At 43.0% G+C, this 72,089-nt stretch overlaps 1 protein-coding gene across 1 annotated transcript; it reads right to left on the reverse strand.

The window, feature by feature from the left end:
• Nucleotides 1-1,589: 1,589 nt before the first annotated feature.
• stard15 (StAR-related lipid transfer (START) domain containing 15) lies at nucleotides 1,590-48,881 on the reverse strand. The gene is made up of 6 exons (XM_034182253.1): nucleotides 48,578-48,881; nucleotides 12,949-13,096; nucleotides 11,069-11,172; nucleotides 8,550-8,667; nucleotides 6,924-6,976; nucleotides 1,590-1,945 (listed from the first exon to the last, which is right to left on the reverse strand). The coding sequence occupies exons 1-6, from the start codon at nucleotides 48,722-48,724 to the stop codon at nucleotides 1,730-1,732; spliced, it is 786 nt and encodes a 261-aa protein (XP_034038144.1). The 5' UTR covers nucleotides 48,725-48,881; the 3' UTR covers nucleotides 1,590-1,729.
• Nucleotides 48,882-72,089: the final 23,208 nt, after the last annotated feature.

Raw genomic sequence — 72,089 nt, forward strand, 5'->3', positions numbered from 1 at the left:
CCCAGGAGAAACCAGCAGAAAAAGGGCAGAGCAAGGGCACAGAGGCCAGGAAGCCACCAGAGCCACCGGGGCAGCACGACAAACCAACAGGGGAGTGGCCCGGTGGCGCCGGAACGCACCCCCCCCCCCCCCCCCCCCACGGAGGCACAGGAAGCAACTCCATACCCAAGGGAAGCATGCAGGGCGCCTGCACTGGCCCACCAATAGGGTGAGGCCCAGAACCACACCACCAGGGCCATGGCCCCCCAAAGGCAGGAGCAAACGGCGTCAGTGATGGGGGGGGGGGGGGGGGGGCAAAGGAGCCACTGCAACTGAATCCAAAGCATGGGCAGGGACCCCCGCGCCATACGAGGGCAAAACACCAAAGCCCAAGATCGGGAGACCGCCCAAGTGAGAGCGGGGCAATACCCCACCCCACGTAGACCACGGCCTCAATCGCCAAGAGGCCATCCACCCCCCAGTGCCAACACCCACGCCCCACCACCACCACCCACCCCCCCAAGGGGCTGCAGGACCCCGAGCCCCACAGGCCCAGAGTAGGACCCCGAGACCACAGCAGAACTGGCAAGGCAGACCCCCCACCCCAGAGCCCCAGACATCCACAGCCACCCGGGGCCAACCCCACATGCCACACTCACTCCACCTACTAACCCCACCATAGTTGTTTTAGTTCATCTCTCTTGCTGTGTGCAACTCCCTAAGTAAGCAAAGATAAAGTGTTGTATTAAAAGCAGGGCAGGAGATGGCAGGTGGCAGACTGCTGTGGGAGGCCGCAGCACACCGCTGCACCACAGCCTGCCCTGCAAACCCACCACCGCCTAGTGACCCCAACTCTAAATTAGTGAATGTCTTAACTAAATGTGTAGAAATAAAGTGTGTGCATTAAAATGGCAGGGCAGGAGTGGTGGATGGAGATCGCAGTGGGAGGCTGCAGTGCACAGCTGTGCCACCGACTGCCCTGACCCATCCCCAACACCTGACTGCAAAACTGTTTGAGCCCTATAATGTGCTACTTAAAAACCAATATAATGTGGGTGCATGTACTAAGCTGGTGAAGTGCATTAAAAGGGTGTGACATGTGAGGCCCAACCCCAAGCAGCCGGTGGAAGGAGAGGCGCGGTGCAGGGAGCAAGCCACATACACCGGCCCCACCGGGCCCCGCAGCCCACCCCCGAACCCAGTGGAGGCGCCAGGGAATCCATGAGACGGGGGGGCACAACCCCGGAGGAGTACCGGAAGCCAAGGGGAGGAACAAACCAACGTGGGGGACAGGGGGACAGGGGGCCAGGGAGCCGGAGATGGATGGGCCACCCCGCTCGGCGGCCCCCAAACCAGGAAAGGCACGAGATGAGACCCAGGAGCCGGGTCAGAGAAAATTAGATTTCTTTCATCGTGTGATTCAGTGATTTTGAAACTCTGAACCAGGATTCAGACATTTGAAACAACCTTCTTTTAGAAATGTTTCAGAAAAACTGATCTCTTGCAGTTCGTCCACCCCCTGCGGTCAGAATGTGGTACTACAGCTCTGACCATTGAGATGAAAGTGAGTCATGTGACTGATGTTTGGTGAGACAGAGGACACACACCATGTGCACCGCTTCCTTTATTGTGGAAAATATCACACCTACAGCTCACGTTTCCACCCGGCAGGTCTGGTCATCATGGTGACTGTGGGGAAGAAACCACGCTGCACACACAAACACTTTGACATGGAGCACATTTTATGGGTTTAAGTCTCTTCGTCGTCGCTGAGGTTGAGCTTCTCCTCACTCAGGCCGCTCTCGTCGATGTTGTCCAGCGAGTCGGCGCGCTGCACCGTCAGCTCGTCCAGGCTGATGCACGGCAGCATGCTCTGCTCCGGAAACATCCACGGCTTCAGGCTCGGGTTGTGCTTCCGCTTCCACTCAGGATACTTCTGAGATGCCTTGTAGATTTTCCTCATGGCCTGAGAGCGCAAAGACACAGGGGTCAAAGGTGAAAACTGCACAAATGCAACACAACACAACAGAAAAACAAATCAACAACGTGACAACATAACAAAACAACAACAACCACAAAACAACAACATCAACAACATAACAGAACAACATAACAAAACAACATCAACAACAACATAACACACCAACAAATCATCAACAACACAACAACAACAGCAAAGCAACAACAACATAACAGAACAACACAACAACAGAACAACAAAACAACACACCAACAAATCATCAACAACAGAACAGCAAAACAACAAAACAGCAACAAATCAACAACAACAACATAACAAAACAACATAACAACAACACAACAACATCATCAGAACAACAAAACAATAACATAAAACAACACAACAACATCATCAGAAGCATAACAAAACAACGTAACACAACAACAAATCAAGAACATCAACATAACACTACAACATCAGCAGCAGGGGCCTGTACTACGAAGCGGGGTTAACTTACTCAGATGTAACCCAGGGTTAACTTCTTAAACCGGGGTTGACAAAACCTGGTGTTCTCAAGTGGTGTTAATTGGTACTACAACGCTGATTAAGATGTTGATTTGTTGAACCTGTATTAACCTAACTGAAGTTTGTGCGTGTTCACATAAAAGGGGCAGGTTGCAGCGCACGTCACCATTTTTCAATGATGGCGCAGTCACCTTACTTTACCGAAGAAGAATGCACGATTATTATGCGGAGCTACGAGTAATTTAAATTAACGTTAAGGGGGAAATCGAACACATCGTCTGCCAATAAAGCAAGACAGGCTTGTTGGCAACGTATTGCTGATCGGGTAAATGCATACGTACAATTCAATTGTTTTCCAAATCTGTTACAGATGATTAACCTGTGGAATGTCTGACGTGTAAAATAATGTCCTCCTTTCATTAATTATGCCCAGATGCAACACGATTCAGAAGTGGGCATAGGCCTATTAATAAATGTTAGGTTAATTTAATGTTTCCTAAATAGGCTACCTATCTAAGGATTTAAAGCCATTAATGGTCATTCTGTTAACATAGTTACATATATATCACTTTGGCATGAAGGTTATCCAACAGGACAGCCCCATGTGGGGAGAAAAAGAATGTGAAATATGTAATTATAGTAATTGTATCTTAGAATATTTAGAAAAATCACCCAAACCAAAGCAACCCTTATGTGGCTGAAATAAGTGAAAAGAAGGTGAGCTTAGAGTGGACTACACGATAATGGGTATATGAAATAGGCCGAATAGAACGGCTATACCTGCACATTGATACTGTGAAAAGATTTGCGATTGACATAATCACCCGTGCTCTCCCAGGGGTGCACTGATTGGGATTTGCGTGCAATCAATGGCTCCTATTACTCTTGGGAAACCTAGGAGAAACTGTTATTGATGAGCCCCACTTCACCTAATTAATGGACATGCATTAGACCTATTTTGATATTAGTAATTACCCGCGATTGCATAAAACCCTTGTTTGATTTGCATTGCGGATAAATGGCCAGGGAAAACAACAAATGCATCCAACAGTTTAGATAGATCAAGTACTACCTTGCAAATCATACGACATACAGCATTCTTGCTCAGATGTTCAGCATCACCGATGGAATACATAAATTGTCCACTGGCAAAATATCTAAGCGCAAGGCACATTATCTGCTCGATTGTCAGGGCATTGCTACGATGGGTGATGTTACAGACGTCTGGCCCGATCAGCTGACAAAGATAACGAATTCCCTCGGCTGAGAATCTATATCTTTCATGGAGAATATCGTTCGGGTATGTCAGCGGATTCTGGCGGTCTTTAAAAGCCCTCGCCCTGCGAAGAGAGCCCCTCACAATTTGTGCCCCAATATCAAACGGATCATCCAGGTAGGCCGGCATTGTCTTCAGAGTGATTGAAGGTGCATGGGCGGTACTTATAAAGGGAGTGGTTAAGCGAAAACCTCAAGCTAACCTAGAACATAACCTGCTCGGAGCAGGTTTGGCATGCAGCGTAAATTGCCATGGCAGCATACCTCGATCAAAACCTATCCACCTTTCGTAGTACGGGTTAACTGGGAAGTTACTCCACACGTCATCAACTTACTCCCGAAGTTACCCTGATAAGCCAGTAACCCCACTTTGTAGTACAGGCCCCAGCATAACATAACAAAAACATAACACAACAACATAACAGAACAACAAAACAACAACATAACACTACAACAACAGCAACAACAACAACAAAATGGCAACAATATAACAACAACAGCAACAGCAATATAACACAACAACGACAAAACAACAATAAAATAATGACAAAACAGCAACAACACAATGACAACAATGACAGAACAACAAAATGACAATGACAAAAGAACAACAAAACATAACAACAATGGCAGCAACAACAAAACAACAATGGCAAAAGAACAACACAAAACAACAATGGCAACAATAATTTCCTCACTTTTCCCGAGGGTGTCTTCCCAATGGGTTAATAAAGTTCTATCTAATCAAATCAAATCTAAACAAAACAACAACAGCTAAAGAACAATAAAACACAACAAAACAACAATGACAAAACAACAACAATACACAACAACAAAACAACAATGTCAAAACAACAACTAAACAACATGGACAATACACAACAACGACAAAATATCAATAAAACAACATGGACCAAACAACAATGGCAAAACAACAACAAAATATAAACAACACACAACAATGACAAACAACAACAAAATACAAACAACAACACAACAACAGAACACAACAACAACAACAACAACAAAACAACAAGGACAACAATGACAAAACAACAAGTCGACTTTGGGAGTGTGTGCTGATGATACTGAACCTCACCACATCCATGTCACCACAGAACCGCTTTGGGTCCTGGATGCCAACCACCCAGGCAAACAAAACCAGCTAAACACAGGTTTCATTATTTATCCGTGTTTGATTGATGAATTATTTAAAAGTTACTTGAAAGACTGGAAATGAATCCAGAATCAGTTTATTTCTAATTTAACCAAATTTAAAAACAATTTTATACCTTTTTATGTTAATGCGGAGTCTGTGTATCTGATCTGTTTTAAATCAGTTTCGACATACTTGAAGGTGTCCTGAATGTGAAACAGTTTGAAACCAGTTTACCTCAGATTCATCCTGTTTGAATCAGATTACTTTCAGATTTCAGTGCGCGTCCACACAGCACGCATCCACACAGTGAGCGTCCACACAGTGCGCGTCTACACAGTGAGTGCCCACACAGCGCGCATCCACACAGTGAGCGCCCACACAGTGAGCGCCCACACAGTGCACGTCCACACAGTGAGCGCCCACACAGTGCACGTCCACACAGTGAGCACCCACACAGTGTGCTTCCCCACAGTGAGTGCCCACACAGTGTGCTTCCCCACAGTGAGTGCCCACACAGTGTGCTTCCCCACAGTGAGCGCCCACACAGTGCACGTCCATACAGTGAGCACCCACACAGTGTGCTTCCCCACAGTGAGTGCCCACACAGTGTGCTTCCCCACAGTGAGCGCCCACACAGTGCACGTCCATACAGTGAGCACCCACACAGTGTGCTTCCCCACAGTGAGTGCCCACACAGTGCGCTTCCACACAGTGAGTGCCCACACAGTGTGCTTCCCCACTGTGAGTGCCCACACAGTGCGCTTCCACACAGTGAGTGCCCACACAGTGTGCTTCCCCACAGTGAGTGCCCACACAGTGCGCTTCCACACAGTGAGTGCCCACACAGTGTGCTTCCCCACTGTGAGTGCCCACACAGTGCGCTTCCACACAGTGAGTGCCCACACAGTGCGCTTCCCCACAGTGAGCGCCCACACAGTGTGCTTCCCCACAGTGAGCGCCCACACAGTGCGCGTCCACACAGTGAGCGCCCACACAGTGCGCGTCCACACAGTGAGTGCCCACACAGTGTGCTTCCCCACAGTGAGCGCCCACACAGTGTGCTTCCCCACAGTGAGCGCCCACACAGTGTGCTTCCCCACAGTGAGCGCCCACACAGTGCGCTTCCCCACAGTGAGCGCCCACACAGTGCGCTTCCCCACAGTGAGCGCCCACACAGTGTGCTTCCACACAGTGAGCGCCCACACAGTGCGCTTCCACACAGTGAGTGCCCACACAGTGTGCTTCCCCACAGTGAGCGCCCACACAGTGCGCTTCCACACAGTGAGTGCCCACACAGTGTGCTTCCCCACAGTGAGCGCCCACACAGTGCGCTTCCACACAGTGAGTGCCCACACAGTGTGCTTCCCCACAGTGAGTGCCCACACAGTGCGCTTCCCCACAGTGAGCGCCCACACAGTGCGCTTCCACACAGTGAGTGCCCACACAGTGTGCTTCCCCACAGTGAGCGCCCACACAGTGTGCTTCCCCACAGTGAGTGCCCACACAGTGCGCTTCCCCACAGTGAGCGCCCACACAGTGCGCTTCCACACAGTGAGCGCCCACACAGTGCGCGTCCACACAGTGAGCGCCCACACAGTGCGCGTCCACACAGTGAGTGCCCACACAGTGCGCTTCCCCACAGTGAGCGCCCACACAGTGTGCTTCCCCACAGTGAGCGCCCACACAGTGCGCGTCCACACAGTGAGTGCCCACACAGTGAGCGCCAACACATATTTTACTGTTAGTTTGAAGTCTCTGAAACAAAACCACAAATAACAATCTGGAGCAAATTGAACATTTGTCATTTTTTTCTGAATGAATGAAGATTCATTGATGAATTGATTTTCAATTGGTATGTAATGATTAACTATCAATCAACTAAGTTTTTTTTTAGTTTTTATTTGAGTTCATGAACTGACATTATTCTTATCACAGGGTTTTTTTCCCCCTCAATATGATTTCTTTATATTCAGAAAATGCACTGAAACATCAGTAATTTATCGTGCTGTTATCATGATGTTTTACCTTTGGAGCTACAAACTGAGAAACGCGATTCACCACCCACTTTGGCAAAGAACCTGCAGACACAAAAGAGAAGAAAGTCACGTTTCTGGGAGGTGAAGAAATTTTGGTAGACAATGACTTTTTGTGGATTATTTACTTTTACTTTTTGTTGATGTGTTGATTTTTTTTGGCGGCGTATAGTTTATTTTTGGAGGTGTATTTCAAATTATTCAATTTCAATTTATTTTCATTTACATAGTGCCAAATCACAGCAAAGTTGCCTCAAGGCGCTTCACACAAGTAAGGTCTAACCTTACCAACCCCCAGAGCAACAGTGGTAAGAAAAACCTCCCTCTGAGGTTGAAACATCAAGCAGACCAGACTCAAAGGGGTGACCCTCTGCTTGGGCCATGCTACAGACACAAATTACAAAACAATTCACAAAAGAAATATACAGGAAATGTTGCCAGTGAACAGGACAGGATGGTTACAGAAACAGACACCACACCCATCTCTGGATGGAGCCACACCTCAAACAGAGAAAAAAACAGAATCAGGCATCAGAAAGACAACAAATACAGTATAATTTGTCAATATTAAGCAACAAGAAAAACAAAGGAAATACTAAGGTGATCACCGGCCACTAGCCCTAAGCTTCACTAAAAGACCCAGACTTTAGATAAAATTTCTGTTTCCTAATAAAATTAATTTAAAAGAGTAAAAAGCATAGTAACATACTATGCCAGTATGGTAGCCATACGAAAGGGAAAATAAGTGCGTCTTAAGTCTGGACTTGAAAGTCTCCACAGAATCTGACTGTTTTATTGATGCAGGGAGATCATTCCACAGAACAGGGGCACAATAAGAGAAAGCTCTGCGACCCACAGAGTTTTTATCCACACTAGGGACACTAAGTAGTCCTGCACCCTGAGAACGTAAAGCCTGGGTCGGTACATAAGGTTTAATTAGGTCAGCTAGGTAGGGAGGTGCCAGTCCATGAATAATTTTATAGGTTAGCAGCAGAACCTTAAAATCTGATCTCACTGGGACAGGAAGCCAGTGAAGAGATGCCAAAATGGGTGTAATGTGGTCGAACTTTCTGCTTCGTGTCAAAAGTCTGGCTGCAGCATTTTGAACCAATTGGAGAGCCCTAATGCTAGACTGCGGTAAACCAGAAAATAGAACATTGCAGTAGTCCAATCTAGAAGAGATGAACGCATGGATCGGGGTCTCAGCATCAGCCATAGACAGGATGGGATGAATCTTCGCTATATTTCGCAGGTGGAAGAAAGCAGTCCTCGTAATATCTTTAATGCAGAGGTCAAAGCATAGGATCAAAAATTACCCCAAGGTTCCTCACTTTGTCAGTGTGATGTATGACACACGAGCCTCGGCCAAGCGTTAACTGGTCAAATTGATGCCGATGTCTTACTGGACCAAGAACCATCATTTCAGTCTTATCAGAGTTTAAAAGTAGGAAGTTGTCCAGATTTTCACTAAAGTCTGATGTTTGTCTGTCTGATGTTTTAAAAAGGAAACAGAACCATCCAGATGCAGGTTCGTCTCTTCCAAATGTTAAACCTGAAGCATCGGAACTTGTTTGTACTTTTTGGGCCATGACTGTTGTAGACATGTGGGTGTCCTCACCTTTGGGGTCAACTTGGGTCAGGTAGTATAGGGTGGAGCAGCTGGTCCCGTTGGACTGGATCAGGTATCCAGTCAGAAGAGACACGGCTCGGACGTAATCCTTCTTTGGAGGGTGTTGCTGTTGGGTCAAACAGGACATCAGTTCAAGTTTTCAAATAATTAACAACAATCATAACAGGTGCCTCGTTTTCTTACACTTATGTCTGTTTCGTTGTCTCAGCATCAAAAGGACCACTGACACTGAGGGGACACCAGCTATGACATTTTGGGCATGTGGTGTGTTCCTCTGGACATGATCTAGCGCACAGGAGATTTGCAACCACAAAAGCAAACAAATGTAAAGTTCAGGGTCGAAGGAGTTCAGACGTCGACACGCCGGAGCTGCTCTTTGATCTCAATTTCTGTCTCACAAGTCAAAGTGGAATGAGGCAACTCTGGTCAGTTTTTCACTGTTTTGTCAGGTTTTTTTGGTGGCATTCTTCTCTACGGAGCTCCCTCTACAGCTCTGGATGACATATGTCGTAAAACCTCACTGCGCCAAGCCCCCCACCACACTCACCATGTGCATCAAAGAAATAAAGCCTTGGTTAGCTTGCTCGTATAGCTGCTAGCTCGCTGGAGCCTCAGTAGGGGAGCATGTTGGTGTTGGGTTGCAGTTCTTGTTTCTTGTGAGAGCTGAGACTCTCAATCAAAGGACAGCAGGTCAGCGTCTCTAAATCTGCAAGGCTGGTTTTCTGCTACAAGATGCTTCATTTTTGTCACACATTACAGTGAAGTTTACAACATGTACAATTTCTTATTTTTGTTCTTTCAAAACGACACTGAAATGTGTCACATTCATCGATTTCTATTTCAATTTCTTTGAGAAAACTCTCTTAAAAACATTGATCATCTCCACACTGTTTTCTATTCATGTCTGGTTGTTAGACTCCAACCAAGATGGCGGTGCTCTGGCAACAGCCAGCAAATGAACCGGATCGGCCCAGAACTCCATCTAGTGAGTAAATAGAAATCAATGGTCACATTACATGAAGATGTTCTGTGTCCAATCAGCACCACGGACAGCTCACCTGAAGCTTCAGCAAACATAAGTTCAAAAACAGATGTTGAAGGAAAAGACTGATCTCTGAAGAACCATGTTTCATGATAAAAGGTTCAAGGAGTTTGAGGCCTCATCAGTTCATAAAAGCAGAGTTTCCTTTTTACTGAAACGAGAATCCAACAGCAGCAGCAACATTTTACAAATACTTTTATTAGATGAATTAATGAAAAACGCCCATTTTAAAGAGTAAGAACATCTACTTGTATACAACCCCAATTCCAATGAAGTTGGGACATTATGTAAAAAGTAAATAAAAACAGAATACAATGATCTGCAAATCCTCTTCAACCTATATTCAATTGAATACACCACAAAGACAAGATATTTAATGTTCAAACTGATAAACTTTATGGTTTTTGTGCAAATATTTGCTCATTTTGAAATGGATGCCTGCAACACATTTCAAAAAAGCTGGGACAGTGGTATGTTTACCACTGTGTTACATCACCTTTCCTTCTAACAACACTCAATAAGTGTTTGGGAACTGAGGACACTTATGATTGGGTATAAAAGGAGCATCCTCAAAAGTCTCAGCCGTTCACAAGTAAAGATGCGGCGAGGATCACCATTTTGTGAACAACTGCATGATAAAATAGTCCAACAGTTTAAGAACAATGTTTCTCAACGTTCAATTGCACGTGTTAGGACAGCGTGGCTTCGTAGTAAAAGAGTGCGGGTACTAGACTGGCCTGCCTGCAGTCCAGACCTGTCGCTCATTGAAAATGTGTGGCGCATTATGAAGCGCAAAATATGACAACGGAGACCCCGGACTGTTGAACAACTGAAGCCGCACATCAAGCAAGAATGGGAAAGAATTCCACCACAATTAGTGTCCTCAGTTCCCAAATGCTTATTGAGTGTTGTTAGAAGGAAAGGTGATGTAACACAGTGGTAAACATACCACTGTCCCAGCTTTTTTGAAACGTGTTCCAGGCATCCATTTCAAAATGAGCAAATATTTGCACAAAAAAACAGTAAAGTTTATCAGTTTGAACATTAAACATCTTGTCTTTGTGGTGTATTCAATTGAATATAGGTTGACGAGGATTTGCAAATCATTGTATTCTGTTTTTATTTACATTTTACACAACGTCACAACTTCACTGGAATTGGGGTTGTATATGATGCCATAAAATGAACATTTGTGGCTGTGATGCTTCTTTTTTATTTTCTTCATTACATTTGGAGCGTTGATGTTAGAACATCTGCAGCTTTCTAGTCATGAAACCCTCAACTTTGAATGAAAGGTAGCATTAGCTTTACAATGCTAACAAACAAATCGCTTTATTTTACAGAAAACATGTTTCAACTGTGGAAAATATTTTAAGTTAGAAACTAAATCATGGAGTTGAGTGAAGCCCCAAAAGGAAGCTCATTTGATGTGTTGAAAACTAGCTGTTATTTGTGTAGGTCGTACCGGGTGTTTGACCGAGTAGTTGATGATCAGGTAGTCACTGCCGAGGGGAAGCCACGACCTCATGGTCACAAAGTCCCTGTTCTTCAGTGGGCTTGGACATTTCCCTTTAAAGCACAAAAACACACAAAAACTAGAGCGCAAACCTCCACCAACACTAGTTTCCAATTCCACAAATTTTTTACCTCAGAAGGTAAAAGTCCTGTTAGAAGTGACTTTTCATAAGATAAATTAGATGTGATCAAATGTCAGGAGGATGTATTTAGTTCATGCAATTGAATTAAAGTTTTTTTGTGGTGTTGTCAGGTTTTTTTTCAGCTTGTTTGGTTTCTGAATTGTTTTTCAGATCATTTTCACAGAACACTGGTTGCTGTGCACAATGTGTCATTGCTTTTTGTCACTTGGTTTCCGGCTGATAACTGGAAGACAAACAGGCATAAAATTAGAAAGTCCATGCAATTTTGGTGGTGTAGGTAAATCCAGAACAGAAAAAAGAGTGATTGAGGCACTTTTGATTGAGATATAAAGCAAAATGTACATTAAATGGGCTGTTCAATATTAAATTCAAACGTCCACAAAATCCACAATCCAAATCAGATCTGGATCAAACTTTGTCAGGTGATAGTGAGTATCAGTCTGCACCTCATTCTTAAATATCAGAGTGATTGGGGCACGTTTGGTTAAGATATCATGTAAAATATACATTAAATGTGGTTTTCAGTGTTAAATTGAAATGGCCACAAAATCTGTAATCTGGATCAGATCCGGATCAAACTTCAGTCGATAAAAGAAACCATCCTACACCTCTCACTCATGTTCAGTGCTTGCTGTTCAATGCTTATTCCAATTAAGGGTCATGGCTTCTTTTCACAGTGGCTGGAGTCTATCCCAGCAGTCATAAGGTGTGAGGCGGTGTTCACCCTGGACACGACGAAAGCCTGTCACAGGGACACATACAGACAAACAACCACATTCACACCTACAGACAATTTAAAGTTCCAGTCCACCTAACCGGCATGTCTTTGGATGTGGAAAGAAGCCGGAGCATGTGGAGGGAACCCACACAAACACGGGGAGAACATGCAAACTCCACACAGAAAGACCACAGGTGGGAATCAATCCCATGACCTTCTTGCTGTGAGGCAACCGTGCTAACCACTAATCCACCGTGCTGCTACCATCTGACATAATGCTTTCAAATATGAAAGAAATTGGATATTTTTTGATAGTTATGAATTTCTGAAAATTCGTTTAGTGTTAAAGTTTAGGGATTTTCCAAGTTTTTTCCCCGACTTTGACCTTTGACCTATGACCTTAAAAATTGAATCAGTTCTTACCTATCAGTATATATAACCTTTGTAAAAAAAAAATTCATAACAATATATGAAAAATTGTGGGTTCAAGGCTGTTCAAAAACAAACAAACAGGGGCAAAAACATAACCTCTGCCCAAGATCGTCTGCGTGCTTACACGTGAGCAGATGTCTGCGTGCTTACATGTGAGCGGACACCTGCGTGCTTACACGTGAGCAGATGTCTGCGTGCTTACATGTGAGCGGACACCTGCGTGCTTACACGTGAGCAGATGTCTGCGTGCTTACATGTGAGCGGACACCTGCGTGCTTACACGTGAGCGGACACCTGCGTGCTTACACGTGAGTGAGGCGTAAGGGAGGCAAGTTGTCCCAGTCCGTATCAACATGACGCTGGTTTAAACACTTGGTGGTGATGGATCCTGATCGAGGGACAGACATGATCCTTGATCCAACATCCTCTATGATGTTCATAAAGGATGTTTTAAATGTGTGTGTGTAATAAATGTGTAATACAGCTCATGTGTGTTTTGTGTTGCTGAACAACAGAAAACAGAGATGAGAAACTCACAGGAGTAGTAACCAACATCAGCGTTGACCGTCAGCCTGCCGATGTCATATGTGTCAATCATGTTGGTGTCCCACTTCCTGCGGTAGCTGGTGTCATGGAGGACATCGTACAGTGTCTCTGCTGTCACGTCCTTACACACTATTCTCATCTGAAACACACAAACATGGACACCTACAATAATCAATCGGTCATCAATCATTAATCATCAATCATGTTCAAGGGACTGCACCAGGAAATGACACAGTGGCCCTATGAATGGCTGAGTGTCTTCACACTAACTGCAGCACTAACTTTGTCACTAACTCTATTTGGAAACGTCCTACACATACAAATAAAAAACACGTTTTTAAAAACATTTACAGATTAACTTGAAAGCATTTGTTTATCAACATTTATTCAGTCTTTATCGACCACACAAATACTTGTAAGATCTACGTTTTGCATGAATGGATGAATCAGACAAGACTGTCCACTTCTTCTGTTTGTCCTCCTTACAGAACCTGCAGCAAAACCTGACAGCTGTCCTATGAAAGTTCAAAGATTTATACACGTTGCTCTGTACGTCCAGACAATATGCTGCTTTTTCTTTCTAACTCAACATTCATCTTAAACTGGCCTTACACTGTGTGAGTTTTGGCCCTTTTTCAGCCGCGTTTTCACTTGTGCGAGAAATTTTTGGATCGCGCCGAGTTTCAGCTTAATCGTGCATCCTGCATCGTGTAGTATACATGGAGTAATGAGCTACGTTTAACCTCTCACAACCACCACCCCATCGACAATTGTATGGTCGGATGAAAATCAAACCTGTTTGATATACTGGTCAGCTGGTCGGATGAAAATCAAACATGTTTGATATAGGACACTACCAGTAACTCTGGTGGTGTCAGGGAATCATCGGGAGGAGATAGAGTTTTTTGTGACTCCCCCTACCTCCCGTGTGATTCTGGGGTTCCCATGGATGCTAAAACACAATCCCCGGATTGATTGGCCATCCGGGGTGGTGGTACAGTGGAGCGAGACCTGCCATCGGGTGTGTTTAGGATCCTCGGTCCCTCCCGGTTCCCAGGCTAAGGAGCAGGTCAAAGTCCCTCCCAATCTGTCGGCGGTGCCGGTTGAGTACCACGATCTTGCTGACATTTTCAGCAAGGAAAAGGCACTCACCCTTCCCCCGCAACGTCCGTACGATTGCGCCATCGATTTGATTCCAGGCGTGGAGTTCCCGTCCAGCAGGCTGTACAACCTCTCACGACCTGAGCGCGAATCGATGGAGACCTACATCCGGGACTCCTTAGCTGCCGGGCTGATCCGGAACTCCACCTCCCCGATGGGAGCAGGTTTCTTTTTTGTGGGCAAGAAAGATGGCGATCTTCGTCCATGCATTGATTATCGGGGGCTGAACGAGATCACGGTTCGCAACCGATACCTGTTGCCTTTGTTGGATTCGGTGTTCACCCCCCTGCATGGAGCCAAAATATTCACAAAGCTGGATCTTAGGAACGCATATCATCTAGTTCGGGTCCGGAAGGGAGACGAGTGGAAGACGGCATTCAACACCCCGTTAGGTCATTTTGAGTACCTGGTCATGCTGTTCGGCCTCACTAACGCCCCCGCGACGTTCCAAGCTTTGGTAAATGACGTCTTGCGGGACTTCCTGCACCGATTCGTCTTCATGTATCTGGACGATATACTCATTTTTTCTCCGGACCCTGAGACTCATGTACGGCATGTACGTCAGGTCCTGCAGCGGTTGTTGGAGAACCGGCTGTTTGTGAAGGGCGAGAAGTGTGAGTTTCATCGCACCTCTTTGTCCTTCCTGGGGTTCATAATCTCCTCCAACTCCGTCGCCCCGGATCCGGCCAAGGTCGCGGCGGTGAGAGACTGGCCCCAACCTACGAGCCGTAGGAAGCTGCAACAGTTCCTCGGCTTCGCAAATTTTTACAGGAGGTTCATTAAGGGGTACAGTCAGGTAGTTAGCCCCCTGACAGCCCTGACCTCTCCAAAAGTCCCCTTCACCTGGTCGGATCGGTGCGATGCCGTGTTCAGGGAGTTGAAACAGCGCTTCTCGACTGCACCCGTCTTGGTGCAGCCCGATCCCAGTCGCCAGTTTGTGGTTGAAGTGGACGCCTCTGACACAGGGATAGGAGCCGTGCTATCCCAGAGTGGAGAGACCGATAAGGTTCTTCACCCGTGTGCCTATTTCTCCCGCAGGTTGACCCCAGCAGAACGGAACTATGACGTGGGCAATCGAGAACTCCTAGCGGTGAAAGAGGCTCTTGAGGAGTGGAGACACCTGTTGGAGGGAGCGTCAGTGCCATTCACGGTTTTTACTGACCACCGGAACCTGGAGTATATCAGGACCGCCAGGCGGCTGAACCCCAGGCAAGCCCGCTGGTCACTGTTCTTCGGCCGTTTTGACTTCCGAATCACCTACCGCCCCGGGACCAAGAACCAGAGGTCGGATGCCTTGTCCCGGGTGCATGAACATGAAGTCAAAACCGAGCTGTCGGATCAACCGCAACCCATCGTACCAGAGTCCACTATCGTGGCCACCCTTACCTGGGACGTGGAGAAGACCGTCCGGGAGGCCCTGGCACGGAGCCCGGATCCCGAAACAGGGCCAAAGAACAGACTATACGTCCCACCAGAAGCCAGGGGTGCCGTCCTGGACTTCTGTCACGGGTCCAAGCTCTCCTGCCACCCAGGGGTACGTAGGACCGTGGCAGTGGTCCGGCAGTGCTTCTGGTGGGCGTCCCTGGAGGCTGACGTCCGGGCTTACATCCAGGCCTGCACCACCTGCGCCAGGGGCAAGGCAGACCACCAAAAGGCACAGGGACTCCTTCAACCGCTTCCTGTGCCTCATCGCCCCTGGTCCCACATCGGTCTGGATTTCGTCACGGGCCTCCCGCCGTCCCGGGGGCACACCACCATCCTCACGATAGTGGACTGGTTCTCCAAGGCGGCCCACTTCGTGGCCCTCCCGAAGTTCCCGTCGGCCCAGGAGACAGCGGATCTCCTGGTCCATCATGCCGTACGTCTGCATGGGATACCAACAGACATCGTCTCAGATCGTGGTCCCCAGTTTTCCTCGCAGGTTTGGAGAAGTTTCTGCCGGGAGCTGGGGGCCACCGTGAGCCTCTCGTCTGGGTATCACCCTCAGACCAACGGACAGACTGAACGAGCTAACCAAGAGCTGGAGCAGGCCCTGAGATGTACCACATCCGCACACCCGACGGCTTGGAGTGAACACCTGGCCTGGATCGAGTATGCGCATAACAGCCAAGTGTCCTCTGCCACCGGCCTCTCCCCGTTCGAGGTGTGTCTGGGGTACCAGCCCCCTTTGTTTCCTGTGGTGGAGGGAGAGGTCGGTGTACCCTCGGTCCAGGCCCACCTGCGGAGATGCCGTCGGGTGTGGCGTACCACCCGTTCGGCCTTGTTGAGGGCCCGGACAAGGGCAAAGACCCATGCAGACCGTCGACGGTCCCCGGCCCCCGCATATCGGCCCGGGCAGGAGGTGTGGCTATCCACAAGGGACATTCCCCTCCAGGTGGATTCCCCCAAACTGAAGGACCGGTACATAGGGCCCTTCAAGATCCTCAAGGTCCTCAGTCCCGCCGCAGTGAGGCTCCAACTTCCGGCCTCACTGCGGATCCATCCAGTATTCCATGTTTCAAGATTGAAACCACATCACACCTCACCCCTCTGTACACCCGGTCCGGCGCCGCCTCCTGCCTGTATCATCGACGGGGAGCCAGCTTGGACAGTGCGCCGGCTCCTGGATGTCCGTCGAATGGGCCGGGGTTTCCAATATTTGGTGGACTGGGAGGGGTATGGACCCAAAGAACGCTCCTGGGTGAAGAGGAGCTTCATCCTAGACCCAGCCCTCCTGGCCGATTTCTACCGTCGCCACCCGGACAAGCCTGGTTGGGCGCCAGGAGGCGCCCGTTGAGGGGGGGGTCCTGTTGTGTGGGCCGCCAGAAGAGGAGGTACTGCTGGCCCACCACCAGAGGGCGCCCTGCCTGAAGTGCGGGCTTCAGGCACGAGAGGGCGCTGCCGCTTCACAGGAACAGCCGAGGTGACAGCTGTCACTCATCAACTGTGACAGCTGTCACCGATCATCTGCACTTCACCCCGGATAAAAGCAGGATGACACCTCCACCACGTCGCCGAGATATCGTTCTTCTACAGAGGTAATACTCTCAGCCTGAATATTCCGATATTGATTCCAGTAGATACATTGTTGCAGCTGTCTCTCCAGAGGACCGGCGTGGGCCGTGACTGCTTCGCTCTGCTTTCCGCCAGATAAGTGAATAGACAGACGCTGCACGAGTGTGTGTTAGAGGTGGAGGTGGAATTCCCACCATTGTTGTTACTGGGTGTACACACACCCACACTTGACTGTCTTTGCTCTTCGCCAGCAGTACCAGATCCGACACGCGGAGACGGTGGCCACCTGAGGGACTCGGGACCTGGCGGCTCCAGTATCCTTCGGGTTCGGTGGCGGAGGAAATCATGTGGTTCCGGTTCTTCTCTAGACGGACGTCTCCTATCGTCGAGCCTGCCCACACGACACCTTTATCCATTGACTTTGTATTTATTCTATAATCTGCTGTGTGTGGTTGTGGCATTCACAACAGTAAACTGTTCAAATTTAACTCCTTCTATTGTCCGTTCATTTACGCCCCCTGTTGTGGGTCCGTGTCACTACACTTTCACAACACATTTAAAGTCTTGTATTTTTTTTTTAAACTTTGATGTCTCCCATCAAGAGCTTTTGTAAAAATAGGAAATATAAATAAAGTTTGAAAAAAAAGAAAATAGAAAAAAAAAAGCTTCTGTTTACGTTCTGCTTCCGGAAACACAAGTCTGACGTGTGGTTTTTGAACATAGTGAGCAGTGAGATCGCATCAGAGCATCGGGCTGTACAGTGTGAGAACATAAATCGTGCGCACTGTGAACTTTTACACCCTGCGGTTTTGTCGTACAGTTTGAGCTGGAGCCGAGTACAACGACTGAAAATATCGTACAGTGTCTGCCCAGCTTTAGGAATTGACAAAGTGAATTTTATCTCGACTCGTTTGGTGAAATGTGTCGGCTACATAGAAGGTTCTTTTGGGTTGTCAGAACAAAACATTACACAGTCGTGTGACATCACATCCATGGGAACGGTTAGATCAACTTTAACTTATGAAAGTATATTTTAACAAAAAATATTTTTTGCAGACAGTGATTATCTAGTGATTAAGTGTTGGGCTTGAGACCAGAGGCTCCTCAGCTCAAATCCCAGCCTGACCAGAAAATCACTAAGGGCCCTTGGGCAAGGTCCTTAATCCCCTAATTGTGTCAGGCTGAGCGATGGCGAGGCACAGATAGAGGCTGGACACAAATGCAGGCCCTCAAACTGGACGTATGAGTAAAAATACTGGTCTTTATTACAGGCAGGGGTTCGGTAACAGGAAGGCAGTCCGCAGAGCAAAAGTACCAGGCAAGGGCGAGACAGAGGACGTGGTCAAAAACAAGCAGGGTCAGTACACAAGCAAAATGGGTTTTCCGACCTGAGGCAAAAACAGGATCCGGTACACACAGCAGAATCCAAACACGGCAAGAGCAAAAACAGGATGAGACGAAGTGCTGGTAAATGATGAACATCATCAACAAACGAACAGTGAGGGAGTGAACAGACGCAGTTTAAATAAGGAAGGCGATGACAGGAAAACAAGATGCACGTGAGGATGAAGGATCTGGAAAGGTGGGCGTGGCTGACAGATGAGGAACAGGTGCAAGAGTGTGAGGGAGGAAAACGCAACGCAGACGAATCAAAAGTACTAAGTGACTGGAAAATTAACAGGAAAATGAGACGTGCTTAAGGCAGACAATAATAAAATTGAGCAAAACAAAAGGGGAAAAAAACTAGGAAATAATGTGACTAATCAAAGTGGAAAACCAGGAGATCAATAATAATAAACAAAACTGGACCAGAACTGACACTGAATAAAGTACAGAAATAAATACAATGACAATACAAAATAACTAAAACAATGAATACAATAAATCACAAACAGAACCTAATCAGATATGAAACAAAGGTAAACAATAAGCAAACCTGAGACTAAAGCATAATGTAAAGAATGTGAAACGCTAAACCAATGCATACATGACTAAAAAAATTAAAAAATAACCAAGAATGAAACTAGTGACAGAAAGAAAAGCAAATGACTAAACTGAAAATGCAATACATGAAAGAACCAAGAATACAATAAAGAACCAAGACCAGGAACACAGAATAATACATAAACATGAATAATCAGAAACAGACAAGAATGAAAATAATCAAGCAGCAAAAAAGTGGAAAAGTCAAGAATGGGCTAAACTGAAGGAAAAGAAAAGGGGCCTAAAACAGGAATCAAAACAGGACAGAAACATGGCAAGTTGCTCCTGGTGTGTAGTGGGCGCCTTGCATGGCAGCACCCTGACATCGGGGTGAATGTGAAGCATAACTGTAAAGCGCTTTGAGTGTCTGATGCAGATGGAAAAGCACAATATAAATGCAGCCCATTTACCATTTGTGAGCTCACCGGGCTCATGTTTGAGCCGGCTACATACTAACTACCAAACGAACTGCATTAATGAGTTACTTTAATGAGTAGGGTAAACTAGTTAATGAAGCACTCTTGTGAGCTAGATTCTAAGTTAGATTAATCCTCAAGCGACCAAGTGGGGTCACTTTTGACCCGGGCATACATTTTTGTGCACCCTTTTTCTCATTTTAATCAGAAAAGGTTTTCTATCATGAATTTGTCAATCTGTTTGTCCTGCATTTGTTCATAGAATTTTGTAAGGATCGGCCAACCCGTGTGGCAAGTATAATCCAAACTTGTGCGGGTCACATATGACCCCGGGAAGATCTATGAGATTTTTATCATTTTTTTCATCATTATAGCTTCAGATGTAATTTGCCAACTCTAATCATTATGTTTTAATTTCTCACAATGTATATTTATGATTTTGTAAAGTGATTCCAGCAGATTTAAACTGGAAACCACAATTTTCCATTAGACCAATGTAAATAAGTACTTTGAATGAAGTACACTGTTTCACTTTTTTCAGTGTACGCTCTTCGAAAAGACAATATGATTGCTGCTTCTGTCACCGCAAAGGTCAGCTGTGTTTATGTTTTCAATCCCTGCAGACGTTCATTCAGTCATAGGTTGGTCACCAATTCATCTTTCCCTTACTTTCACTCATTTTCTGAACCCACATATTCCAATTAAAGCTCACGGGGGAGCTGGATCCATCCCTGAGGTCACAGAGTGAGAGGAGGGGTCCATCCAGGAGGTCACGGGGTGAGAGGTGGGGTCCATTCCAGAGATCACTGGGTGAGAGGAGGGGTCCATCCCAGAGGTCACTGGGTGAGAGGAGGGGTCCATCCCAGAGGTCACTGGGTGAGAGGAGGGGTCCATCCCAGAGGGTTAGGGTGTGAGGAGGGGTCCATCCCAGAGGTCACTGGGTGAGAGGAGGGGTCCATCCCAGAGGGTTAGGGTGTGAGGAGGGGTCCATCCCAGAGGTCACTGGGTGAGAGGAGGGGTCCATCCCAGAGGTCACTGGGTGAGAGGAGGGGTCCATCCCAGAGGTCACTGGGTGAGAGGAGGGGTCCATCCCAGAGGGTTAGGGTGTGAGGAGGGGTCCATCCCAGAGGTCACTGGGTGAGAGGAGGGGTCCATCCCAGAGGGTTAGGGTGTGAGGAGGGGTCCATCCCAGAGGTCACTGGGTGAGAGGAGGGGTCCATCCCAGAGGTCACTGGGTGAGAGGAGGGGTCCATCCCAGCGTCATAGACAAACAGTCACACCTGCGCTCACTTTAGTTCACCTGCATATGTGTGGAAGTGGGAGAAACACATGGAGATCTTGCAGACTCCACACAGAAAGGATGAGGTGGGAAACGGCACTGCAACCTTCTTGCTGTGAGGCAACAGTGCTAACCACTATTCCACCCTGTCCCTCAGTTCAGTTAACAATTTCAAAATGAACCAATGAAACATTGTGAGATGTTACTGGGAGTCACATCAGTGATGTTGGTGTGGTAAGAGACGAGCTGTGGAAAGCGTCCCCGTGCAGACAGAACGTGAGACAGACGCTGGCCTGGTTTTTCCGACGCGCTCGACTGAGCTGCAGCCATCAGACAGAACACTGTGTGTAACTCAATCAGCAAAGCGCTGCTGCCGCGTTAATCTTTAATAAAGCTCAGAGTTCTGGACCTTCCTGTTGCTGTCACCAAACATTTCTGTATCAGTTTCTCCTTTTTCGCTGCAGAAACCACACACTCGTACTTCGTTTCCCGTCTTTGTGCTCAGCTCATGTTTAGATGTTAAACACTGTAAATGTTTTTCTCAAGCTGCTGCTGTTACATTTTTACTTTAAAAACTTTCTTTTCTTCCATGTTTTTCCTGAAAAGTCACTATGTGAATGATTGATGTGGTTCACTGCTCCACCAAGCCGATGAATTATTAAACTGTGTCATTATCTTCTGCTCTTTCTTTGCAGACTTTAAGTCGTGTCACTGTCACGTTACTCCAACGTTACTTTTTGGATTTCTGTCCACATGTGACTTAAATCACTGATGGTGGAGATACACAACCCAGTCTCACAGCAGTTGGTGAAACCGGGTCATGAAAAGTACACAAATATATGGGTTTGTGACGGGCTAAAAAAATGTGGCGTTTTTCGTAATGGGAACATGAATTCATTTCGTGACGGGGCACAAAATGTGGGATGAAGGGGGGAGTCTGGAGAGGGGGGGGGGTCATGGCTAACGTTTGGGGAGGGTACCCACTTACGCTATGGTTATGTTTAGAGTTAGGAGACGGGGAAGATTATAAATAGCAAAATACAAAACCGGGTCACGGAAAATAAACGTGACATGGAACGTGAAATACAAGTTATGAGCATGAAAGAAAACTCAAAACAGGCACAAACACACATACTGACAGTAACATGTAAAATGTTGACAAAGTATCGACAAAGTGCTGAGAAAGAACTTAATGCGTTGGTAATATGGTCCTTTGTACATTCATACCAACAAAGCCTTCTCTACTGAAGTGCTGAAAAAGTACTGACAAAGTACTAATACAGTACTGACAAAGTATTATTATAGTACTGACAGTGGGGATGTTTTAGTTTTGCTCTCAGACACATTATGTGCATTCTGCATTTGTCTTGGTTTTTGCAGACTTTGCTCAAAAACACAATGAGGTTTTTTTGAGGGGGGCAATTAAACTTTATAAAAATGTACTTTTTGTTGTTGTTGCTGCTGTTGTTGTTGCTTCTGTTCCTGTTGCTATTTTGTTGATGTTGTAGTTGTTACTGTTGTTGTTTCTGTTGATGTTGTTTTGTTGCTGCTACTGCTGTTGCTGTAGCTATTTTTGTTGTTTTGTTCTTGTTGTTGTAGTTGATGGTGTTTTGTTGCTGTTTTGTTCTTGTTGTTGTAGTTAATGTTTTGTTACTGTTATTGTTCCTGTTGCTGCAGATGATGTTGATGCTATTGTTGTTGTTGTTGTTTTGTTCTTGTTGTAGTTGATGTTGTTTTGTTGCTATTGATGCTGTTGTTGTAGCTGTTTTTGTTGTTTTGCTCTTGTTGTAGTTGATGTTTTGCTGCTGTCGTTGTTCCTGTTGCTGCAGATGTTGATGTTGTTTTGTTGTTGTTGTAGTTGATGTTGTTTTGTTCTTGTTGTAGTTGATGTTGTTTTGTTCTTGTTGTAGTTGATGTTGTTTTGTTGCTATTGATGCTGTTGTTGTAGCTGTTTTTGTTGTTTTGCTCTTGTTGTAGTTGATGTTGTTTTGCTGCTGTCGTTGTTCCTGTTGCTGCAGATGTTGTTGATGTTGTTTTGTTGTTGTAGTTGATTTTGTGTTGACGCTGTTGTTGTTTTTGTTGTTGTTTTGTTCTTGTTGTTGGTGGTGATGTTGTTTTGTTGATGTTCCTGTTGTTGCTGTTGTTTTTTCACTGACATGAAATAACTTGTCTCTCGTGAAAATTCAGTGGTCCTCAGCAGGTGTTTGGTAGGTCCCACAGACTGCAGGTCTTGAACCAGGATCCTGTTGTTCCTGGACCAGTGATGCCTCTGGTGCTCTTTGCATCGTTTAGGCGCTACACCGTTCCGTCAGTCCGCCGCTGTCCTCAGGTTTCCAGCAGTTACGTTTTCTTTTCCACTTTTAATTTTTTAGCAGCTGTGATGAACTCATCATGTGGGTCACAAACAAATGCTGCTGCTGCTGCTGAGGTGCCACCAAGCAAGGCACCAACCCACCCCCACCAAATACAAGAATCCCCACCACAGTCCATTTTTTATTTGCTGCTGCTGCAGAGATGCCACAAATTCTCAGGACGTCCCAGATCTTAGTGTGGATCCAGGACCATCAGAAACCCAGACACTCTGATTCCTCACTCGGATTCTTAAGCGGTCCACCAATTCCACAAAGTCACAGTCAGTAAACCTTTGCTCACCAATAAAAGCACCTAAGGTTCTGATTTCCACAACCCGAATCAACACCCAGTCCATGCAAAAACTCAAGAGTGTAGTAACCTGAACACATCCCTGATGGACCCCAGAATTTTCCAGGAAGAACTCAGAATCTCTGCCTCCACCCCGCACAGCACTAACAGCATCTGTATCCAGTAGCTTCTTGGGGATCCCACAAATTCTCAGGATATCCCAGATTTCAGTTCGATCAACTGAATCAAATGCATTGTTGAATTAAACATATTATATAACGGCTGAGTGGATCACAGTCATTTGATTGGTGCTTTGTATGTCACATGACATGGATTATTTGATCCATTTGTATTGCATTGCATTTAGAGTGCATTTTGGTTCCATATATTTGGTACCACTGCATGCTGTGAACCCTGCCCACAGCATGCTCACAGCAAATTCACAGCAAATTGCATGAAGTGCAATTAAAAAAAAAACCGTCCTTTTCTCTCAGAAATTCTTGAAAGGGTAGTTGTAAAACAGCTAACTGATCATCTGCAGAGGAATGGTCTATTTGAAGAGTTTCAGTCAGGTTTCAGAATTCATCATAGTACAGAAACAGCATTAGTGAAAGTTACAAATGATCTTATGGCCTCAGACAGTGGACTCATCTCTGTGCTTGTCCTGTTAGACCTCAGTGCTGCTTTTGATACTGTTGACCATAAAATTTTATTACAGAGATTAGAGCATGCCATAGGTATTAAAGGCACTGCGCTGCAGTGGTTTGAATCATATTTATCTAATAGATTACAATTTGTTCATGTAAATGGGGAGTCTTCTTCACAGACTAAGGTTAATTATGGAGTTCCACAAGGTTCTGTGCTAGGACCAATCTTATTCACTTTATACATGCTTCCCTTAGGCAGTATTATTAGAAAGCATTGCTTAAATTTTCATTGTTACGCAGATGATACCCAGCTTTATCTATCCATGAAGCCAGAGGACACACACCCATTAGTTAAACTGCAGGAATGTCTTACAGACATAAAGACATGGATGACCTCTAATTTCCTGCTTTTAAATTCATATAAAACTGAAGTTATTGTACTTGGCCCCACAAATCTTAGAAACATGGTGTCTAACCAGATCCTTACTCTGGATGGCATTACCCTGACCTCTAGTAGTACTGTGAGAAATCTTGGAGTCATTTTTGATCAGGATATGTCCTTCAATGCGCATATTAAGCAAATATGTAGGACTGCTTTTTTGCATTTGCGCAATATCTCTAAAATTAGAAAAGTCTTGTCTCAGAGTGATGCTGAAAAACTAATTCATGCATTTATTTCCTCTAGGCTGGACTATTGTAATTCATTATTATCAGGTTGTTCTAAAAGTTCCCTGAAAAGCCTTCAGTTAATTCAAAATGCTGCAGCTAGAGTGCTGACGTAGACTAGAAGGAGAGAGCATATTTCACCCATATTGGCCTCTCTTCATTGGCTTCCTGTTAATTCTAGAATAGAATTTAAAAATTCTTCTTCTTACTTATAAGGTTTTGAATAATCAGGTCCCATCTTATCTTAGGGACCTCATAGTACCATATCACCCCAATAGAGCGCTTTGCTCTCAGACTGCAGGCTTACTTGTAGTTCCTAGGGTTTTTAAGAGTAGAATGGGAGGCAGAGCCTTCAGCTTTCAGGCTCCTCTCCTGTGGAACCAGCTCCCAATTCGGATCAGGGAGACAGACACCCTCTCTACTTTTAAGATTAGTCTTAAAACTTTCCTTTTTGCTAAAGCTTATAGTTAGGGCTGGATCAGGTGACCCTGAACCATCCCTTAGTTATGCTGCTATAGACTTAGACTGCTGGGGGGTTCCCATGATGCACTGAGTGTTTCTTTCTTTTTTTGCTCTGTATGCACCACTCTGCATTTAATCATTAGTGATTGATCTCTGCTCTCTTCCACAGCATGTCTTTTTCCTGATTCTCTCCCCTCAGCCCCAACCAGTCCCAGCAGAAGACTGCCCCTCCTTGAGCCTGGTTCTGCTGGAGGTTTCTTCCTGTTAAAAGGGAGTTTTTCCTTCCCACTGTCGCCAAGTGCTTGCTCACAGGGGGGTTGTTTTGACCGTTGGGGTTTTTCTGTAATTATTGTATGGCTTTTGCCTTACAATATAAAGTGCCAACAGGGGCAACTGTTAGCCGCTATATAAATAAAATTGATTTGATTTTTAGTGGGGACAGCATTTAGCTAAACATGCAGAGCTCGTTTTGGTGATGGACGACAATTTGGAGGAGCTAACTGACAGTGCTATTTCCTATAAAACACACACACAAAACAAATCCACTGCACTGTAATGCGTCTGGAGGCATGAAGACCTGTTCGGAAGAAGTTAAAATGAAAAGCTGGACTAATTTCTGACCTGATTTTTTTTTTTTGCTGCACTGAGGAGGTACACAGTTTTATTGTTTGTTTGTTTGTTTCTTTTGGAAGTACACAAAGTCAGTGCAGTGACGCACCAAAATGTAGTCCCTTTTTCTGTTGTTTGTAAATTAATATAATATCAAATGACAAGGACCTATTTTAGCCATTATATAAAACAAATAATGAAAAAACAAATTATTAATGTAGTTAGTAAATGTAAAATTAAAAAGTCACCAGATTATAATGATGTACATATGTCCTTAGTAAAGCAAATAATTACTGAAATTGCAAAATCATTATCACATATTTTCAAGAAATCATTTCAAACTGGAATTGTTCCTAATGTATGAAATTGGCAAAAGTGATATCTTAAATATCTTTAAATATGGTAGCAAGCATCTTTTTACTAATTACAGGCCTGTGTCTCTATTGTTACAATTTTCAAAGATACTGGAAAAGCTTTACAATAGCATTCTGGATACATTTATAGAACAACACAACTTGCTTGATGAAAGTCAATATGGTTTTAGAGCAAAAAGGTCCACTGCACTGGCATTGCTCGATTCAATAGAAGAGATCACTAAATATGTGGACCAAAGGGAAACAGCATTAGGTTTATTTATTGACCTAAGGTTTTTGACACAATTGATCACAAAATATTATTTCAAAAGATGGAACTGTATGGGATCAGAGGGGTGGCTCTGAACTGGATTAAAAGTTACTTACAAAACCGGAAGCAAAACCGGGGACTACTGTTCTTCATATCTGGACATCATTTGTAGGCTTCCCCAGGTTTCTGTGTTGGGACCAAAATTATATATTTTATACAACAAGTTATGTAAAGTTTTGGATGTGTATAAAGCAGTGCTCTTTGCAGATGACACAAACCTGTTTTGTTCAGGAGAAAATCTGCAACAATTATTATCAGATTTAGGAACTGAAATGATAAAGTTAAAGATATGGTTTGATATTAATAAATTATTACTAAACTTGTCTAAAACTAAAATAATGTTATTTGGAAATTAGAAAAAGACATACAAGTTCAGTTAAATATACAAGGGGTAAACATAGAACGTGCCAAACAGAATAAGTTTTTAGGTGTTATTATTGATGAAAAAATTAACTGGAAAGCTCATATTCAACATATTCAAAAGAAAGAATCAAAGAGTATTGCAGTATTAAATAAAGCAAAGCATGTTCTTGATTGCAGAGCACTACATAATATTGTTCATTGGTTGCACCCTACCTGACTTACTGTGCTGAAGTTTGGGACAACAATTATAAAACTACAATGCAACCATTATTCATTCTTCAAAAAAAGAGCATTAAGAACAATTCACAATGTAGGTCATCGAGACCACACAATCCATTGTTCAATAATCTAAAATATTAAAACTCCACGATATGACTGTGTTTAAGACTATTCAATTAAGGTATAAAGTGAAAAACAAGCAACTGCCCTTTAGAATTCAAGAATTTTTCACAGAGAGAGAGGGAAAATATAATCTAAGGGGCTTGTATTATGTTAAAATTGCTGGTGCTTGGATGACCAGGAAAGGTTTCTGTGTCTCCATGTGCGGCCCTAAAATATGGAATAAATTGACGGAGGAACTCAAGCGATGTCCAAATATTAATCAGTTTAAATATCAATATAAAGAAATGATGTTCTCTAGATACGTGTCTGATGAAGAAAGATGAGTTTGTGCTGCTGTGTTGTGTATGTAATTTGTTTGGTATTATTATTATTATTATTATTGTCATTGTTGTTGTTGTTATTATTGTTATTGTGGTTACTATTATCGTTACTATTGTTATCAGCATTACTATTATTAGTTGCAAATTTGTTTGATAGAGTATTTTGAAATCAAATGATGATAAAAGGACTTACAAGGGACAAGGGGTAGGACTGCAGAAGCACATGCTTATTTCTACTCCCTTTTGGACACATTATTTTGACATTGTTCTTTTGTTTTGTTTTGTTTTTATTATGTTGCTTTTCTATGTTGTTGTTTTTCATTATTTGTTTTGTTTTTCATGTCCAAATAAAACTTTCATATACTCATACTCATATACTCATATACAATGTTTCTACATTCTTTCAAGGCTACGAATAATTCATTCTGTGAAGCAGGAACATACGATTCATCGAGGCGAAGCCGAGTCATAAACATAAACCTTCATTATTTGTATACTGTAGGCTGTGAAGAAGCACTCCTGATATTCATACTTATCGTCTCTGAGTACTGGCAGGGCTAGAATGTGGTTGAAAGTTGACTTCTTAGATTTGGATCCAGACTGGTCTCTGAACAGCACACAGGTGGAACACAGTCCCATTAAGAATGATCCTTACAAGCATCTTCCCCAGCACAGGGAGCAGTGTGATACTCCTATAGTTGTTACAGTCCATAAAATCACTCTTCTTTTCCAGACCAGGACAACAAGTCCTTTCCTCCATTCGGTAAGGGATTGATACCTGTCTCCCAGATTTAAACAAGGACTGTTTGCCATGCCAGGAGAACAGCATCTCCACCCGCATGAAGGAGCTTAGCTCTAGTGCCACAGCTCCCTGGTGCTTTTCCTGCCCTCAGATGTTTCACAGCCTTGACAACATTGCCAACATTTGGTGGTTCACAGTTGGTGGAGAATGCCATACCATACCATACCAACTTTATTTATAAAGCACTTTAACACAACCACTGCTGACACAAAGTGCTGTACACTAAAACATGCATTAAAACACATTTAAATAAATGAATAAGAAGTGCAATAAAAAAAAAAGCCTTGCTGGGGCCGAAAGCCAAGGAGAAAAAATAAGTTTTTAAACAAACGTTAAAAATGGGCAGTGAATGGGCCTCTCTCACAGACAAGGGCAAGCTGTTCCATAGTTTAGGAGCAGCAATAGAGAAGGCCCTGTCCCCTCTGAGCTTCCTTCTGGATCTCAGTACTTCCAGGAGCAGCTGGTCAGCTGACCTGAGAAATTGTACATAAGGATGAAGAAACTCAGGTAAGGTGGGACAACACTGTAAAGAGATTTAAAAACGAGAATCAGCCACAAGAACCTTGGCAAAGGAGATGTCCAACATCCTGGCAGGAGGATCAGCCTGATACAACTGCTCAAAGCAGCTAGTACAGTAGAGGGATCTGTCTAGACTGAACCATCTTCTACCAGACCTGCAGTTGGATGAGGTGTAGGATTAGAGGAACAAAGTGCTTTGTAATTACTTTGTAAGCAGGACAAGCATCACTAGACCACAGGTGGTGGGTCACCTGATCACAGATTCATCAAACAAACGCTTCCTTGTCCACTCTCAGGACCATCACTGCCCGCTTTCTAAAATTCACGTATAGCCACGAATTCCCATCAAGTCTTGAACTACAACTCCTCTGGATGATATTTAGAGTCCTCAGCTCAACAAAAGTCTGCAGTATTTTCCCACAAGAACATTACCAATCTCCTCTGCAACATCACCAGTATGACAACATTTCATTAATAGCTACTGTTGACAGGTTATTGATATTTTCTATAGTTAATTGCTGTTGACAGGTTATTGATATTTTCTTTCATGAATTGCTATTGTTGATGGTTATTGATGTTTTCTATCGTTGGTTGCTGTTGTTGATGGTTTCTAACACTTTCTATAGTTAATTAGTGTTGATGGTTATTGATATTTTCTATAGCTAACTGCTGTTGATAGTTACTGATATTTTCTATCATTAGTTGCTGTTGTTGATGGTTTCTACCACTTTCTATAGCTAATTGCTGTTGATGGTTATTGATATTTTCTTTCATGAATTGCTATTGTTGATGGTTGATATTTTCTATAGTTGATTGCTGCTGTTGATGAGTTCTTGATATTTTCTATAGGTAACTGCTGTTGATGGTTATTAATATTTTCTTTCATGAACTGCTGTTGTTGATGAGTTATTGATATTTTCTATAGTTGATTGCTGTTGTTGATGGGTTATTGATGTTTTCTATAGTTGATTGCTGTTGTTGATAAGTTATTGATGTTTTCTATAGTTGATTGCCGTTGTTGATGGGTTTGTGATATTGTCAGGATATGAGGAGGCTTGGCACAAAAGGGTGTAGGAAGCATATGCAGACTTGCAGACACAAATGTTGGAGAAAATAAAAAGGCTTTATCTGGTAAACTGGCAACAGGTTTGGTACACAGGAAAACAGTCAGCGTGGCGGAGGTAACAGGCAGAGATGACACTGACACGTGGTTCAGGTACACGGCATGGCAGAGTTTGGAGGCAGAGTAAAAAACAGCAGAGTTCAGATACACGCCGTGGTGGAGATCAGAAAAAACAGGCAAGGTCAGAAGCAGGACTGAGACAAATGGCTGGAATGCAAATGAAAGTTCAACAAACTGATAGAGAACAGAGGGACAGTGAGGGCTTAAATACAAGGCAGGGTAATCAGGGTGTGAAAGTGGAACAGGTGCAGGAATGTTCTGGAAGGGGCGGGACCACAAGACACAAAGATGAGTGAAAGCAGGCGCAAGAAAGTGAGTGAGAAAACCAAAGCAGACTGAAGCACGAGACCTTAGCGACAGAAAAACCAACAGTGAATAACATAAAATGCCAAAAGAAAGATAAGACCCAAAACACAACAATAATTAACATGAACAGAACAAAGAGGCAAACTAGGAAAATGACAAACCTAGAAAGGGGACAACTAAACTACAACCCCTGGCAAAAATTATGGAATCACCGGCCTCGGAGGATGTTCATTCAGTTGTTTAATTTTGTAGAAAAAAAGCAGATCACAGACATGACACAAACTAAAGTCATTTCAAATGGCAACTTTCTGGCTTTAAGAAACACTATAAGAAATCAAGAAAAAAAGATTGTGGCAGTCAGTAACGGTTACTTTTTTAGACCAAGCAGAGGAAAAAAATATGGAATCACTCAATTCTGAGGAAAAAATTATGGAATCACCCTGTAAATTTTCATCCCTAAAACTAACACCTGCATCATATCAGATCTGCTCGTTAGTCTGCATCTAAAAAGGAGTGAACACACCTTGGAGAGCTGTTGCACCAAGTGTACTGACATGAATCATGGCTCCAACACGAGAGAGGTCAATTGAAACAAAGGAGAGGATTATCAAACTCTTAAAAGAGAGTAAATCATCACGCAATGTTGCAAAAGATGTTGGTTGTTCACAGTCAGCTGTGTCTAAACTCTGGACTAAATACAAACAACATGGGAAGGTTGTTAAAGGCAAACATACTGGTAGACCAAGGAAGACAAAGCGTCAAGACAGAAAACTTAAAGCAATATGTCTCAAAAATCGAAAAATGTACAACAAAACAAATGAGGAACGAATGGGAGGAAACTGGAGTCAACGTCTGTGAAAAGCTAAACGAAAGGCATCATTAACACCTAAACAGAAAAAACAAGGTTACAATGGGCTAAGGAAAAGCAATTGTGGACTGTGGATGACTGGATGAAAGTCATATTCAGTGATGAATCTCGAATCTGCATTGGGCAAGGTGATGATGCTGGAACTTTTGTTTGGTGCCTTTCCAATGAGATTTATAAAGATGACTGCCTGAAGAGAACATGTAAATTTCCACAGTTATTGATGATATGGGGCTGCATGTCAGGTAAAGGCACTGGGGAGATGGCTGTCATTACATCATCAATAAATGCACAAGTTTATGTTGATATTTTGGACAATTGAAAGGATGTTTGGGGATGATGAAATCATTTTTCAAGATGATAATGCATCTTGCCATAGAGCAAAAACTGCAAAAACATTCCTTGCAAAAAGACACATAGGGTCAATGTCAATGAGCAGATCTGATTTGATGCAGGTGTTAATTTGGGGGATGAAAATTTACAGGGTGATTCCATAATTTTTTCCTCAGAATTGAGTGATTCCATATTTTTTTCCTCTGCTTGGTCTAAAAAAGTAACCGTTACTGACTGCCACAATCTTTTTTTCTTGATTTCTTATAGTGTTTCTTAAAGCCAGAAAGTTGCCATTTGAAATGACTTTAGTTTTGTGTCATGTCTGTGATCTGCTTTTTTTCTACAAAATTAAACAACTGAATGAACATGCTCTGAGGCCGGTGATTCCATAATTTTTGCCAGGGGTTGTAGAACGGAACTCACAATGGCAAAAGAATAACAGATAATGCAACTACTGACTACACAAAAACATAAATGGTAAACAGAGAATAAAACCAATGACAAAGGTATAACACACAAAAAAGAAATAAACAGAACCAAACTAAGACTAAACCTAAGTGACTAAAGTATAAACATATGAAAAATAAAACAGCAGAACAATCAGAGGGAACCTGGACCAAAACAGGGGACAAACCCAGATACGAAACCTGGACGGGGGCAGAAGCTGACAGATATTAATTGCTGAAGTTGATGGATTATTTTTTTTTGTAATTGTTGTTGATGAATTAATAATGTTTTCTATAGTTGATTGCTGTTGTTGTTGATGGGTTATTGGTATTTTCTGTAGTTGATTGCTGTTGTTGTTAATGGTTTATTGGTAATTTCTGTAGTTGACTGCTGTTGTTGTTGATGGGTTAGTGGTAATTTCTGTAGTTGACCATTGTTGATGGGTTATTAGTATTTTCCGTAATTGATTGCTGTTGTTGATTATGGTTTATTGGTATTTTCTGTAATTGATTGCTGTTGTTGATGATGGTTTATTGGTATTTTCTGTAGTTGATTGCTGCTGTTGTTGATGGTTTATTGGTATTTTCTGTAGTTGATTGCTGTTGTTGTTGATGGGTTATTGGTATTTTCTGTAATTGATTGTTGTTGTTGATGATGGTTTATTGGTATTTTCTGTAATTGATTGCTGTTGTTGTTGAGGGTTTATTGTAGTTGACTGCTGTTGTTGTTGTTGATGGGTTATTGTTAATTTCTGTAGTTGACTGTTGCTGTTGTTGTTGATGGGTTATTGGTAATTTCTGTAGTTGACTGTTGCTGTTGTTGATTGGTTATTGGTATTTTCTGTAATTGTTTGCTGTTGTTGATGGGTTATTGGCATTTTCTGTAATTGATTGCTGTTGTTGATGGGCTATTGGTATTTTCTGTAATTGTTTGCTGTTGTTGATGGTTTATTTGTATTTTCTGTAGTTGATTGCTGCTGTTGTTGATGGTTTACTGGTATTTTCTGTAGTTGATTGCTGCTGTTGTTGATGGGTTATGGTATTTCTATAATTGATTGCTGTTGTTGATGGTTTATTTGGTATTTTCTGTAGTTGATTGTTGCTGTTGTTGGAGGTTTATTGGTATTTTCTGTAATTGTTTGCTGTTGTTGATGGGTTCTTGTTATTTTCTGTAGCTGATTGCTGTTGTTGTTGATGGTTTATTATTATTTTTTGTAATTGTTTTCTGAAGTTGATGGTTTATTGTTATTTTCTGTAACTGATTGCTGTTGTTGATGGTTTATTGTTATTTTCTGTAGTTGATTGCTGCTGTTGGTGATGGGTTATTGTTATTTTCTGTAATTGTTTGCTGTTGTTGATGGGTTATTTTTATTTTCTGTAATTGTTTGCTGTTGATGATGGCTTATTTGTATTTTCTGTAGTTGATTGCTGCTGTTGTTGATGGTTTATTAGATATTTTCTGTAGTTGATTGTTGCTGTTGTTGATGGTTTATTGTTATTTTCTATAATTGTTTTCTGTTGTTGATGGTTTATTGTTATTTTCTGTAATTGATTGCTGTTGTTGATGGTCAAGGTTGGGTAGGATTACTTTGAAAGAATACATGTGGATTACATGTATGTATGTACATACATTTGGATTACTTGTAATCTGATTACTTTTGGATTACATTTCAAAGTAATGCTACCCAACCTTGTTGATGGTTTATTGTTATTTTCTGTAATTGTTTGCTGTTGTTGATGGGTTACTGTTATTTTCTGTAATTGTTTGCTGTTGATGATGGCTTATTTGTATTTTCTGTAGTTGATTGCTGCTGTTGTTGTTGGGGAAAGTGAGGAACACGGACCCACAACAGGGGGCGCAAATGAACGGACAATGAAGAAGTCAAATAACAAGGTTTTACTGTTGTGAATTCGCACAACAAACACAACAGATCACAATTGTAAAAATAAACCAATTCCACTGGTGTCGTGTGGGCAGGCTCGACGATAGGAGACGTCCGTCCGAGTCGAACCGGAACCACCCGATTTCCTCTGCCACCGAACCCCGGGAATACTGGAGCCGCCAAGTCCCGAACTCCCAGGTGGCCACTGCCTCCGCTCGTCGGATCCGGTACTGCTGGCGAGGAACAGAAACAGTCAGATGTGGGTGCGGCTGCACCCAGCAACACGTAGGGTGGAAACACCACCTCCACCTCTAGTCACAAACAATACTGCAGTGTAGGGTACTTATCCGATATGAATCTAGTACAGTCTTCAGCTGTCTTAAGCACAAGCAAAAAGGTTATTCCTCAGAAATGAGATGACTGGCTGAGTGCGTTACCTTCCTGGTAGAACGATATCTCGGCAATGAGATGGAGATGCCGTCCAGTTGATATACCCCTCAGCTGATGGATGTCAGCTGTTTCAGGTGATGGGTGACGGCTGTCACCTGGGCTGCTCCTGTGAGGCGGCAGCGCCCTCTGGTGCCTGGAGCCCGCACTCCAGGCGGGGCGCCCTCTGGTGGTGGTGGGCCAGCAGTACCACCTCTTCAGCGGCCCACACAACAGGACCCCCCCCTCAACGGGCGCCTCCTGGCGCCCGACCGGGCTTGCCCGGGTGGCGGCGGTAGAAGTCGGCCAGGAGGGCCGGGTCCAGGATGAAGCTCCTTTTCACCCAGGAGCGTTCTTCGGGGCCGTACCCCTCCCAGTCCACCAGGTATTGAAAACCCCGGCCCATCCGTCGGACATCCAGAAGCCGGCGCACGGTCCAAGCCGGCTCGCCGTCGATGATCCGGGCAGGAGGTGGCGCCGGACCGGGAGTACAGAGGGGTGAAGTGTGATGTGGCTTGATTCTGGACACATGGAATTCAGGATGGATCCGCAGTGTGAGGCGGGATTGACGATTTGGAGGATTTTATACGGTCCTATGTATCGCTCTTTGAGTTTCGGGGAGGCTACTTGCAGTGGTATGTCCTTGGTGGATAGCCACACTTCCTGCCCGGGGCGATACGTAGGGGCCGGGGTCCGCCGCCGGTCTGCATGGGCCTTAGCCCTCGCCCGGGCCCTCAATAAAGCAGAACGGGCGGCACGCCACACCCGACGGCACTTCCGCAGGTGGGCCTGGACCGAGGGCACACCGACCTCTCCCTCAACCACCGGGAACAATGGGGGCTGATACCCCAAACACACCTCAAAAGTGGAGAGGCCGGTGGCTGACGACACTTGACTGTTGTGGGCGTACTCGATCCAGGCCAGATGAGTACTCCAGGCCGCCGGGTGCGCGGCTGTCACACAATGTAGTGTCTGCTCCATCTCCTGGTTGGCCTGTTCTGCTTGCCCATTGGTTTGGGGGTGATACCCGGACGAGAGACTGACCGTGGCCCCCAGTTCCCGGCAGAAACTCCTCCAGACTTGCGAGGAGAACTGGGGACCGCGATCGGAGACGATGTCTGATGGTATCCCATGCAGCCGGACGACGTGGTGGACCAGGAGGTCCGCTGTCTCCTGGGCCGTTGGGAGCTTTGGGAGGGCCACGAAGTGGTCCGCCTTGGAGAATCGGTCCACTATCGTGAGGATGACGGTGTTTCCCTGGGACGGCAGGAGGCCCGTGACAAAATCCAGGCCGATGTGAGACCAGGGGCGATGAGGTACGGGCAGCGGCTGTAGCAAACCCGAGGACATGCGGTGGTCGGCTTTGCCCCTGGCGCAGGTGGTACAGGCCTGGATATAGTCCCGGACGTCGGTCTCCAGGGATGCCCACCAGAAGCGCTGCCGGACGACCGCCACGGTTCTTCGCACCCCAGGATGACAGGAGAGCTTAGAACCGTGACAGAAGTCCAGGACCGCAGCCCTAGCTTCTGGTGGGACGTAGAGCCTGTTCTTCGGCCCGGTTCCGGGGTCCGGGCTTCGTGCCAGGGCCTCCCGGACGGTCTTCTCCATGTCCCAGGTGAGGGTGGCCACGATAGTGGACTCCGGGATGATGGGATCCGGGGGATCCGACGGCTCCGTTTTGACCTCATCTTCATGTACCCGGAACAAGGCATCCGATCTCTGGTTCTTGGTCCCGGGACGGTAGGTGATCCGGAAGTCAAAACGGCCGAAGAACAGTGACCAGCGGGCTTGCCTGGGATTCAGCCGCTTGGCGGTCCTGATATACTCCAGGTTCCGGTGGTCAGTGAAAACCGTGAATGGCACGGACGTTCCCTCCAACAGATGTCTCCACTCCTCAAGAGCCTCTTTCACCGCAAGGAGTTCTCGATTGCCGACGTCATAGTTCCGTTCGGCCGGGGTCAACCTGCGGGAAAAATAGGCACACGGGTGAAGGACCTTATCGGTCTTCCCGCTCTGGGACAGCACGGCTCCTATCCCTGAGTCCGAGGCGTCCACTTCAACCACCAACTGGCGACTAGGATCGGGCTGCACCAGAACGGGTGCAGACGAGAACCGACGTTTCAACTCCTTGAGCGCGGCATCGCAACGATCCGACCAGGTGAAGGGGACTTTTGGAGAGGTCAGGGCTGTCAGGGGGCTAACTACCTGACTGTAGCCCTTAATGAACCTCCTATAGAAATTAGCGAAGCCGAGGAACTGTTGCAGCTTCCTACGGCTTGTGGGTTGGGGCCAGTCTCTCACCGCCGCAACCTTGGCCGGATCAGGAGCGACGGAGTTGGAGGAGATGATGAACCCCAGGAAGGACAAAGACGTGCGGTGGAACTCACACTTCTCGCCCTTCACAAACAGTCGGTTCTCCAACAACCGCTGTAGGACCTGACGTACATGCCTAACATGGGTCTCAGGGTCCGGAGAAAAGATGAGTATATCGTCTAGGTATACGAAGACGAACCAGTGCAGGAAATCCCGCAAGACATCATTAACCAACGCTTGGAAAGTCGCGGGAGCGTTGGTGAGACCGAACGGCATGACCAGGTACTCAAAGTGACCTAACGGGGTGTTAAATGCCGTCTTCCACTCATCTCCCTTCCGGATCCAAACCAGGTGATACGCATTTCTAAGATCGAGCTTAGTGAATATTCGGGCTCCATGCAGGGGCGTGAACACTGAATCCAACAGGGGCAACGGGTATCGATTGCGAACCGTGATCTCGTTCAGCCCCCTATAATCAATGCATGGACGAAGTCCGCCGTCTTTTTTACCCACAAAAAAGAAACCTGCACCCATCGGGGAGGTGGAATTCCGGATCAACCCGGCGGCTAACGAGTCCCGGATGTAGGTCTCCATTGATTCGCGCTCAGGCCGTGAGAGGTTGTACAGCCTGCTGGACGGGAACTCACTGCCCGGAACCAAATCAATGGCACAATCATAAGGACGGTGGGGGGGAAGGGTGAGCGCCAGATCCTTGCTGAACACGTCGACAAGGTCATGGTACTCCACCGGCACCGTCCCCAAATTGGGCGGGACTCTGACCTCCTCCTTAGCCTGGGAGCCGGGAGGAACCGAGGAACCTAAACACGCCCGATGGCAGGTCTCGCTCCACTGCACCACTACCCCGGACGGCCAATCGATCCGGGGATTGTGTTTTACCATCCAGGGGAACCCTAAAATCACACGGGAGGTAGCAGGAGTCACAAAAAACTCGATCTCCTCCCGGTGATTTCCTGACACCACCAGAGTTACAGGTGGTGTCTTATGCGTGATCGGAGGGAGTAGGGAGCCATCTAGTGCCCGCACCTGCACAGGCGAGGTGAGCGCCACCAGAGGGAGCCCCACCTCCCTAGCCCATCTGCTGTCCAACAGATTCCCCTCCGAGCCCGTGTCCACCAGTGCTGGGGCCTTCAGGGTTGAGTCCTCATAAAGGATCGTAACTGGGAGTCGTGTGGCGATGTGGGTGTGTCCCACGTGAATGTCTTGGCCCACCCCTAGCCCAGTCTCTAGGGGCGGGCGTTGGTGTTTAACCGCTCGGGGCAGTCTCTTACGTGGTGCTCTATCGAGCCACAAACAAAACAAGCTCCGTGGGCCCGCCTCCTCTGTGCATCTGGTGCCCTAAATGTTGCCCTACTCGTGTCCATAGCTTCGTCAGTAGGGGGAGCTGTGGCCCCATGGAGCGCAGGGGCCGTGGAGCGTGGGGAAGGCGGAGCGCGGTCGGAACCGGAAGGGAGAGGGACGGCGCGTGCCCGGCCATGCCCTTCGTCTCGTTCCCGCCGACGTTCTTCTAACTGGTTGTCTAACCGTATGACAAGATCGATGAGCCCATCTAAATCCCGCGGTTCGTCCTTAGCCACCAGGTGCTCCTTAAGAACCAATGACAGTCCGTTTACAAATGCGGCGCGGAGGGCAGTGCTATTCCAGCCAGACCTCGCAGCCGCGATGCGGAAGTCGACTGCATAGGCAGCTGCGCTCCGACGCCCCTGTCTCATCGACAGTAGCACAGTTGAAGCGGTTTCTCCTCTATTAGGGTGATCGAACACGGTTCTGAACTCCCTCACAAACCCATCATATGTCTGAAGGAGCCGTGAATTTTGCTCCCAGAGCGCTGTAGCCCAAGCGCGTGCCTTGCTGCGAAGCAGGTTTATTACATAAGCTACCTTGCTAGCATCGGTCGCGTACATAACTGGACGCTGTGCGAAGACGAGCGAACACTGCATAAGGAAATTCGCGCACGTCTCCACACAGCCTCCGTACGGCTCTGGGGGGCTTATGTATGCTTCCGGGGAAGGTGGGAGGGGTCGTTGAACGACCAGTGGAACGTCAATGTTACGCACAGGGTCCACGGGAGGGAGAGCCGCAGCGGCGCCCGGAGGGCGCGCTTCCACCTGCGCGGCGAGAGCCTCCACCCTGCGGTTAAGGAGGACGTTCTGCTCGGTCATCAAATCTAACCGAGTCGTGAAAGCGGTGAGGATCCGCTGCAACTCACCGATTACCCCTCCTGCGGACGCCTGCGCGTCCTGTTCTTCCATTGGCCGTTCAACAGCCGGTTGACGCCCCTCGGGATCCATGACGTTGGCCGAGATATCCTGTTGGGGAAAGTGAGGAACACGGACCCACAACAGGGGGCGCAAATGAACGGACAATGAAGAAGTCAAATAACAAGGTTTTACTGTTGTGAATTCGCACAACAAACACAACAGATCACAATTGTAAAAATAAACCAATTCCACTGGTGTCGTGTGGGCAGGCTCGACGATAGGAGACGTCCGTCCGAGTTGAACCGGAACCACCCGATTTCCTCTGCCACCGAACCCCGGGAATACTGGAGCCGCCAAGTCCCGAACTCCCAGGTGGCCACTGCCTCCGCTCGTCGGATCCGGTACTGCTGGCGAGGAACAGAAACAGTCAGATGTGGGTGCGGCTGCACCCAGCAACACGTAGGGTGGAAACACCACCTCCACCTCTAGTCACAAACAATACTGCAGTGTAGGGTACTTATCCGATATGAATCTAATACAGTCTTCAGCTGTCTTAAGCACAAGCAAAAAGGTTATTCCTCAGAAATGAGATGACTGGCTGAGTGCGTTACCTTCCTGGTAGAACGATATTTCGGCAATGAGATGGAGATGCCGTCCAGCTGATATATCCCTCAGCTGATGGATGTCAGCTGTTTCAGGTGATGGGTGACGGCTGTCACCTGGGCTGCTCCTGTGAGGCGGCAGCACCCTCTGGTGCCTGGAGCCCGCACTCCAGGCGGGGCGCCCTCTGGTGGTGGTGGGCCAGCAGTACCTCCTCTTCAGCGGCCCACACAACAGTTGTTGATGGTTTATTAGGTATTTTCTGTAGTTGATTGTTGCTGTTGTTGAAGGTTTATTGGTATTTTCTGTAACTGTTTGCTGTTGTTGTTGATGGGTTATTGTTATTTTCTGTAGCTGATTGCTGTTGTTGTTGATGGTTTATTGTTATTTTCTATAATTGTTTTCTGTTGTTGATGGTTTATTGTTATTTTCTGTAACTGATTGCTGTTGTTGATGGTCAAGGTTGAGTAGGATTTGTTGTGTGGGCCGCTGAAGAGGAGGTACTGCTGGCCCACCACCACCAGATGGCGCCCTGCTTGAAGTGCGGGCTTTAAGCACGAGGGCGTCATAGCAACCGGGAGTGACAGCTGTCACCCGTCATCAGCACCAGCTGTCACTCATTCACATCATACCACCACCACCATAAAGGCTGGACTGCAACTCCACCTCCCCGCCGAGAAATCAGCTACCTTGGAGGTAACTTCTCTGCTGTATTCAACTCTGACAAATAGTCTGAACTCTTTTTGCAGCCATTTTCCTGTGGTGTTGCCTTATTTGGGGAATTGGCATTTGATGTGATCAGCGACGGCTTCGCTTGACACTCCAACCAGATAAGTGGTTAGACAGGAGCTGCACGAGTGTGTGATTGGAGGTGGAGGTGCTCCCTTCCTAGAGAACACAGACGGTGGAATTACTGAGTGTGCGAACTCACACTCATCTAAACTGTTTCTGTTCTCTGCCAGCAATACCCGGTCTGACAGCTGGAGACGGTGGCCACCTGGGGCTCCAGGACTTGGCGGCTCCGGTGTTCTTCAGATCCGTTGGCGGTGAAGGCTGCGTGGGATCCGGCTCGGTTCTAGACGGACGTCTCCTATCCTCAAGCCTGCCCACACGTCACTCAACATTTAATTGTCTGTGGTACCAAAACTGTGTTTGTCTGTATTCCGTTGTGCACTTCACAACATTAAATTGTTACTGTTTGGCTTATCCATTGTCTGTTCATTTAGCGCCCCCTGTTGTGGGTCCGTGTTCCTACACTTTCACAACAGGATTTCTCGGCCAGCGTCATGGATCCCGAGGGGCGTCAACCATCGCTTGAACAGCCAATGGAAGAGCGAGGTGAACAGGCGTCAGCAGGAGGCATGTTAGGTGAGCTGCAGCAAATCTTTACTGCTTTCACTGCTCGGCTGGACTTAGTCACCGAGCAGAATGTGATTCTCAATCGGAGGATGGAGGCTCTCACCGCCCGGGTGGAAGCGCAGGCTCAGGGCGCTGCTGCAGCACCTCTTCCCGCTGACCGGAGGCCTGAGACAGACATTCTGCTGGTTGTTCAACGAACCCCCCCCACCATCCCCTGAAGCTTACATAAGCCCTCCGGAGCCGTACGGAGGCTGTGTCGAAACGTGCGCGGACTTCTTAATGCAGTGCTCGCTTTTTACAGCGTCCCGTCATGTATGAGTCAGACGCCAGCCGGGTGGCTTACGTAATAATTCTGCTTCGAGGAGAGGCGCGCGCCTGGGCTCCTAACGACGTATACTGGGTTTGTGAGGGAGTTCAAGCAGGTTTTTGATCACCCCCCATAGAGGCGAATCCGCATCAAACTTGTTGCTGTCAATCAGACAGGGGCGTCAGAGTGCAGCGGAGTATGCAGTCGACTTCCGCATCGCGGCTGCGAGGTCCGGCTGGAACAACATTGCACTCCGCGCCGCCTTCATAAACGGACGGTCTCCGGTCCTGAAGGAGCATTTACTGGCTAAGGATGAACCGCGGGATTTCGATGGGCTTGTTGATCTGGTTATACAATTAGATAACCGATTAGAGGAACACCGTCGGAAGCAGGGCGGGGGGCGTGGCCGGGCACGAGCCGTCCCTCTTCCTTCCGGGTCCGAAAGGGTGCCGTCTTCCCCACGCTCCACAGCCCGTGACTCATGTGTGGCAACAGCTCCCCCTGCTGACGAAGCTATGGACACGAGCAGGGCTAAAGTCAATACAAAGCTCAGACAACGGAGGCTGGTCCGCGGGGAGTGTTTTTTCTGTGGCTCGAGTGAGCATCTACAGAGGAACTGCCCCAAACGGTTAAACGACAACGTCCGCCCTTAGAAGCTGGGCTAAAGGTGGGCCATAATACACACGCAGGGAGACCCCGTAAATCTGCACGCATCCTAGTTACGATCCTGAGTTGGGATCTGACCCTTCACGCCCCAGCACTGGTAGACACGGGGTCGGAAGTGAATCTGCTGGACAGCAGATGGGCAAGGGAAGGGATTACCAGACACCACCAGTTTCACTGGTGGTGTCTGGTAATCACAGGGAGGAGATTGTGTTTTATGTAACACCTTCTACCTCCCGTGTGATTTTGGGCTATCCTTGGATGATAAAGCACAATCCCCGGATTGATTGGCTGTCTGTGGTTGTGGCTCAGTGGAGCGAAACCTGCCACCGGGAATGTCTCGGATCCTCGGTTCCGCCTGGTGTGACAGCTAGTGAGGAGGTCAAAGTCCCTCCCAATCTGACGGCAGTGCCAAGTGAGTACCATGATCTTGCTGACATTTTCAAAAAGAATCTGGCGCTCACCCTTCCCCCGCACCGTCCGTACGATTGTGCCATTGATTTGATCCCGGGCGTTGAGTACCCATCCAGTAGGCTGTACAACCTCTCACATCCTGAACGCGAATCAATGGAGACCTACATCCAGGACTCATTAGCTGCCGGGCTGATACAGAACTCCACCTCCCAGATGGGTGCTGGTTTCTTGTTTGTGGGCAAGAAAGACGGTGGACTACGTCCATGCATTGATTACAGGGGGCTGAACGAGATCACGGTTCGCAACCAATACCCTCTGCCCCTGTTAGATTCAGTGTTCACACCCCTGCATGGAGCCCAAATATTCACAAAACTGGATCTTAGGAATGCGTACCACCTGGTTCGGATCCGGAAGGGAGATGAATGGAAGACGGCATTTAACACCCCGTTAGGTCACTTTGAGTACCTGGTCATGCCGTTCGGCCTCACAAACGCCCCCGCGACGTTCCAAGCCTTAGTAAACAATGTCTTGCGGGACTTCCTGCATTGGTTTGTCTTCGTATATCTAGACGATATACTCATCTTTTCCCCGGATCCTGAGACTCATGTTACGCATGTACGTCAGGTCCTGCAACGGTTGTTGGAGAACCGGCTGTTTGTGAAGGGCGAGAAGTGCGAGTTCCACCGTACTTCTTTGTCCTTCCTGGGGTTCATCATCTCCTCAAACTCCATCGCACCCGATCCGGCCAAGGTAGCGGCGGTGAGAGACTGGCCCCAACCAACAAACCGTAGGAAACTGCAACAGTTCCTCGGTTTTGCTAATTTTTACCGGAGGTTCATCAAGGGCTATAGTCAGGTGGTTAGTCCCCTGACAGCCCTGACCTCCACAAAAGTCCCCTTCACCTGGTCGGATCAGTGCGAAGCCACGTTTAGGGAGTTGAAACGCCGGTTCTCAACTGCACCAGTTCTGGTGCAGCCCGATCCAAGTCGCCAGTTTATCAATCAATCAATCAATCAATCAATCAATTTTTTTTTATATAGCGCCAAATCACAACAAACAGTTGCCCCAAGGTGCCTTATATTGTAAGGCAAGGCCATACAATAATTATGTAAAACCCCAACGGTCAAAACGACCCGCTGTGAGCAAGCACTTGGCTACAGTGGGAAGGAAAAACTCCCTTTTAACAAGAAGAAACCTCCAGCAGAACCAGGCTCAGGGAGGGGCAGTCTTCTGCTGGGACTGGTTGGGGCTGAGGGAGAGAACCAGGAAAAAGACATGCTGTGGAGGGGAGCAGAGATCGATCACTAATGATTAAATGCAGAGTGGTGCATACAGAGCAAAAAGAGAAAGAAACAGTGCATCATGGGAACCCCCAGGCAGTCTACATCTATAGCAGCATAACTAAGGGATGGTTCAGGGTCACCTGATCCAGCCCTAACTATAAGCTTTAGCAAAAAGGAAAGTTTTAAGCCTAATCTTAAAAGTAGAGAGGATGTCTGTCTCCCTGATCTGAATTGGGAGCTGGTTCCACAGGAGAGGAGCCTGAAAGCTGAAGGCTCTGCCTCCCATTCTACTCTTACAAACCCTAGGAACTACAAGTAAGCCTGCAGTCTGAGAGCGAAGCACTCTATTGGGGTGATATGGTACTACGAGGTCCCTAAGATAAGATGGGACCTGATTATTCAAAACCTTATAAGTAAGAAGAAGAATTTTAAATTCTATTCTAGAATTAACAGGAAGCCAATGAGAGAGGCCAATATGGGTGAGATATGCTCTCTCCTTCTAGTCCCCGTCAGTACTCTAGCTGCAGCATTTGAATTAACTGAAGGCTTTTTAGGGAACTTTTAGGACAACCTGATAATAATGAATTACAATAGTCCAGCCTAGAGGAAATAAATGCATGAATTAGTTTTTCAGCATCACTCTGAGACAAGACCTTTCTAATTTTAGAGATATTGCGTAAATGCAAAAAAGCAGTCCTACATATTTGTTTAATATGCGCTTTGAATGACATATCCTGATCAAAAATGACTCCAAGATTTCTCACAGTATTACTAGAGGTCAGGGTAATGCCATCCAGAGTAAGGATCTGGTTAGACACCATGTTTCTAAGATTTGTGGGGCCAAGTACAATAACTTCAGTTTTATCTGAGTTTAAAAGCAGGAAATTAGAGGTCATCCATGTCTTTATGTCTGTAAGATAATCCTGCAGTTTAGCTAATTGGCTCAGTTCTAGACGGACGTCTCCTATCCTCAAGCCTGCCCACACGTCACTCAACATTTAATTGTCTGTGGTACCAAAACTGTGTTTGTCTGTATTCCGTTGTGCACTTCACAACATTAAATTGTTACTGTTTGGCTTATCCATTGTCCGTTCATTTAGCGCCCCCTGTTGTGGGTCCGTGTTCCTACACTTTCACAACAGGATTATTTTGAAAGAATACATGTGGATTACATGTATGTATGTACATACATTTGGATTACTTGTAATCTGATTACTTTTGGATTACATTTCAAAGTAATCCTACCCAACCTTGTTGATGGTTTATTGTTATTTTCTGTAATTGTTTGCTATTGTTGATGGTTTATTGTTATTTTCTGTAGCTGATTGCTGTTGTTGATGGTTTATTGTTATTTTCTGTAATTGTTTTCTGTTGTTGATGGTTTATTGTTATTTTCTGTGACTGACTGCTGTTGTTGATGGTCAAGGTTGAGTAGGATTATTTTTGAAAGAATACATGGGGATTACATGTATGTATGTACATACATTTGGATTACTTGTAATCTGATTACTTTTGGATTACATTTCAAAGTAATCCTACCCAACATTGTTGATGGTTTATTGTTATTTTCTGTAATTGTTTGCTATTGTTGATGGTCTATTGTTATTTTCTGTATCTGATTGCTGTTGTTGTTGATGGTTTATTGTTATTTTCTGTAATTGTTTGCTGTTGGTGATGGTTTATTGGTATTTTCTGTAGGTGATTGCTGTTGTTGATGATGGTTTATTAGTATTTTCTGTAATTGATTGCTGCTGTTGTTGATGGTGTATTGGTATTTTCTGTAGTTGTTTGCTGTTGTTGTTGATGGTTTATTGGTATTTTCTGTAATTGTTTGCTGTTGATGATGGCTTATTTGTATTTTCTGTAGTTGATTGCTGCTGTTGTTGATGGTTTATTTGGTATTTTCTGTAGTTGATTGTTGCTGTTGTTGAAGGCTTATTGGTATTTTCTGTAATTGTTTGCTGTTGTTGTTGATGGGTTATTGTTATTTTCTGTAGCTGATAGCTCTTGTTGTTGGTTTATTGTTATTTTTTGTAACTGACTGCTGTTGTTGATGGTCAAGGTTGAGTAGGATTATTTTGAAAGAATACATGTGGATTACATGTATGTATGTACATACATTTGGATTACTTATAATCTGATTACTTTTGGATTACATTTCAAAGTAATCCTACCCAACCTTGTTGATGGTTTATTGTTATTTTCTGTAATTGTTTGCTATTGTTGATGGTTTATTGTTATTTTCTGTAGCTGATTGCTGTTGTTGATGGTTTATTGTTATTTTCTGTAATTGTTTTCTGTTGTTGATGGTTTATTGTTATTTTCTGTAACTGACTGCTGTTGTTGATGGTCAAGGTTGAGTAGGATTATTTTTGAAAGAATACATGTGGATTACATGTATGTATGTACATACATTTGGATTACTTGTAATCTGATTACTTTTGGATTACATTTCAAAGTAATCCTACCCAACATTGTTGATGGTTTATTGTTATTTTCTGTAATTGTTTGCTATTATTGATGGTCTATTGTTATTTTCTGTATCTGATTGCTGTTGTTGATGGTTTATTGTTATTTTCTGTAGCTGATTGCTGTTGTTGATGGTTTATTGTTATTTTCTGTAATTGTTTTCTGTTGTTGATGGTTTATTGTTATTTTCTGTAACTGACTGCTGTTGTTGATGGTCAAGGTTGAGTAGGATTATTTTTGAAAGAATACATGTGGATTACATGTATGTATGTACATACATTTGGATTACTTGTAATCTGATTACTTTTGGATTACATTTCAAAGTAATCCTACCCAACATTGTTGATGGTTTATTGTTATTTTCTGTAATTGTTTGCTATTGTTGATGGTCTATTGTTATTTTCTGTATCTGATTGCTGTTGTTGTTGATGGTTTATTGTTATTTTCTGTAATTGTTTGCTGTTGGTGATGGTTTATTGTTATTTTCTGTAGTTGATTGCTGCTGTTGGTGATGGATTATTGGTATTTTCTGTAGTTGATTGCTGTTGTTGATGATGGTTTATTAGTATTTTCTGTAATTGATTGCTGCTGTTGTTGATGGTGTATTGGTATTTTCTGTAGTTGTTTGCTGTTGTTGTTGATGGTTTATTGGTATTTTCTGTAATTGTTTGCTGTTGATGATGGCTTATTTGTATTTTCTGTAGTTGATTGCTGCTGTTGTTGATGGTTTATTTGGTATTTTCTGTAGTTGATTGTTGCTGTTGTTGAAGGTTTATTGGTATTTTCTGTAATTGCTGTTGTTGTTGATGGGTTATTGTTATTTTCTGTAGCTGATAGCTCTTGTTGTTGATGGTTTATTGTTATTTTTTGTAACTGACTGCTGTTGTTGATGGTCAAGGCTGAGTAGGATTATTTTGAAAGAATACATGTGGATTACATGTATGTATGTACATACATACATGCGGATTACATGTATGTATGTACATACATACATGCGGATTACATGTATGTATGTACATACATACATGCGGATTACATGTATGTATGTACATACATTAGGATTACTTGTAATCTGATTAATTTTGGATTACATTTCAAAGTAATCCTACCCAACCTTGTTGATGGTTTATTGTTATTTTCTGTAATTGTTTGCTATCGTTGATGGTTTATTGTTATTTTCTGTAGCTGATTGCTGTTGTTGTTTATGGTTTATTGTTATTTTCTGTAGTTGATTGCTGTTGTTGTTGATGGGTTATTGGTATTTTCTGTAATTGTTTGCTGTTGTTGATGGGTTATTCTTATTTTCTGTAGCTGATTGCTGTTGTTATTGATGGTTTATTGTTATTTTCTGTAATTCTTTTCTGTTGTTGGTGGTTTATTGTTATTTTCTGTAACTGATTGCTGTTGTTGATGGTCAAGGTTGGGTAGGATTACTTTGAAAGAATACATGTGGATTACATGTATGTATGTACATACGTACATTTGGATTTCTTGTAATCTGATTACTTTTGGATTACATTTCAAAGTAATCCTACCCAACCTTGTTGATGGTTTATTGTTATTTTCTGTAATTGTTTGCTATTGTTGATGGTTTATTGTTATTTTCTGTAGTTGATTGCTGCTGTTGTTGATGGTTTATTTGGTATTTTCTGTAGTTGATTGTTGCTGTTGTTGAAGGTTTATTGGTATTTTCTGTAATTGTTTGCTGTTGTTGTTGATGGGTTATTGTTATTTTCTGTAGCTGATAGCTCTTGTTGTTGATGGTTTATTGTTATTTTTTGTAACTGACTGCTGTTGTTGATGGTCAAGGTTGAGTAGGATTATTTTGAAAGAATACATGTGGATTACATGTATGTATGTACATACATACATGCGGATTACATGTATGTATGTACATACATTTGGATTACTTGTAATCTGATTAATTTTGGATTACATTTCAAAGTAATCCTACCCAGCCTTGTTGATGGTTTATTGTTATTTTCTGTAATTGTTTGCTATCGTTGATGGTTTATTGTTATTTTCTGTAGCTGATTGCTGTTGTTGTTTATGGTTTATTGTTATTTTCTGTAGTTGATTGCTGTTGTTGTTGATGGGTTATTGGTACTTTCTGTAGTTGATTGTTGCTGTTGAAGGTTTATTGGTATTTTCTGTAATTGTTTGCTGTTGTTGATGGGTTATTCTTATTTTCTGTAGCTGATTGCTGTTGTTATTGATGGTTTATTGTTATTTTCTGTAATTCTTTTCTGTTGTTGGTGGTTTATTGTTATTTTCTGTAACTGATTGCTGTTGTTGATGGTCAAGGTTGGGTAGGATTACTTTGAAAGAATACATGTGGATTACATGTATGTATGTACATACGTACATTTGGATTACTTGTAATCTGATTACTTTTGGATTACATTTCAAAGTAATCCTACCCAACCTTGTTGATGGTTTATTGTTATTTTCTGTAATTGTTTGCTATTGTTGATGGTTTATTGTTATTTTCTGTAGTTGACTGCTGTTGTTGTTGATGGTTTATTGTTATTTTCTGTAGTTGATTGCTGCTGTTGTTGTTGTTGATGGTTTATTGTTATTTTCTGTAGTTGATTGCTGTTGTTGTTGATGGGTTATTGGTACTTTCTGTAGTTGATTGCTGTTGCTGGGTTCGGTGCCGCTCACCTTGAGTTTCTGGACGGTCCGGCTCTCCTCCTCTCGGCACCACACTGTCACTCCTCCTTTGTTGTAGCGGCTTTTCCAGCCTTCTGAACTCAGGCACTGATCTTTGAATGACGAGAAGTCCGAGTCATCCGGGATCTGGACCGGCATGTCAAACTCCCAGAACTCAAAAACAGCACAGAACACAAAGTCTAAGATCTCAGACAGCACTCTGTCATCAGTTGGTTGTGAGCAACTGAATAAACACTAAACTGCTTAAAACGGCTTTAAGCTGATTTTTATTAACAAAAAGTCTCCAAACTCGTGTAAACCAGATAAAACTGTGACTAAAAAGAGGCTGAGATCATCAGGTCTGTGACGTTTTATCTGATCCTCATCACCTCCCCTCTGATCCTTCTGCACAGATAGGACAGAAGGTCAGAACACTCACTCTTGAGCCTACAAAACCAAAACTTTACAAAGTATGCACGTAAACATTTTTAGTCATTATTAATGAATATCTTTCTTTCAACTTATGAGATTCTGAGTAATAATTAGGCCATAATATGATTACATATTATTTTGTGCAAATTATATTAAACGGTGTAAATTACTGTAACAGCATAATTCTGTCATAATCAAAACAAGAACAAATTCACAATTATAACAATGATAGCATCATTATTATTCAAAAAAGTTCATAATTAACAACTTTATAATTTTTAAAGAATCTCACACGGAGAAAACATTATTTAATGAGGTAAAAATTAAGCTGTTTGATACTTTTTAAAACAGAATTCGAATTGATCTTCCTTTATTTGATACAAATAGAGATTAAAGATTTATATCAAATAAAGGATATTATGAGTATTTAAAAATACCATGAGTAAATTAAGATCAGGTTTGAATATAATTTCAGATTCAGATTTATTCAGAATAACAAGATTAAAATATTCAGTTCAAACTGAAAAGGAGCAGGCAGGATATATATATATATATGTGTGTGTGTGTGTGTGTGTGTGTGTGTGTGTGTGTGTGTGTGTGTGTGTGTGTGTGTGTGTGTGTGTGTGTGTGTGTGTGTATTTGAATGTGAAGCATCACTGTGAAGAACTTTGAGTGCCTGGATCAGATTTTGACTTCCTCTGAGTAAAAGCTGCTCTGTGTTCCTGTTTCCTGTCAGGTGTATACGTTGAAGTAATTTTCAGCTGTTTCTGGGATTCAAATAATATAATGTTATCTTTGCTTAAGCTATATGAAATAGAGATTCAGGGTTTTTTTTTTCCTTAATAATTACATACTTATCGTGTTTTTATTAAAATTGTCTAAAGTATGAGTCCTGAAATAAACACTTTTATCCCAGCGTGGAGGAAGAGGTGATGGTCTAGTGGTTAAGCGTTGGGCTTGAGACCAGAGGATCCTCGGTTCAAATCCCAGCTTGACCGGAAAATCACTAAGGGCCCTTGGGCAAGGTCCTTAATCCCCTAGTTACTCCCATTGTGTAGTGAGTACCTTGTATGGCAGCACCCTCACATTGGGGTGAATGTGAAGCATTATTGTAAAGCGCTTTGAGCGTCTGATGCAGATGGAAAAGTGCTATATAAATGCAGTCCATTTACCATTTATCCTCTGGAAAAGAAGCCTACCATATGAAGTTAATTTAATCATCTATGAACAAAAAACCTTTGTTAAAAGCATGTAATGCTTGAATCAAGTAATTTGTTTTAAAAAAGTATCAATTGATAAATTGAAATTAGACTACATATTAACAGTATTCTAAAAGTTAATATTTTATCAATGTCTTTCTAAATATGTTGACTTGATGGGCTCTTCACACACATAGAATTGTCCTCAAAAGTTTCCATCCCCCTGTTCTTCATATTGCTTGTTGCCCCCTTTAACATCAATGAAAGCTTGGAGTCTTTTGTGGTCGTGGACGAGGCTCTCTGATGGTGAAGGTGGATTGGAAACTTTAGAATTGTCCAGGTCTCCCTTGTAAAAGAGATCTTGATCTCAATGGGACTAACTTCGTTAAATAAAGGTTAAATTAAATTAAAAAGCTGCCACTAAATATGTCTTGGACTTTATTTTAATTTAATTCAATCTTTATTTAACCAAGTATTTACATCAGTTATGAAGAAATACAAACACTATGGCACTATATGGTAAATCTGTGTGGAGTGGACAGTTCTCAAAAACTGAGTGCAAGAAGGAGAAGAGTGAAGAGAGCCACCAGGACACCCAGACAACACAGAATAAATTACAGGCTTCTGTGGCTGTGATTGGAGACATTGTGCACAGTGCAAGTTTTGCATTTTTGCAGTTTTGCATGTCAGAGCCACAGACTGAGACCATCAAGGTGCTCCACAGAACACCAAAGGAGGTCCTTCCTACCTGTGGCAATCAGACTGTATAACTCCTCCCCCTTCTGCAGGATGAATACATAATGAACAGAGTTATTCAGTTATTAAGAGTCATATGTAATGTTGTCAGTCATCTTGTGCAGTATGTCTTCCAGTCATTTTGCATAAATCTGTTGCACTTATTGTAAAAAAAACAGATTGATTGATTTCTATTTAAAACTAACACTTTCTGTAATTGTGTATTTAACAAACCATAATTTACTGTTTGCTGTTTCTATTCTCTGGTAAAATAATTTCCTTCGGGATAAATAAAGTTTATCTTTATCTTTATTTCTTAATTACTCTTGTTTTAGGAGCTACAATGAGCAGGTTTTGTCCGAGTGACTCATCTTCTCCAGAACGAATCTTCGGTCAAAGTCACACCTGAACACAGGCGTGCTACCTTCATGTGCAGTAGGAAATGCTACAACCACCTGCTAGTTAGAAAAATGAAACATAAAAATGTGTGGTTTGTAATTGAAGATTTACTTAATTGTTTATTTGCGTTTTAAAATCGTATCAATTTCATATCTTATGTTTTTCTTTTTGGCAGATTTTTTTTCCAACTTTTCTATATTTTATTGATGACAATACAAGATGTCGGTTCTCATTATATTTCTCATTCAGTTCAGTTCAGTTTATTTCATTTAGCGCCAAATCACAACAAAGTTACCTCAATGCGCTCCACACAGGTAAGGTCTAACCTTCACAACCATTATATTACCAACTTACCAGCTCATTATATTCTTTTCTGATAACTGCACTGATTATGGATAAAAATGTTGTCATGTATAATTTGAATTCCAGCATCAGGCTGAAAGCAACAGAACGCATCATACTTTAATGATCCTGAGACGTTAATAAGACCTCTGACTGCACTTAAAGGTATCAGTACGTGACACCTGCTGTTCAGGTACAAAGGGGGGCGTGGCTACGCCTGATCAGGTATCATGGCAGAAGTTTTTCCAGCCCGACAACCGGCCTGAATTAGCCCGATGTTCTGTCGAATTGTGCTTCTCGTCGCATAACAACGTGCACTTACAAATTTTAACTTTTTTAAACTGATAATACAACGGACTTTTCTTAACGGATTTTAATAAATCCAGGCTTGTTTTAAAGCCCTTTGAAAGCTCTTTCCAATGAACCTATGCATGTGTGGGTGAAAAAAAACTTTTATGTAAAATGCAGAAATTTGGGGAAATTATGACAAACTGTGCTGCTTTTCTCGCTCTATTGTCGCTATTTGTTAACAGATTTTAATAAAAGTAGGCTTGCTTTAAAGCCCTTTAATTGCTCTTTCTAATGTAAAGTGTGGACATTTGGGTAAAATACGCCATTCTGTTCATTTACTGTGATGTTTTTTCCTGTCATCATAATTTTCGATGGATTTTTATAAATGAAGCCTTGTAAGTTGTATTCAAGCTGATTAAAAGCTCTAATGAACCCATACATGCCTGGATAAAAAATCCTTATGTATTAAAATATAAATCTGAAGTATGCCTTGACATTGTGGTCATTTATCTTGCTGCTTTTTCCGCTGTGATATTATTGCTCGTCTTTTAATGACAACATATATATGATTTTTACTAACATTTTATTACAAGTAGATATAAAGCCATTCAGAATTTATGACTTTTGACCCTCAGTCATGGTCAAAAGTACCACCCCCTATCCCCCCCAACCACACTGTTAAAATTTAAATACTGCCTGTCTGTTTTCGTAGTTGGTGCAGTTGATGGTGAAGCACTGGCTGCCTTTTTCCTCTCATTTCGCTTCTGTTTAACAGGTGCCATAACTGGCTCAAGGTGCTCTCTCCACCCTTAGTAATGGCCGCCGTGGGCACGCCGCTAGTCACATGACGTCCATTCTGGGTTTATATTTCCATGCTTTTAATCACAGAAATGACTCCGGTCCCACTTTCCACAAATCAGCAAGTGTCAGAGTTGAACTTTGATTTGTACCTCTGTTACTGTGCACGTCCAGACTGCTTGGGGTTTTTAATGGAAATACATTGCGATCAGAAGGGACATTTTATCTGATGTGAGTGAAAAATCTGTGATACAAAATCCATTATATACAATGTTTATTACACAGTAAAATCACCAGTGTAAAACTAACACTGACACCGTTAAATTAACACTGACAGTGTACATGTGATCCTACTCACCCTGGACAGGGTACGCGGACAAACAAACACATTCACACCTACGGACAGTTTAATGTTTCTAGTCCACCTAACCTGCGTGTCTTTGGATATGGGAGGAAGCCAGAGCACCCGGAGAAAATCCACACAAATGGGGAGAACACGCAAACTCCACACAGAAAGACCACAGGTGGGAATCGATCCCATGACCTTCATGCCGTGAGGCAACAGTGCTAACCACTAAGCCACTCTCCCCAAAGCAGAAACAAAAAGATATATAAATGTGCACATATATATTGGATGTATATTGATGACTAGCATGTTCTCTGTGGGGATCCATTGGCTCTAGAATGGGTTGTGTTTATAAAATAGGTAGCTGACATTTTTCAAGGGTGATAATAAATTCTGCAAAGTTTCTATAATGATTTTAACTGAAAGTGCAGGAAATTAAAATGAGAAAGTTTTGTAAATAATTGTATTTATTCTTTGTCCCCTTTAGTTGAAGTCGCGTTTCACAGTGAGATATTTCCTTTCTTCAGAGCTCATCTGGTTACCAGCGACTGATTCATGGTGACAAGGTCCATTGTTCACTGTTGTTACCTCATATCCCTAATATCTCCAAAAATATTTGTTCTATCAACTTTCCATTTTCACGGCGTTCATCCTTGACCCAAAATATATCAACATACCAAAGACACACACACACACACACACACACACACACACACACACACACACACACACACACACACACACACACACACACACACACACACACACACACACACACACACAGCCACACGCACAGAGAAACACAGCCACAGACAGAAACACACACACACAGATAGACACAGAGAGATGAGACACACACACACACACACACACACACACACACACACACACACACACACACACACACACACACACACACACACACACACACAGCCACACGCACAGAGAAACACAGCCACAGACAGAAACACACACACACAGATAGACACAGAGAGATGAGACACACACACACACACACACACACACACACACACACACACACACACACACACACACACACACACACACACACACACAGAGAGACATACACAGACACACACATAGAGACACACACAGACACGCACATACACAGAGAGACACACACAGCCACACAGAGACACACACACACACACACACACACACACACACACACACACACACACAGCCACACGCACAGCCACACACAGCCACACACACACAGAGACACACACACACACACATAGACACAGAGAGACACACACATACACAGAGACACACACACAGACACACACACACACAGAGACATACACAGACACACACAGAGACACACACAGACACACACACACACACAGATAGACAGAGAGAGACACACACATACACAGAGACACACACAGACACACACACACACACACAGAGACATACACAGACACACATATAGAGACACACACAGACACACACACAGACACACACAGACAGACATACACAGACACACACACAGAGACACACACAGACACACGCACAGCCACACACAGAGACACACACGCGCGCGCACACACACACACACACACACACACACACACACACACACACACACGCACAGAGACACACACAGACACACACACGGACACACACACACATAGACACAGAGAGACACACACATACACAGAGACACAGACACACACACACACACAGACACACACACACACACACACACACAGACACAGACACAGAGAGACACACACATACACAGAGACACACACACACACAGATAGACACACACATACACAGACACACACAGAGACACACACACAGACACACACACAGAGACATGCACACACACACACACACACAGATAGACACAGAGAGACACACATACACAGAGACACACACACACACACACACACACACACACACACACACACACACACACACACACACACACACAGATAGACACAGAGACACACACATACACAGAGACACACACAGAGACACACACACAGACACACAGACACACACACACACACACACACACAGATAGACACAAAGAGACACACACATACACAGAGACACACACAGAGACACACACAGACACAGGCACACACACACACACACACAGACATACACAGACACACACACATAGAGACACACACACACACACACACACACACACAGATAGACACAGAGAGACACACATAAACAGAGACACACAGACACACACACAGACATACACACAGACACACACACACACACACATAGAGACACACACAGACACACACACACAGACACACACAGAGACACACACACAGACACACACAGAGACACACACAGACACACGCAAAGAGACACACACAGCCACACACACAGACACACACACAGAGACACACACACAGAGACATACACAGACAGACACACGCACACAGACACACACACATACAGACACACACAGAGATGCACACAGATACACGCACATAGAGACACACACAGAGACACACACAGACACACAGAGACTCACACATGTACACACACACACACACAGAGACACACACGTCGTTTGACGTATTTGTGATGTTCAGACGGTGAGAACTGATCAATGAAGTTGAGGATCAGCAGCAGCATCACTGAGCTTGTTACGGTCTGTTTTAACCAGCAGGGGGCAGTGTTGCACAAAAAATGAGGACAACCTGGATCCAGAAAGAACTGAGAGGGGTTTCATTTCCACCAGTCAGCAAAACTTCTCCGCTGAAAGTCAGGCCGACGTCAAACATTCTATACAGACTGACGTCACAGACTGGAACACAGACTGATGTCGTTCAGTGGGCATCATGAGGCTGCTGCAGAGCATGATGGGTAAAAAACAGAAGTCACCAGAGCTTCTCAAAAGGTTTACAGTTTAAGTGAAGAAACAGAGCTTTGACTCGTCACGTAGACGTGAAGCTGAAGGTTTGATTCCCGTCCAGTTACAGTCTGAACAAAAACGTCTTTCCTCAGAATCTCAACCAACTGTGCCAAAGGCCTATAGCGCCATCTCGTGGCAGTTGAATTAAATGAAAGAGTGATGACGGGTTCCGACGGGTATCGACCCCAATGACTGTTTCTGACCCGTTAACAAATGAGGGGAAAAAAGTCGAATGAATCTGAGTCCTTTAAGTCATCACACTCATCTGTGTTCAGGGACGTTTTGCCAAATAAGAGTCTTCCTTCCTGCACATGACCTCTGACCCCTGAGCACATCTGCTGGTAACCTGAACCCCTGAAAACACAAAGACACATTTTGTGCTTCAGCCAGTGAAGACAACGAACCATCTGCTGAACACAATTAATGACTCCAACAAGCCACTCACATCCTCAAAATCATCCCAAACACAAAACTGACACATTTAGTCAATTAGAGAAAAAAAATCATCAGCATAGAAACACAACATTAAATATGATTTAAAAACAAAAACAGAGGACGCGACAGACATGTCCAAGTCCTGAATGTCAAAACCTCAGTCTGAGTCCACATCTCCAGTGACTTTAGACTAGCCAAAATGGTCAACAGACAGAGACGAGGACACAGTGAAGAAGGATGCAGGAATAGAGATTAGGAAAGGACACAGAACACTGGTAAGGTTAGACCTTACTTGTGTGGCCTTGAGGCAACTTTGTTGTGATTTGGCGCTATATAAAAGAAATCAATTGAAACTGAAATTGAAAAGAACAAAGCAGAAAAAGTCTCCTCTTCAAAGAGTTCAGCAGAACTGTACTTTTGAACATGAGAAGGCAGAAAGCAGAGACATGTCCACCACGATTGTCCTTTCTGAGTTCAAGGGCTCGAGCGGCTGTGACTGGAGTCTTAGTAGTTGCTTCATCAGTGACAGTTTGATAGTCGACTGCATCAAAGAAAAACTTTGGGTTTTACACACACAAGGACAATTTTCTTGACTGATGCAGCGCTGAGGTATTTTCTCTGAAGAAACCCAAAAGTGCTCCATCAGCGCCGTGAAGTTCTGTGGTTGACCTCAGCCACTGGAATGTTTCTGGGTAGAGTCCAGCCGGCTGACAACAGAGTCTGTGAAATAAAGCAGACGTGACAGAGTCTGAACACAGTCCTCCAGACCCAACAGGACGTTAGCATCAGGACCTGGTTGTGGTCTTTCTATGACATCAGCCCCTTTTGTGGTTTAAAAATGTTCCTAGGCTTTGGTGGAGCCTAGACATGTACCCTGACAAAGGCAGTGAGTGAACAGATAGATGAACAGCTTCATCCTCTAGTTGGTAACACAGAAGCTCATCTTGTACATCTCCTAATTAAAAATAACTTAACTTGTATATCTCCTAATAACTCCTCTTGTATGTCTCCTAATTAAAAAAAATAACTCATCTTGTATGTCTCCTAATTAAAAAATAACTCCTCTTGTATGTCTCCTAAATTAAAATAACTTATCTTGCATGTCTCCTAATCTAAAAAAATTACTCATCTTGTGTCTCCTAAATAAAAATAACTTCTCTTGTATGTCTCCTAATTTAAAAGATGACTCATCTTGTATGTCTCCTAATTAAAAATAGCTTCTCTTGTATGTCTCCTAATTAAAAAGATGACTCATCTTGTATGTCTCCTAATTAAAAATAGCTTTTCTTGTATGTCTCCTAATCTTTAAAAGATGACTCATCTTGCATGTCTCCTAATTAAAAATAGCTTCTCTTGTATGTCTCCTAATTAAAAATAGCTCCTCTTGTATGTCTCCTAATTGAAAAATAACTCCTCTTGTATGTCTCCTAATTAAAAAAACAACTCATCTTGTATGTCTCCTAATCTAAAAAAAATACTAATCTTGTATGTCTCCTAAATAAAAATAATTTCTCTTGTATGTCTCCTAATTTAAAAGATGACTCATCTTGTATGTCTCCTAATTAAAAATAGCTTCTCTTGTATGTCTCCTAATTTAAATAATAACTTATCTTGTATGTCTCCTAATTTAAAAAAAATGAGTCATCTTGTATGTCTCCTAATTTAAAAAATAACTCATCTTGTATGTCTCCTAATTTAAACAACTCATCTTGTATGTCTCCTGATTTAAGAAACAACTCATCTTGTATGTTTCCTAATTAAAAAAAGAATAATCTTGTATGTCTCCTAATTAAAAACAATTCATCTTGTATGACTCCTAATTTTAAAAGCAACTCATCTTGTATTTTTCCTCATTTAAAAATAACTCCTCTTGTATGTCTCCTAAATTAAAATAACTCATCTTGCATGTCTCCTAATCTAAAAAAAATTACTCATCTTGTATGTCTCCTAAATAAAAATAACTTCTCTTGTATGTCTCCTAATTTAAAAGATGACTCATCTTGTATGTCTCCTAATTAAAATAGCTTCTCTTGTATGTCTCCTAATTAAAAATAACTCATCTTGTATGTCTCCTAAATAAAAATAACTTCTCTTGTATGTCTCCTAATTTAAAAGATGACTCATCTTGTATGTCTCCTAATTAAAAATAACTCCTCTTGTATGTCTCCTAATTGAAAAATAACTCCTCTTGTATGTCTCCTAATTAAAAAAAAATTAATCTTTTATGTCTCCTAATTAAAAATAACTCCTGATTAAAAATAACTCATATTTCTCCTAATTTAAAAAACAACCCATCTTGTATGTTTCCTAATTTAAACTTAACTCCTCTTCTATGTCTCCTAATTAAAAAAAACCCTCTTGTATGTCTCCTAATTTAAACAACTCATCTTGTATGTCTCCTAATAACTTCTCTTGTATGTCTCCTAATTAAAAAAAATGACTATTCTTGTATGTATCCTAATTTAAAAAGAACTCATCTTGTATGTCTCCTAATTTAAAAAATGACTAATCTTGTATGTCTCCTAATTTAAATAATAACTCATCTTGTATGTCTCCTAATTTAAAAAAATGAGTCATCTTGTATGTCTCCTAATTTAAAAAATAACTCATCTTGTATGTCTCCTAATTTAAACAATTCATCTTGTATGTCTCCTGATTTAAGAAACAACTCATCTTGTATGTTTCCTAATTAAAAAAAGAATAATCTTGTATGTCTCCTAATTAAAAACAATTCATCTTGTATGACTCCTAATTTTAAAAGCAACTCATCTTGTATATTTCCTCATTTAAAAATAACTCCACTTGTATGTCTCCTAATTTAAAATAACTCATCTTGCATGTCTCTTAATCTTAAAAAAATTACTCATCTTGTATGTCTTCTAAATAAAAATAACTTCTCTTGTATGTCTCCTAATTTAAAAGATGACTCACCTTGTATGTCTCCTAATTAAAACTAACTCCTCTTGTATGTCTCCTAATTGAAATATAACTCCTCTTGTATGTCTCCTAATTTTTAAAAAATAATTCATCTTTTATGTCTCCTAATTTAAAAAAACTCCTCTTGTATGTCTCCTAATTTAAACAACTCATCTTGTATGTCTCCTAATTAAAAAATGACTAATCTTGTATGTCTCCTGATTTAAAAAACAACTCATCTTGTATATTTCCTCATTTAAAAATAACTCCTCTTGTATCTCTTCTAATTTAAAATAACTCATCTTGCATGTCTCCCAATCTTAAAAAAATGACTCATCTTGTATGTCTCCTAATTCAAAAAATGACTCATCTTGTATGCCTCCTAATTTAAATAACTCATCTTGTTGGGAAAGTGTAGTGACACGGACCCACAACAGGGGGCGCAAATGAACGGTCAATAGATGAGCCAAAATATAACAATTTAATGTTGTGAATGTGCACAACGAACATACAGACAATCACAGAATATCATAACAGTCAATACACAGAGGTGACGTGTGGGCAGGCTCGAGGATAGAAGACGTCTGTCCTAAGAAGAGCCGGAACCACACGATTTCCGCCGCCCCAGAACCTGGTGAATACTGGAGCCGCCAAGTCCCGAATTCCCAGGTGATCACCGTCCCCGACTGTCGGATCTGGTACTGCTGGCGAAGAACAAAGACAGTCAAGTGTGGGTGTGTGTACACCCAGTAACAACAACGGTGGGAATGCCACCTCCACCTCTCACTCAACACGTTGCAGTGGTCTCAGAGGAAAAGGAGCGCCGTCATGCACAGCCTCCACCAAAACGACCGGTTCTCCTGCAAACACTCACAATCACAGATTTATAAATCTCAAAAAAAAAAGGCTGAGAGTAGTACCTCCTATGAAGTATGATATCTCGGCAACGAGGTGGAGATGACGTCTGGTCTTTATGGAGTGAGATGATGTTGAGTAGATGGGTGACAGCTGTCAAGAGGTAATGAGCGACAGCTGTCACCCCCGGCTGTGTCCATGGCGGCAGCGCCCTCTCCTGCCTGAAGCCCGCATTTCAGGCAGGGCGCCCTCTGGTGGTGGGCCAGCAGTACCTCCTCTTCTGGCGGCCCACACAACACATCTTGTATGTCTCCTGATTTAAAAAAACAACTGTTGGGTATTTTCTCCTCCAAACATTTTTAAAACCTTTAACAAGACAAACAGAGTCAAGAAACACCAGTGAGACAGAAAGTCAAATTTTACGCGCGGAGTGCGGCCAGGCTGTACACCAAGGCTACACTAAAGTCTGGCCTGCTTTTCCGCTCTTTTTATTAAGAGACGCCCTCATCACATAAACAAGAAACTTGTCCTAAGGGTGGGGGTGATGACGCAAGACAAGTTTCTTCCCATAACATAAACGCATACGTCAATAAGTGCAGCTGTAAGGAAGAACACTTTCAGGTCAGCACATCTCGTTCGTCTGTTGCAGGTATCAGCTGTTCTGCATCTGCCTGAAGTGTCCTGTCTTCCACACTCCTTCACACTAAACACCACATCACAATAGTCAAAACGTTCTCTTACTCCCAGTCGTTAGAGGCTGCGAAAACAAAGTTATATTATAATAATAAGTACATCCAGCCCTTCATTCCCAGCTCAGATTGACCCCAGAGTGCTAAAACAAAATTGAATTCTCAGGATTGCATTAAGACAGGTGCAAAACAGCACATCTCCGTTCTCATGAGAAAGAAGACAAAGCTAAAACAAGGTTGAATAACACGTACATTCTCAGGGTGAAGTGCAAAACAGCACAACACCGTTCTCATGAGAAAGAAGACAAAGCTAAAACAAGGTTGAATAACACGTACATTCTCAGGGTGAAGTGCAAAACAGCGCAACACCGTTCTCATGAGAAAGAAGACAAAGCTAAAACAAGGTTGAATAACACGTACATTCTCAGGGTGAAGTGCAAAACAGCGCAACACCGTTCTCATGAGGAAGAAGACAAATGTACAAATGTTTAACAGTGATAACATATATACAAAATCCTTAACATTCCCCTCCTGTTTATCGCCTGTTAAACATACAGTAGGCATCACTCAGCTTAGCACTTCTTTTTGAGATTTTCACTAAGAGGTTCATCATGGTATGTTCTCTCTCTAGGCTTACACCCCAGAGGTGATGTCGTCATTGTCACCATCATCGGTGTCTGGGTCATCATACTTCCATTGGTCTGGGTACAGGTCAGGAGAGCCATCGTCCTCCTCGTTGTCGTCTGTCCCCAGAAGTGGATATGATGCTGGACCCCCTCCTGGTCCTGGACTTATTGCTGTGGTTATCATTCTATTTACAAGGCCTCGGAGACATGGAATACAACAACATCCACACAATGTTAGAATTGCAGCAAATACTGCTATAGACACTAATAGTGAAGAAATCAAAGACCTCCATTTTCCCATCCCTTCCAGCCACCAATCCCAGCCTTCGGTGTTTACTCCACTGTGCTCTTTCATCTTCCTGTTCAACGTCCTCAGCCCGTCAATGGCTTGAGTGAGACTGCCGTCTGCAGCCGTGTTGTTGGGAATGAATGTGCAGCATGGTTCTCCGAACATGGCACAAACACCTCCTTTCTCTGCCAACAACATATCCAGAGCAATACGATTCTGGAAGGCCATAAGGGACGTGGCTTCTAACTGTGAATGGACAGCCTTAAATCCTTCCTCAGTCCAATTTCCTAATTTCTGTACATTGTAGTGGATGTAGTTTATTCTGTCCACGTTTTTATTAATTGAGCACCACCAACAGATGGAAGATTCGAATCCAGCTGCTATTTGATTAACCAGTTTATACTCGTCAGGCACTCCCCTGGGGACTCCTATTGCGTCAATATATGTTGGATTTCCCACTCCTTTCCAATCTCTTTTCACTCTATGTCTGGCTATGCCTTTCTGCCAATCTTCAGGAATAAGAGAGGCTGCATATGTCGTAACGTCTTCAGGGGTCATGGGTATGGCTTCAACTGGTAACAATAATGATATTAATGCACAATAACCTGACACATTCCGTGGCAGTCTGTCAAAGAGTCTGTTATCCCCACACCACCACCATACGTCACTCCTCCCGACAGGTTTGAATGTGGGAGTACTATGGACCACATTCTTACACCAGGCGGTGTGGTTTAAGCTACCCAAAGTCTTACTTGTCCCTGTCAAGTGTACACATGTATGGTTAGCATGCCCAACTTTGCTTGAGAATAAAGGTTTAATCTTAGTCAATTTGGTCACTGGATAGATCTTGTCCCACTTAGAACAATTGTTGTTTGCCGCAATGTATGTCTGTGTCATAGCAGTCAGTAGACAGTCTTTGGGTAATGCTGCCGGTATTACCTGTAATATAGGTCTGGGTCCCATACATACAACACAGTCCTTCTTTGCTGCTAGTCCTGCTTGTTCTGCCATTAAAAGCCAATTGTTATTTTGTCCGTCTGTAGTTACTAGGAACCAGTCATCTGCCTTCATGTCTTTTGTGCCTTGTACAGACACCCCCTTTGCTTGTATGGGCACCCCCTTTGCTTGTATGGACACCCCCTTTGACGTACTTAATTCGGTCAATATTGGTTGCTGTACTCTATCTGTTTCACAGAGGAAGAAATGGAAATACGGATCTTTTCCTTGTTTGTATACCCAAAGGAGGAACAACCAACAGTCTCCCTTTATATCAGGTGGGAATATGGTTCCTTTTTCTGTGGTATTCACCACTATAGACAGCTTATCATCTGTTTGATACATTTTGAGAATTTGACTCTGGTACTTAGCCCACTCGGTTTGTGCCCATCTTGGTGTCCATCTACTCCATTCATCGGCTACCAACGTTTCCCATCTCCTATCTTGTTGATCGTTGGTCATATACCATGAGAAACTATTTCCGTAATTAGTCCCTCTGTCACCATCCGGCATTCCATGGGTAAGACCACTATATGGTACAGAGATGATCACAGATGTATTTCTAGGAATGCAGGCTTGTACACCAAATCGGTACGCATTATTCCCATTACAGCTATGTACTGTGGCATTTATTATCGGACTGGGGTCTTCGTTACTTCTTTTTGGTCTCTGCAATCTGTGGATGTGATCCTTATTATCATGTCCCGTGCTCATGGCTTTTAATAATAATCCCAATTCAAAAAGAAAAGTAGCATAACAAGGACTGTCCGTGGGGTCCAGAAACCCTCGTTCTTTTCATTTTTTTCTTTCGCCATTTCTGCACACTACAGCACACCTATGTTCAGAACAGTGGCTTCTTAATGTCTTCTGCTAGCTTTCGTGTCTAACCTGGATCTTAACACCAAGCTCACACACTATTACTAGTCTTGTCCTACTGTTCTTACTGTTTGTCTGTGTCTGCAGAAATGACTTTCTTACAGTGAGCTAAATGAATCCATGTACTTCTTTCCCCAATTTTCAAAGCTGTGGGTGTTGTGAGTAGTACTTGATAGGGCCCTTCCCATTTAGGTGAATGCCAGTGTTTTCTCTTGATGCTTCTTATCAACACCCAGTCTCCAGGTACCACTTTAGGGTCTTCCTGTGGAGAAATGGGATCATCAGTGTTTGGAACTCTCCCTCGTTGTCCTTCTAACATTTTTCTCATGTAATCCGCCAAATTGGCTTCCTCAGGTACATCCCAAATTTGTCCATAATATGGCAATCGATATTTTCTGCCAACAATGTTTCATACGGTGTCAACCCCATGGTACTAGTTATGTTTATATACATTTTACCAAATCTACACAATGCGTCCATGGTCTGCCTGTTTCCTCCATTGTCTTTCTAAGTCTGTTTTTTACTGTTCCATTCATCCTTTCCACTAATCCGGCACTTTGTGGATGATAAGAACAATGATTTTTGAGATTAACCTGTAGTGCTTCTCCTACGTATTGCACTATTGTATTAACAAAATGCGCTCCATTATCTGAATAGACTGTTTCTGGTATTCCAAATCGTGGGATGATGTCTTTGCATAATGCTTTAGCCACTGTAAGTGAATCTGCATGTTTTGTAGGGAACAATTCTACCCATTTTGAGAAGGCATCAATTATGACTAAACAAAATTCCTTCCCTTCATGTTTACTCAGCTGTATATAATCCATATGAATCACTTGAAAGGGATATTGTGGTGTTGGAAATTTACCTCTTTGGGGTCTCAAATTGCCTTGTGAGTTGTGTTTTGCACATATCATGCATGCTCTACAATGCTGTTTTGCATATGCATCGAACCCATAAAGACAAAAATAGATTGCAATTGCGATATCATACCCCCTGATGAGACATGCGTCACGCCATGGCTCATAATAGCTGCCCATTTAAACATATTTTTTGGCAATATGGGTTTCTTTTGTGGTCATACGTACAAGTCATTTGCATACGTAGCGCCTTTAGCTATCCACATTTGTTTTTCTCTGTCTGTTGCCTGCTGTTGCATGTCAGCAAGCAGTGTACGACCTAAATGCAAATCTGGAGTAGTTTCCTGTACAACAAAAATAGAAGAAGCTGCTGCTGCCTCTTTTGCTGCTCTGTCAGCAAAATCATTTCCTTTTGAAACACTGTCAGAGCCATTGGTGTGAGCCGCACATTTGCATATAGCAATTTGTTGAGGCAACTTCACAGCTTGCAGTAGGGCAGTTAGGAGTGTGGCATGAGTCACTGGCTTTCCAGACGATGTCACCATTCCACGCTCCTCCCACAGTTTTGCAAACACATGCACTGTGCTGAAAGCGTACTGGCTGTCCGTATAAATTGATACGGCCGTACCTTGAAACAGATAGCAAGCTGCAGTTAAAGCAACTAATTCAGCTGCTTGTGCTGAAAATGACGATGGCAATGAAGCAGAATCTAATACTTCTGAATTTGTGACGACAGCATATCCAGATTGCGTTTGGCCATAAGCATTTTTGGTGGAAGAACCATCCACATACACGATTGTACTGTTTGGGATGGGTGTGTCCCGGAGGTCTGGGCGTGCTTTTGTACAAACTGTTGCTACATCAAGACAATTGTGCGGCTCACCATCCTCAGGTAAAGGTATCAATGTGGAGGGATTCAATGTTGTACATCGCTTTATCGTAAGGTGTGGCTGTGATAATAGCAAGGACATGCACGAAAGATGTCTTGCTGGGGACAAAAGGCTCATGTTTGTCTGCAACAGAAGTGCAGAGACTGCATGTGGAACTTTCAATGTCAGCTGATGGAATAGAACAACATTACTGCTACTTTGAACAGCCATAGAGGCTGCAACAACAGCCTGTACGCATGGTGGTAAAGCACTTGCTACTGCATCCAATTTAGATGAGTAGTAGGCAACTGGCCTCAATTTTGAGCCATACACTTGAACCAAAACACTAGTCATGAACTTATTCTTACAATCAACTGTTTGAATGAATGGTTTACTATAATCTGGTAGTGCCAAAACTGTGGATGACACTAATGTTTGTTTTACTTTTACAAAGGCTTCCTCAGCATCTTTGTTCCATTCCAACACGGTTGACATTGAAATATCATCTTTGTACATCAAATCAGAAAGTGGACTAGTCAACTCTGCATAGCAAGGAATCCATGCCCTGCAGTAATTTGTCAATCCAAGAAATGACATCATCTGCTTTTTGGTTTGTGGTTTTGGAGCGTGCAAAATTGCTTCCTTCCTGTCAGACAGGATCGTGCGCCCTGTGGCTGATAACTCATGTCCTAAGTATTTTACTTTATCCCTACACAACTGAACTTTGTTTCTACTCACTCTGTGGCCATTGTCAAATAAGAAACATAATAATGCTACTGTGTCAGTTATGCAGTTTTCTCGTGTGTCAGAGGCAATCAAAATGTCATCAACATACACTAACAGTTGGCTATCTGCCGGTGGAATGAAATTGGCTAAACATGCTGACATGACTTGAGAATAAATAGTTGGACTCTCTGCGTAACCCTGCGGTAATCTGGTGAATGTATATCGTTGTCCTTTAAAGGTAAAAGCAAACCAGAATTGACTATCTGGATGTACTGGCACAGAGAAAAATGCATTACTTATGTCAATTACTGAGAAACTATTAGAATTTGGTCTCAGCGAATTTAACAAGGTGTGTGGATCTGGGACACATGGTGCTCTTTTAATCACAGCAGCATTTACTGCCTGCAGATCTTGAATCATTCTCCACCCCACTGAGGGCGGAGCCTTTTTTACCGGAAATATGGGTGTGTTACATGGTGAATCTGGACATGGCACTATTACTCCTGCTGTTAATAAATCCTCTATTACTGGCCTGATTCCGTCAATTGCATCAGGTTTCAATGGATACTGTCTTACACATGGTCTGTATTCTGTTTTTGGCCTTATAACTACAGGTTGTGCATTTTTAATCAGTCCTACATCTGAAGGACCTGTTGTCCACAATCCTGACGGTACTGAAGAGAGAAGAGCATCCTCTTCAGGACTCAACTGAAACACTCAGGATTGTGAAGTGGACGCATCAATGTGTGTTCCAGCTGTCAGCACCAATGAGACATTAACTGGCACTTTATACAACTTGGTTGATGGACTGAACTCCGTTCATGGGCCAACTCTACTCCAATCAGAGGCTGACAAAGCTGTTATGACTGTCAGTCCCAATTCTTGCCATTCTGTCAAATATGGCTTACAAAGTGACATATGTAATGGCATACCTGTAAATCTCAATTTTGATACATCTTCAGTGGCGCCTGTTACTGTTATGACAGCTGTTGAGTTGCCATCATGAATCAAATCGGTCATTGTCAGTTTCACAGGTGAAACATTTTTCAATTTAGTTCATAGTCACCATCCGGACCTGGAGGATCTTTATGCCACATTGTGACATGCAGGTCAGGTGGTGACATCTGTTGTTCAGGATTTTTTAGCAGGGCTGTCGCTTGCAAGACGACATCTTTACCCCATCCTGCAGCATCTTCTTCTGAAATGTCAAATGTATAGTAATAGTGGAATGTGGGGTCAGCGCTTTCTTCTCTTACCATGTTAACGCCTCCTGTGCGTTCAACAACTAATTTCCCTTGTTCCACAATTATGGACAAGCCCATGCAGTCAATCCGTCTCGTCCTAGGAGGTTAACTGGACATTGTGGCATGCTCAACACTGACATAGTACACGTCAGGCCAAATGGATCTGTCAACGTTATGGGTTTGGTGATAGGGACGTCTGATGTTTGTCCATTTGCAGAGCGAACCCTAAAGATTTCGTTGCTTAATTGATGGACAGGTATGTTGTCATTACATGTGGTTCTACATGCTCCTGTATCACAAAGGAATGTCACTGGTCGTCCATTTACCAACAAAGTCACTTCTGGTTTTGGTACCGGATTTCCCAGCAAGGCACACAGATCCATATCACAATCAGACTGCCTATCTGATGTGGAATCATGGATTATGGATTGAATGAATGAATGAATGAAAACTGTTTATTTCGAACATTTGATACAACAACAATTACAAGATAGATCAGTAAAGACAACAACAAAAAAGTTCCTACTGTGTACCCAACATGTCCGAAAAGGGGTAGGGTGAAGCATCAGCTTATTTATCCCTACCCCTTCTTCCCCACAACCAGTAATACCCTTTGCCACATATACACATAAATTCCTACACACCTAACCGATATCAATATATATATATATACATATATATACACACACATACATATACACATCAACATACACATATATACACATATACATATATACACGTATATATACACAAACATAAATATACACCTACACATACCTACTTACATACAAAATACTATATATTTACAAGCCGAAGCAAACAACAAAAACACCCTAACCCTCATTACCCTTCCTCCTCCCTATACCCAGAAAAAACCATATTTTTGTACCGCTGTTTGAACTGGTTCATGCTTGGACATTGCTTGAGCCCCACTCCCAATCTGTTCCACATCCTCACCCCACAGACAGAAATACAGAAACCTTTTAATGTTGTTCGTGCCCACTGATGCTTTAAATTAAATTTCCCCCTCAGACTGTAATCCCCTGATCTGTTAAAAAACATATTTTTAATATTTGCTGGAAGTAAATTGTTTATTGCTTTATACACAATTTGTACTGTTTGAAAATGAACCAAGTCTGTGAATTTTAATAATTTGGATTGTAAAAATAGTGGATTTGTATGATCTCTATAGCCAGTATTATGAATAATTCTTATAGCTCTTTTCTGCATTACTGATAGTGATTGTGTTGTACCTTTATAAGTATTACCCCATACCTCTGCACAGTACTGTAAATATGGTAAAACCAGTGAGCAGTAAAGAATGCGGAGTGAGTTGTGGTCCAGAATATGTTTCGCTTTGTTTAGAACTGAAATGCTTCTTGACAGTTTACTTTGTATATGTTTTATATGAGTCTTCCAGTTTATCTTATCATCTATTATCACCCCCAGAAACTTATTTTCATGTACCCTTTCAATATCTACCCCCTCGACTTGTAACTGAACCTGTATGTCTGTATTACAATAGCCAAATAACATGTATTTTGTTTTACTTAAGTTTAATGATAATTTATTTCTGTCAAACCATATTTTCAATTTTCCCATTTCTATACTGATCCTCCTCAATAACTCCTGCAAATCCCCCCCTGAACAAAAAATGCTTGTGTCATCTGCAAATAATACTAATTTTAATATTTTGGAAACATTGACAATATCATTTATATAAATTAGAAACAGTTTTGGACCCAATACTGACCCCTGTGGGACGCCACAAGCATTGTCCAAGCATGATGATGTATATTCCCCCAACTTCACAAACTGTTTTCTGTTACTTAAGTAGCTTCTCACCCAGTGCAACACCAACCCCCTAATCCCATACTGTTCAAGTTTACTGATTAATATGTCATGATTGATTGTATCAAAGCCTTTTTAAGGTCTATAAATATTCCAACTGAATGTAATTTGTGGTCTATGGCGTTTGTAATCTCCTCAACTGATTCTATTAATGCAAGTGATGTTGAACTATGTGCTCTGAATCCATATTGACTATCAGTAAGTAATTTATGTTTATTTATGAATTTGTCTAATCTATTATTGAATAACTTTTCTAATAATTTGGAAAATTGTGGAAGCAAAGAAACAGGTCTATAATTTGTGAAGTGGTGTCTATCCCCAGTCTTATACAGCGGCACAACCTTAGCTATTTTCATTTGATTGGGAAATTTACCGGTTTGAAATGATAAGTTACAGATGTATGTTAATGGTTCTACAATCCATTCAATGACCTGTTTTACCACCACCATATCAATTTCATTTAAATCGGTAGATGTTTTATATTTACAATTATTCACAATGTCTATAATTTCATTTCCATCCACTGCTGTGAGGAACATTGAACAGGGATTTCTTTCTATGAGATTATTATCCCAATCCTCAGGTTGGGAATCGGGAATTTTTTCTGCCAAGCTTGGTCCAATATTTACAAAAAAATTATTAAAACCGTTGACTACCTCATCCTTATTTTCCTTCTTGACATTATTATCAATGAAATACTGAGGGTAACTCTGTTTTTTATTACCATTTTTGATAATGCTATTTAATATATCCCATATTCCTTTAATATTGTTTTTGTTATTATATAATATGTTACTATAATATTCCTTCCTACATACCCGTATAATATTAGTTAATCTATTTTTGTATTTCTTATATCTATTTTCTGCCTCTTTAGTCTTTAGTTTTATGAATTCTCTATACAGTGTATTTTTCTTATTACATGCATTTCGTAACCCTTTCGTCATCCATGGTCGAGCTTGGATTTTTGTTTTCTGTAGTCTTGTTTAATTGGACAATTTTTATCATATAATGATGTAAATATTTGTAAAAAAGTTTCATATGCACTATCAACATCACTTTCACTGTATACCTTTTCCCAGTTTTGCTCCTGTAAATCCTTCTTTAGTGTGTTCATGTTTTCCTCTGTCCGCACTCGCCTGTATTTTATTTTCTCCTCTGGCTGATTCCGCCGATGGTTTCTATTATAAACGATGAAAACTGGTAGATGATCACTAATGTCATTGATTAATAATCCACTCACAGTGTTATTCTCAATATCATTGCTGAATATATTATCAATTAAGGTAGCACTATGGGATGTAATTCTGCTTGGCCTGGTGATTTTTGGATATAAACTCATACTGTACATTATACTGATAAATTCATCTGTTATTTTATGCTTATTTGGATTGAGCAGATCAATATTTAAGTCACCACAAATGAACACAGTTTTTTGATTAGTTTTTGAGAACATTTTTCCCATACAGTCAGTGAATGTTTCAATACTAGATCCTGGTGCTCTATATATACAGCTGACTAATACATTTTTGCTTTTTTCTTCACATATTTCAATAGTTATACATTCTAATAAGTTATCAATCACAGTTGTCATATTGTCTACTATTTTATAATCCATGTTCTTATCCACATACACAGCCACTCCTCCTCCACTCTTATTTTTTCTGTTTACACAATTAAATTCATATCCATCCAGTTCAAAATCCATTCCTTTATCTTCATTGATCCATGTTTCTGATATAGCAATTATGTTAAATATTTTTTTAAACTGACTTAAATATTCTTTAATGTTGTTAAAGTTTGCATATAGACTTCTGCTGTTGAAATGGATTATTGATAATTTGTTATCCGTTTTAATGATCCGATTAAACTGTTCATCTGTATAATAGCAACAACTGTCATTGATATTTGAGAAGAAATTATTGTCCGGGTCTATATCGTGCTCCAAGTCCAGTACATTGTGGTCTGTGTATTTAAATGTTCTCAGTTCTACTTTTCCATGATCAGCAATCCTTTGAGTTATATCCTTCTTGTCTCCAGATGTAGATGAATAGGTAGTAGATGAATAGGTTCCTCTGGTCTGTGTCATGGTGTTGTGATGTGTTTGTGTCCTCATACCTTATTGGTCATATCTGTCCAGATCCTCGCTTTAAGAAACACTATTGTTCATATTTGTCCAGCTCCTCGATGTTCCTTATTGCCATGACTTTTGCTTGTTCTGGTGATCCGTTCAGTTTGATGAATATTTTACAGTTTGAAGTCCATGTGTGCTGGATTTTTCCCTGTTTCTTCAAGAAGCGTGCTTTCCTGGCGATGTCGGCATTCCGTTTGGTGAGATGTTCATTGATGAATACGTTTGTCCCTTTCAGTTTTCTTCCTTGTTTTAACAGTGCTGTTTTGTGTTTTCTGTTGATGAATCTCATGATGACGGTTCGTTTATCACCGTCATTTCTCCGGGGCAGAGGGTGGCACGCTTCAATGTTATTTAAATCCATTTCTATACCTTTAGATAGGAGGAAATCAGCAACCTGTTTTTCCACAGAGCTGACCTCCTGTTCACTGGGCTCCCCTCCGCTCTCATCTGTTACCGCCCGTGCGTAGGACCGTGGTTTGATGTGAAGACCTGTGATGATGACGTCGTTGATTCTGGTGTACTGCTCCAATTCAGCCACTCTATTTTCCAGCTGCACCAGATGCCGGTCTTTCTCGGCATTCTGGAGCCGTAATGCCTTCACCTCCTCCACCAGATCCATGATTGATTTCTGTTGCTGCTTCACAACAGAAATCTCCTCTGATAAAAAGTCCAGAGATTTTTTAATATCGTCACCTTCCTCCG

This window comes from Thalassophryne amazonica, chromosome 11 (assembly GCF_902500255.1).
Source record: "Thalassophryne amazonica chromosome 11, fThaAma1.1, whole genome shotgun sequence".
Lineage (NCBI taxonomy): Eukaryota > Metazoa > Chordata > Actinopteri > Batrachoidiformes > Batrachoididae > Thalassophryne > Thalassophryne amazonica.

Coding starts and splice junctions, on each gene's coding strand:
- stard15 (XM_034182253.1), bottom strand. CDS start 48,724: ATGCCGGTCCAGATCCCGGATGACTCGGACTTCTCGTCATTCAAAGAT. Junction 13,097..48,577: donor GGACCGTCCAGAAACTCAAG/GTGAGCGGCACC, acceptor TGTGTGTTTCAG/ATGAGAATAGTGTGTAAGGA. Junction 8,668..11,068: donor ACTACTCGGTCAAACACCCG/GTACGACCTACA, acceptor TTGACCCAACAG/CAACACCCTCCAAAGAAGGA.